Source organism: Nicotiana tabacum, chromosome 20 (assembly GCF_000715075.1).
Source record: "Nicotiana tabacum cultivar K326 chromosome 20, ASM71507v2, whole genome shotgun sequence".
Taxonomy (NCBI): domain Eukaryota; kingdom Viridiplantae; phylum Streptophyta; class Magnoliopsida; order Solanales; family Solanaceae; genus Nicotiana; species Nicotiana tabacum.
In genome coordinates this window covers 6,887,038-6,959,126 of record NC_134099.1, presented here as the reverse complement: position 1 = coordinate 6,959,126, position 72,089 = coordinate 6,887,038, and the positions used below count along the sequence as shown (strand labels likewise).

The window sequence follows — 72,089 nt, the reverse complement described above, 5'->3', positions numbered from 1 at the left end:
CTTGCATTCTTTCAAAGAGATTGGCGATGGTTTTTTTATCCTTCCAGCTCCTCTTTGGCGTTTCAGAAACTCTTTTCATTTTTTGGAATCGAGCATGAAGATTTTCATTCTCACAAGCTAGACTCTTCTTCTCGCCTTCGGCTTCTTATGCTTGTAAATCTTTTTCCAAACTGAGGCTTCTCAGATTTTCTTTTAGGGCATGGATAGTTGCTTTGTACCCTTTTTCCTTTTCTCCCCAGATCAACCGTTCTTGGATTTTATCATTGAAGTTTTGAACATGGGGTCTTTTTGTTGGCCTTCTTAGTTCAGGCTCTGGTACATCATCTACGCGAGACCGTTTTTCAAACCACCTTGCATATCCAGGATTTATCTCACCCTTTGTAGCGTCTGGGACTTGAGTATCACTTTTCAAGTATCGGCACCCATTCCACATCTGCTGAAGTAGAGCCTCGGGAATAGTGGCTTCTGGGTGTAATTCGATTACTTGCACACTCAAATCTTCATCATCAGGAACTATTTGATATCTCCCTAATTGCCTTAGGACTCTCAGTGGTGCATACGGCTGAATGCTTCTCAATCCCAATAGTAGTAGATAACTATTTGAGGCTGACATGTGTATTACTTCCCTCATCGGGAGCCATCCCAGAGTCCATTCAATTTGATTTGTCGTTAAAGCCTTTAGATGAGATACCCATGCTTCTATCCCTTCTGGAACCTGATAATTTTTTGTTCTTTCCTCATAGCTTTCGATGCAATTATCATTGTTTGACCCATACTGTATGATCTTGGGCTGTTGTTGGAGATGCTCCATCACCCACATTTGCAACAAAATTTTGCATCCTTCGAAGACTTTGCTCCTGATTTGCATAAAGTCAAAGCCCGATAAATGTCTGATAGAATGATGGGGACAAAGGTGTGATTTTCTTTGGTGGTGAGGATTTGCACAATTTTTGCGGTGCGAATATCAATTGTTCGCTCTTTATTTGGGAAGACCATGACTCCTAGAAAAGCCACCATGAAAGCAAATCGACGGTGCATCTGCCAAGTGTCTTTGTTTTGCTTATTAGTAAGGCCTTTCTCATGAATTTCGAACCCATCTGACTTTCCGAACCTTGAATACAAAAAGTTGAAGGAACAACATCCATTGATGACATTGCTTTTCCTGATTTGACTGCTGATGTTCAGAAGACCGAAGAATCGATGTAACGAAGGAGCCTTTGTGAATATCAAGCTTTGATTTCTCAAACTTCCGTCAAAACCAGCATATCCAGCTATCTCCTCTAATGTAGGAGTAAGCTCGAAGTCAGAGAAACGAAAAACATTGTGAGCAGGGTCCCAAAAAGTTACTAACGCCGCAATCAGATCATCACGGGGTTTAACTTTCATAATGTCCGTGAGATTTCCCAAATGCTTGACGACCCATTTTTGACCGTCTTCGCCTAAATCATACCACCACATTTGAAGCTGACATAGAAATTCTTCCGTACTTGTGGATGAGGGGCTTTGTGTGGTGCTCATTTTGTATCTGAAATTTAATTTTGATAAAGTCAAAATTCATTTTTGAAAATTTATACTAAAAAAATCATTTTCTATATTATTTTTTATTTATTAAATACCTTTATCTCAAAATTTAAAACTATATTTTTTCAAAATTTTTTTTTTTTTTAAAACAACCCATTTTATTCCCTTCTTCTCACCATGATTTTATTTAAGCTGGTCAACAAGCATGTTCGAGGCAAATGAATGCACAAGTAACAAGTAGGATGCATCATGATAGTCTTTTTATTTTTGGGTTCACCTGTCCTAGACTGACCCAACCCCTGTGTTGAGTCTCCAAGGCCAAATGTGTATGATGCAAATAGACGTTCCTACTAGGGATCCGGTACATGGCTGAGTTATTCTAAGTGTAAAACCTTAGGTTGATTGTTCTAAACCTGGCTTACCCAACAGTTTGAGCCGAAGCGGGGGCAACGTACCGGGAGCATGAAAGTCTGCCCGGCCTAGTTACTTGTCCCAACTCCGTCTTATTTGGTATGACTTTAACAGAAAGGTGGGTCACGCGCACGTGTACACCATAAATTCAGAAGACTCAGAAAGAAGGGGGTTTCGTAGCAGTTGTATATATTCACAATTCAAATAATATTAAAGCGGTAAAAAAACATTTAGCATATTAGCATGTAAACAGTTGAAAATCATAAAGCCAATTAACACAGATATTTTAAGCTCGAATTCTTTAAACCCTGAACCAATGGTTCTGGGTTACAATAACACTGGTTTTTGTCCCCAGCAGAGTCGCCAGAGCTGTCGCACCTCCTTTTTACCGCTCCCGCGGGGCGCGTGGGGAGTTTTCTCCAATTGAAGGACAGTCGAAACGGGATTTGTTTATTTGTTTCAGAGTCACCACCTGAGAATTTTAAGGCGTCCCAAGTCACCAATTTTAATCCCTGAATCGAGGAGAATATGACTCTGTTTATTATTCTGCGAACCAGAAATCCTGAGTAAGGAATTCTGTTAATCCGGAAGAAGGTGTTAGGCATTTCCGAATTTCGTGGTTCTAGCACGGTCGCTTAACTGTTTTTATTATTGGCTTAATTATCTTGACTTTTATTAAATACTTTTTTTTGTTACGTGATTTTTCTACCGCTTTTACTTATTGTGATTCTTTGAATCGAATTACGCGTACGTATATTCGTGTTAAAAAAATGCGAAATTGTGTCACGCGTACGTGTACACAATAACTTTTGATAATATATTTATTAAACAATCATTTTTTTTCGAAATTGTGTCGAATCAAGAATTTTTGTTTTTCTTAAATAATAAACCGCACATCTCGGGTTTTTATGAAATTAATTTAACGCCTTTAGAAAAATCCTTCTCTTAAATATTCGCTCGAAATTGCGCGTACGCATAATCCGAATTTGCTTTTAAAATATAATCAGAGTACGCGAACGCATCCCTAATTGCACAAAATATTTGTAATGGTATTAGGGACTTTCCACAAATTGTTTAATATATTCATATATTTTTTATGTGAAAATCATGAAAAACTCCCATTTTAGAGGCCTATAAATTCTTTGAAAAGAATTCGCAATCTATTAAAGGTTGCCCGTCGATTATAATTTCCGAGTATAAATTATATTCATTCCAACTATTCAAATTCAAAGAACAGAATAAAAATATGATTAATACTATATATTTTTTTTTAACAAATATGACATATATATATATATATATGCCAAAGAATAAATTGCATATGAAACTGAAAAGGAATGATTCATAAAGGAAGGAAATATTTTCCAAGAATTTTCATTATTTACTTAGTGCGAATTCTATTTCTAATTACCATTGATATAAAGCATGGCAATTTATGCTTGTACATCTCGTTTCATTCTTATATACTCGCTTTTAATCTAATAGGCCTAATTACTTATTTAAGATGGTAAATATGCATCAAATTGATAAGAAAGGGAATTATAAATCGATTAATAATATTGCCTTACATGTGACATAGTTTATGTGTCTAAAACATTCATAACACTTTAACATCATAATGAGCCATAACAACTCCACTTACCATCCACTAATGGTTCTATAGATACCTGTTATAACGCCACATAAGAACGTACAACTTATATCATTCCTTCCACAACTAAATCAGATTATCAGAATAAACTAGCTATATGGTTTTGACATTTTCACGCTATTCTTTATTCAACTAACAACGTCACAAGGCCTAGTTAATGGCCAATCTTTATGTCATGTTTCCTACCTTGACAGTTCAAACATGACTAAACTAATGAGATGAAGGGCTAACATTATTACAAAGCTTTATACGAATTTCAAAGTAAGACAATTAACTCATATCTATCAAATTGAATTCACTACTAATTAACTAACATGAAACAAAAAATGAAATTTAAACTGATGAACGTGGACAAATGGAAAACAGAATTACAATTCGAACTTCATTGATTAGTCATGTTGAATCTCTTTCCAACATAAAATTTAAAAAACATGTACCTGAAAATGAAGGTAGAAGGAGTAAATTTCAGCAGTAGCAGCAATAACAAAATCAGTAGAATGTACCGATAACACAGCAAGTTTGAACAAGAATAGGATCCGAGGAACCCAGATGCACAGTAACAGGATTTTTGGGAAAACTTTCAGATTTAATCCAAGTAATATCAAACAAATAGACCCGGACAGATCCAAAGAAAAGTATGTTTCTGATTTTTTTCTGTTTCTATATCTGTTTCTGTTTTTCTTTTTCCTCTTCCTCTTTAGATTCCAAGAAGAATCTGATTTTTCTGCTGGATTTTTCTCTTTTATCTCACTCTAGGTGTATTTTTCTTAAATTCTCTTTCAAAATCTGTTATGAAGTCTCTCTAAACTCTCTTCTCTGTCTAACTGATCACCCGTCTAAATCAGTCCTCATTCCCCTCTATCTTATACAGGTCTGTCCAGCTCTCTTAAATGCTGCCTGGACCCTTTCTCTTTTTTTAAATAATCAGAAAAGTTCCATTAAACCTACTTTTGAATACTTTAAATCCTATTGAGTGCTTTTTATCCTGTTTTTCAGCAGCCCATTATCCCTTGTTCCCTATTAGTATCTTAAATTATAACCATTAACTTCCACTTTCAGCACATTGCTATTAACATATTATACTCATTGTTCTATCCCAGAAATGTCCCTGACCTACTGTTTTATACTGGTATTACTGCCTTAAATTCAGCATCTTAACAATACAGATTTTAAAATTTGTATAAGCCTGATTATTAATCTGATTTACAACAGCTACAAACCAATCCTAAAGTTTGGACTGAATCCTGACTAAGAATGTAACCCCCTAACACAATTATATCCAATCAACATTTGTAAACTTGAATTCAAACTTGACATTACAACAATATTACACTGAATTCAGCATAATAATTCAAACTGATCTTCAAATTGAACTAAGATCAAACATCCACAGGAGCATTGTCAATATACTGACAATGCCCTATTCAGAAAACAACATATACAGCATACATTTGAATTCACTGATTCACAAAAAAACATGATTTAATTGACGAGTATTAATCAGTTGGCTATTTACAACATTTGTCCATAATCAGTCTAAAACAATAGAAGCAGACTGTTTCAGTCAGCATTTTCAGAAATGAAAATTCGTAATATAACTAATCGACGAACTTAATCGAGTCGATTACACACATTGTAATTAGTCACAACCAACAGAAACAATTCACATTCGGATCAAGTAGATAGGTAGGAGACAGAAATGACAGAATTAATCAAAACAAAATATGAAAAATTAACAAGTTATTAAACAAACGAAAATACATACAGAATACACAAACAGAAATAGAAAAGTACCTCTGAATTTTAATCAGACTCGAACTCAACTTGGCTTCGGATTTGTTTGAAATCAAACAGACCTTAGTCGAAGTATTTTCCACTGAAAATACTTCGACTAAGGTCGATTAAACCTCAATCTTTATTCAATCTGGACAGAATCCAAAAGTCTGGTATTTTTAGGGTTCTTGAAAGTTCGATTTGGGATTTACTCATTTCTGGTTCGATTCGAGGGAAACCAAAGATGTTCTAGGCATGAGGGAGGTCAGGGGGGTAACTGATGTGAGTTTGAAGTAGGTTGGGATAAGGTCAGGTTGTACTCGAATCTTCAAATGAAGATTCGAGTAGTTCCAGTATGATTCGAACCATGCAACTAACAGATCCTTGGTGAGGGGATTTAGGAGAGACTGTGGTGTTATTTTGGAGGTCATCGGAGAAGATAAGGTTTTCAGGCCAACCTTCGATTTAAGATTCGAAGATTCGGGGCCTGATTCGAAGGAAACCAATGTTAGATCTGTGTAGAGGATGTTCAGGGGATTCTAGGGTGTTATTTTGGTGACCGGCGGCGTTGATGCCGCCGGGTTTCAGGCGGTGGGATCCTAGGGCGGCTAGGGTTAGGGGGGGTCTGAGGAAGATGATGATGAACAGTGGAGAGGGGGGGGGGTGTTCAGTTAGGGGCCGGGGTAGGGGCTTGGGACTTATATAGGGGTGGGGTGGATTTATATTGTCCGTCCGATCAAGTAAGATGAAGGGCCAGGATCAATTCATTAAACCAAACGATGTCGTTTGGTTTAATGCCAGGGTCGGCTGAGTCGGGTCACTGGATCGGGTTACGGGTTACGGGTAAAGGGTAGTGTATCTCAGCCGTTGAATTGATCTAATCTAACGGCCCCCGATAAGCCACGACCAAACGCTGTCGTTTTGGCTTGTCTGGTTTGGACCGGACCTGGGCTGCCTAGATTGGGCTGTGGGGGGGAATTAATTCATTTGGGCCTGGATTTTAATCCAGGTCTGATTTTGCATATATATACATTTTTTTTTCATTTTTTCTAATTTAAATTTCTAATTTTAAAAACAATTTTAACTTTAAAAATATATTAATTATTCTATAACAATTATTTAACACATAGACAAAACATCAATCACACAGTGGAATATTTAAAATAGAACTATTGCATATTTTTTGTGATTTTATTTAAATTATCTTTTAAATGCGTAATTAAATCATATATGCATGCAATATGTATTTTATTTTATTTTTTCATTTTATTATGACAATGTAAACACTTATGGACATAACACAAGTATTTAACACCACGCAAATTCAAAAATTACACAGTAAAAGAAATTTATTTTATTTTTTGATTTATTTTGGAGTAGTTTTCATAAGGCAAAAATCACGTGCTCACACACAGCATATCCTTTGACTGCCCACCACCTGAGCCAGACCCTTGACAATATCAATAATTGGATGCAGACATCCACTTCTAAGTTGTTTGTACTATCTACTTCGGTGGTAACTCAGTCTTCACCTCCTCCTCCACAAGTCCCACAATCAGTTGAGGACATTCTCAAGGAGCTTCTGGATAACTAGAAGAAGCTCCTAGAGAACCAGAAATTGATCATGGATGCTGTTGATTCTCATGGAAAGGCATTGAAGTGGCTTGCTAAGGAGGCAAAGAAAATGAGAAAGACTCATGCTTCATAGGATTCGATGATGGAGTTAAGGGTGGAGGTAGAGAGGTTGGAGGCTGATCACTTGCCTATGGATCTTTTATTGCATAACCTGGCTCCAGCAACCCAACCTCAGTCAGAGCATGAGACAGAGAGTCCACCCAAGAGGAAGAGGGTGATTCCCCGTACGAATGATGCTGATATAGAGTTAGAGGACCCGCAAGGAGGTTCCTCTAGCCAGTCCTAGATTCCAGTACAGACCCAGGAATCAGTACAAGCCCAGGTCCCAGTGGAGACACAGATTATAGGGAGCAAGTCACAGGTTCCCGAGCAGACCGAGGACCTAGGGACCCAGACTCAGGATCCTATGCAGACGGAGGGCCAATAGGGAGTTTCTTTTTCCTCTCTATCTTTTCTTGTGCTTATTTTGGGTAGCTTAGCATTGAGGACAATTCTAGCTTTCATTTGAGGGGGTAGCCCTATTTGGATGATTGTAATATATGACATTACCTTTTTCTTTATGCTTTCTTTTTACTTTTGGTATGTATATAATTTTATCATTTTATTGCACTTTTCGTACTTTTTACTTTTGGTCTGTATATAAAGTTACGTTCTAATATATATTCATTCTCCCTTATATATATTCAACTTAATCCCCTCTTATATATATTCATTTTACTTTCCGCATTTTTCCTTTCATAGCTTTTTATTTTATTTTTGTAGCTTCTTGTTTGAGTTTTTGCGTGCAATAAGCCTTTGGTTTTCTTAATACCACGGTTCTTTCCAAAGGTGGAATTTGTGTGAACCGGGTGGCTCTTCCCGATGATGGATGGCATGACAACCTTTTTAAGGGTTTGAGTCTGTTTTCTTTTTTGCTTTTTGTGTAAATAGTATCTAGTGACTAATAGTGCCTCGAGCAAAGCTTCACTTGGTCCTAACACATTTGCCTTTGATCCTATAGTCAAAAACAAATTATTGTGTATAGGATGGTGAAAGTTGTGACCTTGAGACTCTTGTGTTGGCCGATAATTATCAAGTGATTTTTCGTGACCATTGTGTTGCTTAAATCTTAGCTAAGGTTATTGTGGGCCCCCGACTCTATCTCTTCAGCAATCACATAGCTTGTGTGGTGAGAAGTTGAATTGCAAGTCCAAGTCTGGAGCCATTAGTCTAGAACTAGCCCTGAATGTTTGTCTAGGCGAAATCCTAAGTGTAATTTGACTTGAGATGTGATTATAGGCTCTCCTTGATCCGAATAATATCTTGAACACTTCCATAGCCTACCAATGATAATTTAGTCAACCCTTTTGAGCCATAGACCTTTTTCTTTCAAAAACCACGATACAAGCCTTTACTCATTCTAAAAATACCCTCTCTTGGCACCCGATCTTCCTTAGCACAAGGCAAAAACATAAGTTTGGGGGGGAGAGACGAGGAATGCAACAAAGTGGTAATAGGTACAAAATGAAGAAAAGGAAAGGCAATGAAAAAGAAAGAAAATCAAAAAGACAAAAAAAATGACAATGTTGAAAAAAATGAAGGGATTCAATAAAAGTAAAGAGATGAAAGGTGTGGAAAGTTGAGAAAGGAGAAAAAGGTTTGAAATGAACAAGAAAGAGTGACAGTGTGTCTCTCTAACCCCTTAGAAAGAAGTTAAATGACTTAAAAAGTCAAGAGAATATGTGCCAAAATGAAGCAAATGAAGTGCTAAAGGGAAGATGGAACCTACTTAGACCAAGCATTTCCTACCCTGAACCAAAAGCCTTCAATATATCTCCACAAAAGTCCTATATGATCTTGAGTTGAATGAAACTTACATTAGTGGTGACTTACAAGGGGAAAGCTTATGGTACTTAGAGTTGGACTTGTAACCTTTCTTTGAGAGAGATGAGTGTGTTCCCACTATCCTCATTCTGAGTGCTACAATCTAAAAGTGAGGTTTTCTTAGGAAGAATTGAGGAGTATGAGTTTGGGTTCCACAATGACCAAAGTAGTAGAAAGAGTTTCTTTGATGGGTTAAGTCAATTCTTGATACTTTTGTATCGCACTAAATCCATGGTGTTTAGAAGGTCGAATGTTGTTAATGATTTAGTTGAATTGAGGGCAATTGTTAGTCCCAATTGATGCTAGATGAGGTCACTTTAGGTCAGCTAAATTTTCTTGGATTTTCTCTTAAGGGGTGGGTCTTATTTTGTCTGCTTGAGTACAAGAAAAAGCTTAAGTTTGGGAGAGTTTATAATTAGGGATTATGGTTCATTTTACACTCCTTCTTACTTGAGTTTTGATTAAAAATATGTATAAAATAGTCCCAAAGGCTTACATATTATACTTGTTTGCAGGGTTTGGTAAAAAAGGTGACAACTAGTCAAAACCAGCTCAAAAAGGAGTGAAACATGCACAAGTACCAAGAACAAGTCCAAGCACAGTGCAACAGGTCCATTACGGCCGCATTCCATTTGGTGCGGCCCGCAGTGAGGAGATTCAAAGAGGTGCTTATTTCAGGAACTCAAGCAATGCAGCCATAAAGCATTTTGTGCGGACCGCAATAGCCTCACTGCGACCGCACTCGATATTTTGCGGTCCGCAATGATGGAGTTCAGAGAGTTGGAGTTTGGAGATTTATTGCCAATGCGGTCTATGGTCCTTTTTATGCGGACCGCAGAAGAAGCCATTGCGGCCGCGGTGCATTTTATGCGGCCCGCGGTGGCCAAGTTCAGAGAGCAGATATTTGAAGCCAAAAGCCTCACCGCGGCCGCACTCCATTTCTTGCGGTCCGCGGTACCCCCAAAGGGGTATTTTTGTCCAGAAAATTTGGCCTAGTATAAATACTTTCTTTTCTCATTTTTAGGTTATTAGTTGTAATATGAATTTGAGATGCGCTCGTGAACAGTAGTTCTTAACCATTTTGAGTAATTTTAGAGTAGTTTTATCATTGAATCTTCAACTATTAACTTGTAATTAAATTTTATGGGTTTTTCTTCATCTATTTCTTTGTTTTCTTCTATTATCATGAGTAGTTAGACCTATTAGCTAGGGTTGTGGCTCAACCCTAGTGTGGGTATTTGATGGGTTTTGAGTTTTAGGGCTTGAATGTCTATGGGTGTTTGTTATTTGGACTAATTTGTGTTTTCCATATTGAATTAGTGGTTGCAAACACTAATTTGTGCCTTTTTGACTTGAGCTCTTCTTGAGAAAGAGAGCTTGAGTCTAGGAAAATTAGTCCAACAAGGAATTGGGGCGTATTCAAGAGATTGATAGCCCTAATTAAAGGGTTAAACCTTGAGATAGTAATACCCAACTTGAACCTCAATTGCTTGCACAAATTATCATACCCAATTGGTCTTGAGAAAGTCAATTAGGGCAAAATCACTCAAACTACCGAGAGGTATAAAGTAAGAAGTTTCGTGCATTGGTTATATCGTAATCCTCAACATGACAACCTAGTCTTAGACTCGAGAACCCGTCAAGTATCCACCTAGGAGAAAGTCACTTCCCTAGTACCTCCTTAACTATTTAGACAACCTTTCAAGTATCTTACTTTTAGCTTAATTTAGCATCTTATTAGCATAATATTAAAAGTAATCAAAAGACCAATGATGTTTGGAAGAGCAATTACGCATCTCTAATTTAGATAGGAACCCAATTCCCATTTCTAGCTCCTTGTGGAATTCGACCCTGACCATCTCTAGTAATAGCTGCTTCGACCACTCTTGTTACTTTGTAGTAGTGCAGGGTTGGCACCGATTAGTAAACTCCTTTTATTTTTATCTTGTTTCTTGTACGAACAATGACTTAATTTTATCATTTGAAAGTTAAACAACTACTTCAAATGATAGTGTCGTACTGAAGAGGAGACGTCCTCTCCAAGAGCAATGTAAACATAAGAGAGCCCTCTCTTATGAAACCCTCACGGTAAAGGGTTGATTCTGGAAGAACTTATGCCCGGAATCTAGATGCTATCGAGAAAAAATGCACCTGAAGACCTTGCAAAAGTCGATGCAAAGAGAAAAACTTGCACAATACTTAAACAAAAAGTATGCAAAGAGAAAATTTTGTGCAATACTTAAACGAAAAAACACTTTTATATACAACAAACATGTCAAGCAGCACAAGTACAAAAATATGGAAAGAAAGCAAAAATCTAAGCTACTGGATCCCCGGAATCTAGGGGAAGAGAAACATTTGCACCTCAGGAGAAGTAGGCAGATCAGTCGTCGGCTTAAGATTTTGGCCTTCACCATCATACCCTTCAGGTTTTTCTTCAGTTCCCGAAAACTCAGAAACCAGAACTAGAAGAGTCAGTAGCATCAGGTTGGACTGGGAGACCCCATCGGGCAGTTGACTTCAGTTCACGCGCCTTGGCGATTTCGGCATCAAAATCAATGACATTCGTTTTGGCCTCTTCCAAGGTTTTTCACATCATGCTATACATAGAGTATATTTTTTCAACAATGAAGAAAGTCGCTCGGCGCTGAAGCTCTTTCTTAAGCTAGTCAACCTCGATCGAAAGGTTATTCCTCTCAGACCTAATGGCTTGAAGGCTGACATCAAGGTCACGGATAATGAATTTAAAAAATTTATTAGGCTTTATGACCCTCTTATGCCTCTCCTCCATCCGGGCATACTTCTCCTCAATAGCAGCAACTTACTCAGTTTTGGAGTTCAAAGTTGCTCCAAATTAATCAGTCTTTCAGTAGAGGCAGCAAGAATGGCATTTCGGACCTCAACCCATTTTGTCTTAGCTTCATCAAATTGTACCCTTAACAGGGCGGACTCTTGGATATGGGTCACTACCTCTTTCTCACTTTGCTGCAATTGAGCCTTCAACTCAACGGCCTCAGTAGCCTATGCTTCCAATTCCTGGAGGCGAGCAGCAATTTGATCTCGCTCGTTCAATAATTGATCCCACTCAGAGGTAAGTTTCTCTTTATCAAGGATCAACCTTTGAATGTCCTTGGAGGCGAGGAAGTTAGCCTACAAAATAGAAGTACAAATTAAAAACCTTGCCATAACAAAGATAGAAGGAATAACTGAGGGAACAAAGATCGTACTGTTGCTACATTGTGCATGGAATTGTTTACCATACACTCTCCCGAGAGAGACTATATTTTACTCCTATCTTTCTCTGAAGTTGGAGGCTTCAGATAATTAGCAAGTTCCACCGGCCGAGATAGCAGATGGCACCCAGTAGAAATCGAGAGGGAAACATTCCTCGTCCTCTAAGGATCTTCGTAAGGGACAGAGTAGTTATGTCCTAAATTCCCATGAACTAGGGACTGGGGAAGAGGGACATCCTCCTCACGGTCGACACCGATTGGTGGAGATGATGTAGCAAATGCTAGTGGCGAAGGCAAAGTTGGAGAAGAGGGAGATGAAGCTGATGACATTGTAGGTTAAGAAGCAGCTGCAGCAAAAGCAGTGCTAGTTGTTGGTTGCTCATCAACCGAAGATGGAAAAGACCCGGTACCTAACCTCACGGCACCGGGAACATCGACTAGGACTCGAGAGTTGGCATCTTCCATTACATCATATGACCCATAGTGTTTGAATGCCATCCTCGATTGGTATAGCTAGCTCAACAAATTGAGCATTCTGTTTAGCTAATGAAGGTCGTCTTCTATGTAGAGAAGCCCCCTCATCACTGGCTCCTCCATCATTATCAATCACCACAGTGTCTACGATTGGCTCGGGCGTAGCGCTCTTCACCTTTTTATTTTTGCCCTCAGGTGTGGAGGAATGTTGCCTTTTTTGTTTCTTGTTCTCTGGCTTGGGAATCCGAGAAGAAGCACTTGTACCGGAGCAGGCACGATGACACTCATTTGTGTGAAAGCCTCCTGCAGCAACCGCGTCACATCAGATGGATCGGCCAAAACATCCTCCTCGGTGACAGTAATAGAACCCTATGGAAGACCTGAATTCAACAGGAAAAAAAGTTAACAAATTTTCCTATACGAAAAGTAAAAACAAGATAAGTTCAACCTACAATAATTTTTGGTCTTCCACCCATATTTAATGGCCAATTTTTTCCACTTGTACGTCTCGGGCGCAGTGATACCTAAAATCTTTTGGACCCACTGGTCCAAGCCTTCCACCCTTGGTGGTGTCCATCGAGTTGTTGAAATAGTGAAAGAAGATGGATCAGTAATAGCATGAGACAATCTTTAACTAGAAGGAAAGACAGACGATGAACTTACGAGTACGGTTCCATGATTCAGGAAAGGATACAGTCATGGCCAGGATGATGTCCCTAGTGGCAATTGCAATTAAACGCTCCATCCATCCACGATCGTTGTCATCATCCATACTGGTTAGCAAAACATGGTGACTACATTTGCTAAAGTTTATCATTCCCCCACGGAAAATTTTGGGTGAGTAAAGTTTCATCAATCAAGCTAGGGAAAGCTCTTAGCCCCATTTCCTAGCATAGACGCCGAAGACCAGTGACCATCCGCCACACAGAGGGGCTTACCTGTGCCAAGCAGACTTGGTAAAGAAAGCAAAACTCTAAGATAACGGAGTCAAGTCCCCCGATCAATGAGAATGGGCCCAAAGTGAAGGGGTACGTATAAACATACGTAAAATCCTTCTTGGAGAAGGTTACCCGCTTCTCTAGGTCAGGAGCGATGATGTTCAAATCTTGACAACCACAGTCTTCCTTCACAGCAGGGATGCTAGAAGGACGGATAGAAGAAGGATATACACCAACAGCCCATGTGCGGGGGTTAGCAGAAGGGTACTTCTCTTTGAAGTCTTTAGTTGTAGTAAGCCTTCTGGGGACAATGGTACTCACCATATGAGGAGCAGCATCATCAGTGTTTTCTTTGTTCTTTGAAGCACTGGAATTTATAGAAGAGGAAGCCAATATTATCAGAGAAGTAAGGGTTTTTTCTCTAAAGAAGAAGATTAAAAGAAGTTGAAAACAAGTGTGAGTTGGGTAAAAAAGGGTTTGACAGAGTTAGAAAATTATGAAGTGTAAAAGGAGAAGATTGAGGCGTATAAGTAAAGGAATAGACGGCTAAAATTGTGGCCATAATTACCTCGAGAACCAGCGAAAGTATTGCTGAATCATGGGATGACGCGTGTTCGGGGCATTAAATGCAGAGAGACGTACGTCTAATCAACCGTCAGAAACTTTTCAGAGAGGGTCAGAAAATTTTCCACCAATAAAGAGTTCTTTACCAACTTCCCGGTGACACAAGGATGTGCCATTTAAAATCAGGGGACTATCTGTATGGCAAAATATGCTCATATTAAATGCTCCCATAATAAAGCGACACGTAGAGCCGAAGGCAAATGAAAAGCAAGGCAAATGGCAATCAGGTCCGAAGGCAACAATCTCGTTCGTTCCCAAAGGGAATGTTGTTCATAAAGACAAAATAAATGTCTTCCACTCAGTAGCATTTAATGGAGAATATTCTATAGCATAAATATGCAGTCTGTTACAGAGAATATGGCATTCATTGTCTACCGTTACACATTCTTCAATGGCCCCCATAATTGTCATTTAAGAGGGGCTTGATCCTAGGACCTTGTTCCTTAGGAACAACTATAAATAATGAGCTCAACAGCCATTGTAAGGGGGGATTTTCGAACAAGCTTATGTCATTTACTGTTCAATGCTCAATAATATCGTTACTACTGCCTCCGGAAGCTCTGCTCCCATAACCAACTCTAAATATTTCAACTCTAAATATTACATTCTTATTTAATTTATTTATTATTCTGGGATCAAATCGATTTACTTGTCTATAAACCACGTATAAATTCAACTGTACCGTTTTACGGCTAAACATACTAGTACTTGTAATGATTTCTCTCGTATGGGCAATTTAATTAAGTTCTCTCGGTATAGCACTTTTGTAATGACTTTTATTAAGTATCAAAATTATTCATGTTTTAACAACAAAAAGTAAATAAATAAATAAATTTTTTGCCTTACTTTTGCATGGAAAGTATCTCTTTGCATGTTAGCTTCCTACAGATGATGTGATGATTGCAAGAGGTTTGCAACTTTCATCGACATACCATCAAAGGTTACGATAGGATAAATAAATTCTTTCCGCTTTTTAATCAGAGGTTTTGGATTTTTTTTAATGACCTGCAATTTCGAATCAGTTAGATTCCAATACGGATGATAGACGTCAGACTTCTTATTTCAGACTTAATACTAAAAAACCTACTTTAAGCTTAAAATTAGCTAGCTACTTGCTCTACATCACTATTTCAGACTTCTTATTCACTTAAAATTAGCTGATATCATCATCGTCACATCTGATAAAAGAATAGGATTATAACAATGATTAAGACCACTGCATGATTAATAAATGTGGAACTAAGTAATCAGTTAGCTTTTTCAACATTCTTGTATCGTATAACACACTAAACTTTTTGCTTAGAGATAAAATCAGTCTGCGCCAATTTTGACTTTGAGCTATATATTTAGGATTTAGCACTAGCTAGGCCTGTCATAATCAATGGCTAAAATTCAAAACATGATTTCCAAGTCCTTGATCTTGATTTAATTTAAGTCAGAGCTTATTCAGCTTATCCTTATTTGAGTCAATTATAATGAAGCTACTAGTAGGGTTTTAATTTGTCAATGTGAAATAGAACCCAATATCCTCTTTTTCAGTCATTTTCAGAACATGCTTTCAAATTGTCCATTTCATATTGTTGCCGAAAGTGGAGTCTTGGTTAATCATATCTCAAACACCATGTGGAAAATTAAACAAGCACTTTTATTGTACATATTATAATAGAAAAAAAGTGGCTTTTTTACAGTAAATAAAACATATTAAAACATGGGGGATTGACATATTTTCATGTCTAAGCCATAGGGTTTGTTTACTATTCGGCCATGATTTTTTTTTTTTAAATCTTGTTTTTATTTCTATTTTTGGTTCATCATAAGGTTCCACCGGCAGTTATCATTATTATTTATCAAAGTGCTTGACCATTGAAGACTTGTTAAAATATATAGCAATTTTTGTTTTGCTTTTCTAGTCATCATTACCACTTGCTAAAATCTCTTGCGTATAGGGCAAGAATTCTTTTAATATATGCATGCGTTACATTTTCGTTTTCCATTTAATTTTAGGCAGGAAATGAGTAGAAATTTCGAAGTTGAATTCGACCTACAGAGAAAAAAGAGAAGCTTAAATTAAGACAAATTAGAACTTTGTAATAATAAAATTTGAAAGGTATTCATGTATAGAAAAATAGGTTTAGGCTTCGGAAAGCACAAAACATGATGATGCCTAGCCGCTCAAACGGTAGCGGTGTTCAATGAAAACCGATAAGCTCGAACCAATCCGACTTATGTTTTCCATTCAATGCTGAGTATCCATATATTGAAGCGCCGACTAGTATGAATTTACACTAAGTAAAGCCCATTAAAAGGGAAGCGCTTGCTATCAGTATTTTTTTCCATTTTCAAGGCTCAAAACTGAAATATCTAGTTAAGGATGAAGGGATCATAGCCGGTCAAACCTAGACTATAAGCGACAAACAGATAAATTCCAAGTCCAAAGAAGCAGATAAAATGAAAATTTCGACGATTTGATCATCACAGCTTTAACTGCAGAGGCGGATGCAAGGTATTCGTATCGGGTTCAGCTGAACCCAGTACTTTTGGCACGGAGCATAATTATTTAATGCTAAAAATTTTATAAATTGAACTCATAAAACTTAAATTCTAGACTCCCTCTGCATTTAAGAAAATAATTCTTTCAGACATACATTGAATAGCTACTTCTTGTCAGTGCATCACATATCAATTCGACCACATGTGAACTATCTCATGCTGAAATAAATCAAGCACCTCTTTCGTCAATCCTTTTTTTAAATCTTGGATCCCAAGTTGTCTTCGTAAAAAATATTATGAATATACTGGAATAAAGTGAAAAAAGAAATTAAATTTATCAAATCTAACACTTGACGTCAGTTTCTTCATTCTGGATTCTGAACCTTCACGTAAGATTTTTTTTTCTTTCTTTCTTTATAATTTTTTATTTTTGGGGGAAGAGAGGCTTAAGGTTTTACAGAGTTATTTTAGGTGACAAATTCTTTGGATTTCTTGGGGAGGGGTAATTAGCTCTCTTGGTATCTATTATTTTTGTTTACCAAAAAAAACTTATTATCTACCAAAATTACGGATGATGTGCTTTGACATACTTAAATCATCGTATGAGGAGTCTAATTACCTTTTGTTTAGCAATGTTTATGCTGATTACTAGTACAATTTTTTATGAATATTATGATTATAATTTTGGAAGAATTACAAGAAAATATACATAACTTCACACCATAACAAAAAATGGCACATGTTTTTAAGTTTTACCCTGTCTAGCCCGTAATGTACATATTTTGAAAGTATTAGTAAATTCGAAATATGTGTTCTTACAACCATGGCTTCTAAAAGGTATGGAGTTAAATCTCACAATCATTGCTTTCACACTCTCTTCTTCTTACATCTTCTACATATGCTTCAAGGGGCCGTATATTTTCTGTTTCTCCACTGTTTGCAATGTCAGAAAATTGAAGAGTAAAAGTCCATCATTGAAGGCCGTTCAAAGCTTTGGTTTCGAAAATAGGATTTTTTGAGTTTGTTAGTTGTTTGGATTGGATGTTGTTCCAATTGATTGAAAATATCAAAATGAGTTCAAAATTTAAATTTGAAGTGATTTGAGTTAAATTTTAGAAAAGACGCAAGGTAGAACACGAAGATAGTTTTTTTGTATAATAGTGTATATGAGTGTATAAACACATCTTATACACTATTATACACCTTTATACAAGCATCTGTAGACGAACTTCTTTCACGATTTTCAATTACAATTCTTATTCAAAACCAGTCCAAATCTCCATTAAATGACTTCAAATTTTATATACAACCTCCTTATACTATTTCTAACAAGTTTAAATAACACTCACTCTAAATTTCTCACAAAATCAAATTCAAAATTTAAACCCACATATTTAAGCTTGTTAAAAATCTAATTTTCACCACCCAAATGGATTTGGTTTGTTGAACTAATATTTGAGTTCCAGTTACTGATTCAAAAATTAACTTAAAAGCTTGAGCAATCTTTTTAAAAAATTAAATAGTAATTTCGAAAATCTATTGGAGTTGATGTTGAGTATATTAGCCTATTATTTTTGAGCTAGTTGGTTGTAAATTGAAATATGGGCTATAAAATTGAAAAGTAGGCAACCCAGTTATTCTTATGTGAAATTTTCCCTATAATTTTTATGTTTTAGTTAAACAAAGTAGAAAACTTAATTTAATATCCCCTAATAGATATTTAAAAATTGTTTTAATTAAATAGTATTATTTGTAAAGTAGATTTTTAAATGTCAAAGTGATTCTCAAATAATTAGGTTAAATACAAAACTTCATATATAGTTGTTCAACTTTACAAACAATCCACTCTATTTTTTTGTTTCCTTTTTCCTTTTTCTTGTCTTCACTATCAGGCCCATAGGCTTGAAAGACAAGACCATTTGTATGCTCTGTTACATTGGGCCGGAAATGTTACACAAATAGCCGGCTAGATTCAATACTTATTTTTCTAGCCAGTATACATATATTATACATTGATTATACATATATTATACATTTGCCGGTTATTTATAGTTTAAAAAATTAAATGGGCGGCTATATGGGTTAATTCTTCTTTTACAAATTTGTCTTGCCGACATGAGTTGGGCTTTACAAATTTTGAGGCGCCTTGTGAAAAAATCAAAAATAGCCATATTTACAACTGGTAATTGAAAAATAGCCACAGTTTCAAAAGTAATCAAAATTTAGTCACTTTTCATGTAAAAATAAAATCTGAACAAACTCTTAAAAATCCGAAAATATTCCATCATAATATGCTGGAGTTCAAATCTTTTACATATGAGCTTCCGCATAATATACTGGAATTTTATAATGTGTTGGAGTTTTATCATATCATGCTGGAAATTTATATGCATGAACTTCATAATCTCGCATATTATGCTGGAACTTCCATGTGCTGGAGTTCCAACATAATATATTGGAAGTTTATACGCATAATCTCCATAATCCAGCATATTATACTGGAACTTTCCGTGTTTCAACAAAACAGTAGTTATCTTTTAATGACTTTGCAAATGCTGGTTATCATTCAATTACCAATCCGAAAACTGGCTAGCCCGTACTATTTTATAGCAAAAATCTCTCTTCTTCTTCTTCACTTTACTTTTTTTTTTTTTTGTGTGTGTGTTGACGAGACTGCTGAAAGTTTATAATTTGAGCAATTGTAAACAGTTATATGAAATGGCATTCCAATTGATTCTCAATTTTTCATTCAAATATATTCCCAAAATTACTATTCAAAAACGTCGGTAAACTAATAAGCTAAATGAGCCCCCTTTTTTTTTGTCAATTCTTTTCCTATCAAATTTAATGAAAAACTGGTAAATCAAACATGTATACCGCGTTGTATAGGAATTTAATTTGGGAATATCTCCTATATATTAAAAAGCTACAGTAGAATACGTACAATATGGAAATAAAAATTACTCATAATATATGGAAGTTGATTTAAATCTGAGTTTCCTTCTGCATAAATTTGAAAGAAGACAGGAATTTTTTGGAAAAAAAAAAAAAGAGTTAGAAGGTGATCAACAAAGGGCAAAAAATGAACGCATTTTATGGCCCATGCAGGTCTCGAACCTGCGACCTTCGCGTTATTAGCACGACGCTCTAACCAACTGAGCTAATGGGCCTTTGTTCATAGTCAACCACGTTTTTATAATTAGCAATAATGGTATGATTCTTGGAAACATGGAGAATTAATGCTTTTCAATAGTACTTCATTATTCTTCTGTTATCATCCACCATATTAATTGTCATGTAGTTTTAATTTAAGATTATTGGAAGTTTGATTTGTACTTGGGATACTTTTCGGAAAGCTCTATTTTTTTAATTCACAATAAATACTTTTCCCGACTGACTATTCCAACATAACATATTCAAACAAATAATAAAAGAATAAAAACTATATAATGACATCTAAAATTAAAGTTAAGGGACATGAGAGTTTAAAGGTACACACCGACCCTTTGTGCTGAGATTTTGGACTAAATTTAGCGTTGTACTTTACCTGCAGTGGCGCTGGCAAAAATTTAGTCAAAGAAATTTAAAAAATTAAAGACGTATTGGAGTCTAGAGAATTCAACATTTAATATGTGTATATAATTTTTTACCTTATATATAGCATGTAAATTTTTGGTGAGAGGGTTCGGATAAATTCATTCCGCCTCCTAGCTCCGCACATGCGCATATACAGTGTATGTGCGTATAAACTGTAAAAATTGACAATCTTTTTGGTGTTAAACCTTACCAAAATCTGTTTTCATAAATTTTACTTTCTTGAAAAACAAATATGTTGTGGTTAAATAACAAGTTAAATGTCGTTTTTGAACTTTATTCTCGTCTTATCAATTAAGGGTCCTAATCAAACCATTAATATTAATTGTTCTATATTCTCCTAAGCACGTTAACTATTTTTAAATAATTTCCTTTTCCTAACATCAAGAGACGTAGAGAGGAGGGAAATCCATATCTTTATCTTCACATTTGATCGTGCAAGTGATCCACTATATGTTTTCATTTTCTCTCTCTCTCTATTATGGTTTTATCCTCTCCTTTCATTATTTTTCATTAAAACAAAAGAAACCAAAAAGAAGAAAAAAATATGAGAATGGATCTTTGCTTTTTTGTCAACTGTTTCTATTTATATAAAAAAAACACATTTATTATGAAATATTTGAAACAAAAAGGAAGGTAAAGTTTAAATTTTCTTTTTGCTGTAAAAAAAAAAGAAATAATCATTACTTTCTCTATTATTTTTATTAAAATTGTTTGAAATTTGACCATTTCTTTCAAAAGTTTCATTCACTTCACTTGGATATAAGTTTTTTTCAAGTGTCACGCACGCACATGATAATTCTTTCTAATAATTGGTGAGAGTGAGGCTCGATCGATTTTAAAACTTTTGTTCTCTCTGAAAACATATTAAAGTTGTCTGACTATTTCATCTTAAAATTTAAATTGTTAGAGAATTCAAATTTTTATTTACTTAATTATTTTATCGACAAAGAGCAACCAACATAAAGAAAAAAATTATTTTCCTTACCTTCTCCTAGGATGTGATAATCATTAAACTATATTAAAAAAAGACTTAATTATCTAACAAGGAAAAGTCAAATGCTTTAATTTTTTAAATACTCGATAAAACTGTTACGGGTCAAATAATAGAAGAGTTATAGCGCACTCAATTCTAACAAGTTGGCCAGGATTAGATAAGAATAACCACAAGCATGGACTTGGGAGAAATAACTACTATGCTAATTATTTTTGTAACATAAGATTCTTTAAAAATATTTATGCCAAATGCTAATTGGGTCAATAATTTTTATCAAAAATTATTATTCCATAAAATGATTTAACAAAGAGGAAGATATTCGAAAAAAGATACCCGTTTTAAAGTTGTGGGGGTCATTACGTACGTAACAATTGCTTTGAACTTTATAGTATTAAACTAAAAATAGTGCGTGGGACCCGCCAAAAATAAAAGGAAATATCTATATCTAACTTTAAAAAGGGACCAAAATTAACCCCATAAATTTTCCTATGTATCCCACCTTAATTCCTCAACTACGTACGCACATCATTATCGTAAAAAAGTCAATTGCAGTTTTGTGAGGACATGCGGTAAATTAACCAAACAAATTTGCGCCCACGGAAAGGAGTTTCTAGAATAGATTAAAAATAAATTGTGATACTGGATTGTAATTTTTCGAAAGTAATGATTTTCAATGGTAGTGATCAGTGATGAATGGGATGAATCTCACATCGGACCGTGATGAGATCCCTGGTCTCTTATAAAGTTTGGGCAATTCTCTTCCATTCGATCCCGCTATGGGATGTGAATTAGGTAGGGTTGTACATCGGTCGGATCGGGTCGAATTTAGCACATTTCGGATTTCGGATTTTACAAAATGCAATCTGAATCCAATTCGAATTAAATTGGATCATATCGGATTTTAAAATTTGGATCGGGTAAATATTTCGAATTTTTGGATCGGACTGTACACCTTAAGGCTACTAACAATCTAATTGGCTTCTATACTTTTAAGTCTACTGCTATTCACCATTCTATTAAATTGAAAGGCAACAAATATCTTTCATAGCAATAAACAAAACAAAAGTTTCATAGCAAATTAAATAAAGTAAACTGAAATTTCAAATAAATGTCTAACAACGGAGAGGTGTAGTTGTCCGTCGATAGGAAGGAGAGAATGAGTATGAGAGTCACAGAGGTAAGACTTAAGAGAAGCAGAGCAATATGAAGAGATGTTAGAGAGAGAGACTTCGATCTGAACTAAGAAAAGAAGAGTTTGAAGAGAGGCGGATGAAATGAGAAGACTTAACCCTAAAATGTAAGTCTAATATTTATACATGTCCATATAATTTGGATTTCGGGTCGGATTAGACTAAAATTATACCAATCTGAATCCGACCCTAACCATATCCAGTCCGAATATCCGAAATCCGAAAATTCGAATAAAGTGGGTTGGTTCAGATTTTTGGATATCCGATCCAATTGCACAGCCCTGGAATTAGGCCTTGACTTCTTTAACAACAACAACAATCCAGCAAATCCCACTAGTGGGGTCTGGGGAGGGTAGTGTGTACGCAGACCTTACCCCTGTGAGCACGTGATTTTTGCTTCACGGAAAACTACTCCAAAAGAAATCGAAAAATATATAAAAAATAATAATAAAACAAGTTACCTTCGGGTACAATTTTTTGAGAATATGCGTGACATTTTGATAATTGTTCTGTCCGTGAACGCTCACCTTGCAATAGTTGAAAATACAAAAATACATGTTGCATACATTTAGGAATTAATGGTACATTTAGAAATTAATTAACCGTAATTTGGTTAAAAGAAAATAAAAAATACATGCATGTGTGTTTCTTGTCATTGAGTGATTTTATTTAATGTTAATTTGTGTGTTAATTATTATAGGTGTTAAATAATATGTGTGTAATTTTATTGTTGATTCTACAATTTTTCTAAGATTTTTGTTTAATTTTGGTAATCCTAAATGGGTAAAATATCAAGGGAAACCTGGTTTGGGCCAGGTAGAACCAAACTTTCAGGCCCAAACCAACCACATGGATCCAGTCCAAACACAGGCTGCCCAGGCACGGCCCCAAACGACGCCGTATCAGCGTCCCCGTCTTGAGCCGTTGATTTGATTCAAATGAACGGTCCCGATTAGGCCACTCATTTAACCTCAACGACGCCGTTTCAGGCAAGTTGATCTGAGCCGTCCAACCCCATTGATCCAACGGATCCAGGCCCTTCCTAGACCCGTTAACCTGACCCTATCCATTCCCACACCCGGTCTCACCCACCACTACGCCCAAACGACGTCGTCCCCCTCCTGTGAATAGATCCTGGCCATCGATCTCACCGGTGGGGCTGGTCAGGTTTTGGTTTGGATATGGTTGGTTTGTTCAAGTTGTTTTGCTAAGTCCGATTGTTTGATTGTCAAGCTATTTCCTGTCAAGTTTTTTATCTAGTTGGGCTGTTACTACTTCATTGGAGTATTCTGATTTCTCTGCGGGATTACTACTGTATTCTGGGCTTCTGTATGCTGTTGGACTGCTTCTGGTCTTATTGCTATTGAAGCTGTTGTTGGTTATTCGTCGAGTTGTTGTGATTATTGAGCTGCTGTTACTATTGCATTGAATATTCTGTTTCTGCTTGTTTACTACTCTGTTCTGGGATTGTTGGTTGGTGCTCGACCACCTGTTGGGTTTATCGTTGTTGAAACTGTTGTTGGTTGTTCGTGAACTAGTGGTTATACTGTTGTTGTTTGTTACTGCTGTATTACTGCTGCCTGGCTGCTTGCTGCTGATATTCTTCTTCTTCTTCTTGTTCTCGTTGTCTAAATCCAGGTACACATACTAAGCTGATGTAATTCCATGTTAAAGTTGACATTTGAAGCATGAATATACACATGAAGAAGTTGAAGTTATAAACTGAATTTAGTTTTCTTTACTGATTGTACTTAAGCAATTTTATGTATCGCTAATATGTAGACTCATGCCAAGGAGCTGTATAACTGGACCGTTTTCATATATGCAGTCATTTAGTTTATGAACTCCCTATGTAGGCCCTTAGTTAAAAGAAGGATATGATGCTAAAAGCACCCTGTTTATTTCAGTTTGTTTGTAAAGATGCATGTCAAACTAGAATTAGGCCAAAAGACTTCTAATTGTCCTGACAGTCTAATTTCAGTACGCAAATGGTTTGAATTAGGATTAAAACTAGATCTTTAAGTTCTTTCATGCCAACAGATTGCTTACTTTAAAACTTACAACAAACTGTTAAATGAAATAGTATCAGTTTATCTTTCAGCTTTGCAAACTCACGAATAGGTGTAGAAACAATTAATTAGGCCCATATCGGAATGAAGATGGACCAGGTCCAGTGTAATACCATATGCATTGGACCCAGGCCCATGATTTGGCAAACAGATGACCCATACGCGTCCTCGCATTCGGAGTTTATAAATTTTGTTCGGAGATCGACTATAACAATTTCAAGTATGTAATGGGATTAGGATCTCTTTTCCTCTTTCATTTTAGAGACGGACAAAAAAAATAGAAGAATGTAGTCGCTTTAGGATATTCTTTTTTAAAATAAAAATGAGACGAGCCTCGCCAAACAAAAGGCACAAGCTGCGGGGCCCTCGTTAAGTGTATATATTAAAATACTTAGTTTTCGGGACGGGTCGCTTAGCAAATTTCACGGTCTTCCCAATAACGTGATAGTCTCTTCAAGCGCGTGTTTAATAATTTACTTTCTTAAATTGGGGTGTGCATTTCATGCGATCCAAATCCAAATCCCAAAACATTGAATAAAATATGTTCCGGATTGCGGGTGCATTTCATGTGACGTCATCCAAAGACATGTTTTAAACGACGTTTAATTTTCTTTAATAATTTGAATAAAAGTGGTAAAAAGCTAAAATTGGCACATAGGTTCATAATTGTATAAAAATCAGATAATTAAGCCGAATATAACAGTTGAGCGACCGTGCTAGAACCACGGAACTCGGGAATGCCTAACACCTTCTCCCGGGTTAACAGAATTCCTTATCCGGATTTCTGGTTTGCGGACTGTAATATGGAGTCATTCTTTTCCTCGATTCAGGATTAAATTGGTGACTTGGGACACCCTAAATCTCCCAAGTGGTGACTCTGAAATAAATAAACAAATCCCGTTTCGATTGTCCTTTAATTGGAAAAAACTCCTTCACCCTTCGCGGGGGCGGAAAAAGGAGGTGTGACAACCCCTACCTCAAAGGAGTAGAGAGACTATTTCTGAAAGACCTTCGGCTCAAGAAAACAAAAAGACAAAAGGAGACAATATTAGTATCACCACAGAAATCATAGGAAAAATAGGAACATGAAATCCAGAAGAAAGATGCAAAGCAAAAGCGATAGCTAGTAAAATAGGTTCTGCACGGAAAACCGAAATAGTAAGACATAACATTGTCACTAGCTATCTTAGATAAAAACCCTACCAGACTAGGCTCACAATGGTACGAAGTAAGGCAAGACTCAACTACCTCCTAACCTACAACCCTAATACTCGATCTCCACATCTTCCTATCAAGTGTCATGTCCTCGGAAATCTGAAGTCTCGTTATAACGTGTCTGATCACCTCTTCCCAATACTTCCTAGGCCACCCTCTACCTCTTCTCGTGCCCTCCACAACCAGCAGCTCACACTTCCTTACCTGAGCATCTGAGTTTCTCCTCTAAACATGCCAGAACCATCTGAGCCTCACTTCCCGCATTTTGTCATCAATGGGAGCCATGTGCACCTTCTCCCAAATATCATCGTTCCTAATCTTATCCATCATAGCCCGCACATCTACCTCAACATCCTCATTTTTGTTACTTTTATCTTCTAGATATGTGAGTTCTTAACAGGTCAACACTCAGTCTCATACATCATTGTCAATCTAACCACCGCTTTGTAGAACTTACCATTTGAGTATCGGTGACACTCTCTTGTCACACAGGACTCCAGATGCTAACCTCCACTTATTTAACATGATATCAAAATCAAACTCGTGATCGATGTGGGTCCCCAAAAGAGGGGGAGCGGAATGCATCCGGACCAGTTGGAGGGGGTAGGTGAAAATACCCACGGTCCATGATTATGCACACTTCAGACCATACAGTGGAACCCGGATAAAGAATGTTTAGATTTGGGCGTGAGAGGGAGTGATGAATGGAATGAATCCCACATCGAACTGGGATGATATCCCTGGTCCCCTTATACAGTGTGGGCAATCCTACTCCTTTCAAGCTAGCTTTTAGAGTGTTAGTTAGGCCCAGATTTATCTAACAGATAGCTTATTTACTGACATTATATTTTACCGATCTCTTATTGAAAAGGTCATAGGAGTAAAAGAACATGTGTAAATTTCATAAAATTAATTTATATTTTTCTTATTTTTTTTCTTTTTAAGAGTGAGCAACATAAAAATGTCTTTAGACTAATTCATCAAATTGCTACTACTTTCAAGCAGAGTTGTCAATATGGGTCGGGTCGGGCTAGCCCAGTCCGGCTCACGTGAGCTTTAGTAATTGACGGGCTGGGCTAGGCTAGCCCACCATTTTGATGGGCCTTATAATGGTCAACCCACCCTAGCCCTATGTGGGCCACGGGCCCCCACGATTGGCCCACCATTTTTAAAAATATAATTTTATATTTTTTCTTTAAGTTCTGACCTAAAAAAGATAATTATTTAAAAGTTAAAAAATATCTTATTGGAAAATATTCGCAAAACTTAATAACTTTTTATATTGTTCCAATATATCACAATAAATACCAATAAAAGTAAAAGACATGACTATATTTCATTCACTAAAAGTCAAAACTTAAAACAAACTATTCAAGAGAACGTTCATGATGCTTATGAGATATTCAACACATCATCTTCATCAAACACATTTGAATCTGCTTGTGACAAGGTTGTCTTAACATCCTCACTTTCATCTACAATTCATATGCAATATTAATTAGTTAAATATTAAAAATAATTAAATTTTAAAAATTAATAATATTTAAATTCACATAAAAAAATATTACCAGTTTGAGTTTGGAAAAACCTGTGCAGCCAATTTCGAGTAGTAACAAGTGTTTGGACATTTTCATAATAAATGCAACTTCTGTACTTTGTAAGAACACGCCACCAATGCTAAATGTTGATTCTGATGGTACAATGGTAATAATAATGCTAAGTACATCACACATCATCATTGAAAGATCGGGATATTTTCTAGAATGATCATTCCAATACATGACAACATCATCTCTTGAAACTTATCAAGATCAAGTTTTGGTTCCTCTTAATAAAAATCCAATTTTGACTTTCCATCTCTAAAGGCAGTATACTTTTTATTTTTATATATTTTAAATAAATATTTTATTAGGCCCACGGGCCGGGCTGACCCAGCCTCAATCAAGCCTCACGGGCCACGGGCTTACTCAGGCCGGGCTTAAAAGCCTTGTTTTTAAACGGGCTTCAAAAATTCTAGCCCAGTCCTGCTAAATCACGGGTTGGACTGGGCTGGCCCAACGGGCCAAGCCCATATTGACGGCTCTACTTTCAAGCAACAATGGCTCGAATGACTATATCCCCGCGTTAAAGTAAAGGAAAATAATTTACGGACATATATAATATGACGGATGTTATTTTTCAAAAAAGAAAATCTCATAATAGAGTAATTTTTGTGTTTAGTTATCAAAAGGGTAAAACGTTTTCTATTAAAATAGGTGAAATAACTTCCTTACTTATAATAGAAAGTCATTTCTTATAACTCTCTTAACTTATTTCATTTTACTAGTTCCAATTATAAGTTAGACATTACAACTTTAGATTTCAATATTATTCATAAGATACGTTTTAATTTGCAAATAATATTATCAACTTTAATATACTTTTTTCGTAAAAAATAACTCTTCCACTATTAGTCTACTAGACCATCCTCGAGACATCTAATACATGTGGGATCTTTACATAAATAACCGATTAAATTTTATTATTTATTTTTTAGCCAGTATTTTAAATTATACACTAATTATTTTGAATTCTCGGAATATGTTACCACGTCGGCTGTGGGGGCAATAAGACAACAAAGAACGGCGTTTTGGCGTGAAAGCCAAGTCTGTGTAATAAAGTTTCTCTCGCAATTAACGTTGCTCTGTCCTGTCTTGTTCCTGTTCTATTCTTTTCTTATATTCAAACTCCAAAAAGGAGTGAAATCTGTTTTTTTTCGCATGTCTTTTCTTGAAATTCTGTTTTCTTTCCCTTTATTTACTGTTATTACTCTTTGACATCTAGAACGTGGGGGGTTCTTTTTATTTGTGAAAAAAAGAGTGAAATTGGGTTTTCTTTATTTTTTGGGGAAGTGATGAGTGGAACTAGGAGAGTATTAAAATCTATTCAATCAGTAGCAGCTCATGGATTGCTGTTTTGTTTCACTTTGCTTCTTGTTCTCAAGCTTGATCAAGCCCTTCATTATCCTTGGTGGTATGTCTTTACTTTTGCTAGTATTTATTTTCTGTATTATTCATCTTTTTGGGAATTTTCTAAGTTATTGAAATTGTTGAAATTCAGGGAATTTGGTAGCTTTTTGGTTAATGATTTTGGTAATTTCATATTTCGTGACCAATTTATAGAAAATATTTTATCTTGAGGGAATGGAAAAAGGTTTTGCTGATAATAAGGATTTTTGTGGATAAAGTGAAGGTCTTTTATCTGAATTTTATCCAAATGACATATTTGCTAAGAGTAGCATTCTTGTTGAGTACTTTGAATCTATGTTGTGCTAGTTTTTAATAAGTGTTTATTAACATAAAAGCATGATTTTCCATTGTTGGAATTTAAAATGGGAATGCATTTTGGATCATTGTCTATCGGAAACAGCCTCTCTACCCTCAAGGTAGGGGTAAGTATGTGTACACACTACCCTCCCCAGACCCCACTCGTGGGATTATACTAGACCCCACTCGTGGGATTATACTGGTTTGTTGTTGTTGTATTTTGGATCATTGTTGAGCTTGAAGAAAGGTAGAAACTTTAAGATTTTGGATGATGTGCTTACTGTTATATTGTTAATTATGCGTATAGAAAGAGGAGTGTATTTACAATTAGATATTTCTTATAAAATTGATTCAGGATTTTGGGCACTTCTGAGTAACCTGGTTTGTTAGACGATGTGATAGCAGCATGAGTGAATTTGTAGTTGCTTAGTCTAGTTGTAAATGAGTTAACCAATAGTATATAGGTAAAGGTTCTACAGTTTATGCTATTTAGAGATGATATTGTGTTTATTAACCGAAAAAGTCAACCAAAATTTGAAATTGTGAAGTAAGTTTTCAAATAAGTACAAACGAGGTAGAATATATGCATCGCATGTTTAACCTTTAGGAAAAGAATAAAGGTAAGGGAGATTAGATAGGATTGTAGTGGGTACATGCAAACAATTCAGATATTTAGCTCAATCTTCCAGGAAAATGGCATGATAAATGAAAGTGTTAGACACAAAATTACAATTGGATAGTTGAAATGTAGGATATTACCCTATAGGAAAATACCTAACAAACTTAAGGCTACGCGGATTTGCCAAGGTCTTCGTTGGAACTGAGACCTGATCTTGAAGCATTCAAAGTATCTTTTCCGATAGGTGCCTCTAGAGATTAGTTTCAGTTCGCTATTGCGAGATTTGCAATGTTATATAGAACTGCAGGTTGGGCCTCTAAGTTCAACATATCCTCAAGGTAAAGGTAATAGAAATACGGATGTTAATATCAACGTACAATCAAATTAAAAGAGTAATCACATCCAGTAAAAAGTACGAGTAGTACACACACAGAGGATAAATGAGAAAAAATCGACTAAGATGATTTTGATCATGGCTTGCATTAGACATGTGATAATTATAAGGATTAAAGATGATAAGAAAACGAAGTAGATCTAGAATTTTATGGAGGGAAAGCTTTTCAGAAGACTTAAAATCTCTCAAAATTAATGTTAGTTTTGCAAGAATAGAAAACAATGAGATCAAAAGATTCATAGAGGTGATGGCAGCCTGTTGGGATTACGGCTTAATGGCTTAGTTGTTGTTGTCACACTTACATTGGGCTCGGTATTTGTTCAGAATTTTTTTGGCTCATTAGAGACTTGTATGCTTTTTATGAGAAGTCAGTTTTAGGAAACCTCTAAACTTTAATTCTCCTAAAGGACAAATCATTCAGATAAATTGGACCTGAGTAGAGCTAAATATAGATTCATAGGATTCATCTAGCTAAACCTAGATAATCTGGAATTGAGGCATAGTTTATCAGTTGAATGATAGGGTGTATCAATCTTCCAATTTTTACTCTTTTATGCCCGTTTTTGATGTCTAGTGAATAAGAAGCAATGCAAATGCGCCCACAACCTATGGCTATATGGTTAATCATTCAAAAGCATCTTGAACCCAAAAAAGGTGAAATTCAACCTCAAAATTCCCATAACTGTTAGAGTTTCTGTTTTCTTTGATTGAAGATACCGAAAAATTCATGCAAAGTTGGGTATCTCAATTTGTTGAATTCAGTGATAGTAGGTTGTCTTTCTTTCATTTCTGTATTTTTCTTGCTTCTGAATTTTGATTGTGCTCGCCCGCACAGACATGCGCAATTTGGCACGTGTGTGAGTGTGCACATGTGTGTGTATTGACAGAAAGAGAGAGGTTTCTAAGAGTTACTAAAGAATTTGCTACATTAATCTTAGCTCTCTTTTTTTTTATAATTGTACCGTTTGCAGTATACAGCGAAATGAGTTTCTAAGTATTGCCTTGTATTCCTTTTCTTCTTTTGTTTTACAAGATAATCGAGAACTTTGAAACCCTTGCTCCCTTAAACAATATAATTTACAGTTGGTCTCACATCTGGTTCCTTTTTCAGGGTCATTTTTGTTCCACTTTGGTTGTTTCATGTGGTTGTAGCAAGGGTTAGATTCTCATTACCTGCTCCATCAATGCCTCATGATCGACATGTATGGCACGTTAACTTTTCTGATTTTAGATTCAATATAATGTATATTTTCAAAAAGCTATATAGTGACAGAAGCACACATTCCTTCATAAACAGTGGGCACCATTTCATGCTGTCATGGCGACACCGCTGCTTGTTGCTTTTGAACTCCTCCTTTCTATTCATCTCGACAGCACCTACGGTAAACAAGAAAATTTCCTTAGAACATCATTACCTGATGCATTTACAGCTAACCATTTATTGCCTTCTTGTTGATTCATAATGGTGTTTGATATGCAATGCTAGTTCTCTAATCAACAAGAAGGCAATAAACAACTACTGCTTAACTTTCTCTCTTTAAATTTGATATGCAATGCTAGTTCATATACACAGCGGCCAGTGCCACTTATTTGTGAACTGTGGTCAATTGCAGCTGTAAGTTTGAAGATTGTGTTCTTTCCCCTGCTAGCACTTGAAATTGCTATCTTGGTTGATAATGTTAGGTAAGATACTTATTCTGCCAAAAAATGCTGACCTTTAAACCATCTGGTGGCAGTTTTGAGTTATTTTTGGAATAAAGAGATATGAGATAAGATTTCCAAAAATATGCTTTTTTCCGCATACTTTTAGAGCAGGAAAAATTGGTCTTGGTTTTGGACGTGTATCTAATTTCTTTTGCACTTCTTCTCATGTTCAGAATGTGCAGGGCTCTGATGCCCGGAGATGAAGAAAGCATGAGTGATGAGGCTATATGGGAGACCCTTCCCGTAAGTATAGAGCTCGTATTCTTTTTTATAAAAAAACCGACAGTTAGCAGTCATGTCGTTCTTGTAGCTTATCTACTAGGAGAAATCTGATATTAATAGCCACTGATACCTTTTAGATTGACTAGCTGAGAAAGCTTATTTGTTCACTTGCATAAATGTGTAAACAAAAGAGCGTAAAGGAATATTTTTAGCTTAAAAGGATGTGAACTCTTAAGTTCTTGATCTTTTGTTACCATAATATTCAAGAGGTTGATTGCTATCTCCTCACTGGTGAAAGTAGGATTGAAAAATAGTTTTTGTTGAGGAGTTATGCGTATCAGGAATAATCATACTTCATCATATCTTTTAACCGCACGTTTTATAAATACGTTTTGCAGCTATACGCAGTCTGGTGTTATGTGCCTTTTATTGATATATGTTGTGTTTCATCCTTTTAATGTGAAAGTTGTTTGAAAATGTGATTGGTTGGTGTAACATGCAGTTTGAGCTAATATCTGTGGATTGGTAGTTTCTGAAAGTCATCTTGTTATCTATGTCTCAGCACTTTTGGGTTGCAATATCTATGGTCTTCTTCATAGCGGCAACAACATTTACTCTTCTGAAGATATGTGGTAAGTATTTGACTCTCATTGAATTTGTGTGGCCAAAATTGCACTATTTGCTGCTTCTCATTTTATTTATATATCTGTAGCAATATTCTTATCAGTTTGTCTATGCTGCAACATCAAGTTTGTTTGCTGTGAATTGCAGGAGATGTTGCTGCTCTTGGGTGGTGGGATTTATTCATTAACTACGGGTACAAAAAAACTCCCACTTATTCTGCGTGATAGGTACTTGCGCCTAATTGCTTGCTAAACATGTACCGTTCTTGCCGTTCAGTGTCGCGGAATGCTTTGCCTTTATTATCTGCACAAAATGGTACAACCCTGCAATCCACAGAAACTCAAGTCTACGTACACCCAGCTCTTCTACATCAAGCATGCGATATCTTAACTGGAATAGTGGATTTCTGGGATCTTTGGATGACGATGATCAACAGAATGGAATATGCAATTTACAGGACATTGGCGGTCATGTGATGAAAATTCCTATTGTTAGTTTCCAGATATTGCTTTTTATGCGCTTAGCGGTACGAACGCTCTAAGAAGTTTTGCTTTCAATTTTACAATTAGTTAATCACATTTGCAACTAACACATTTTGGTTACAGGGGACCCCACCAAGTGCTAGATTTATCCCAATTCCCGTACTGTTTATCCCTCTTTTCCTACTGCAAGGAGCTGGTGTATTGTTCTCTGTCTATAGACTTGTGGAGAAAATTATTCTTTTGGTAGATGGTGAAGCTGGTGTCAGAAGCTATTTTAGGATATCTTCGTTCATTCGTGATACTTTCGGTTTCATGCATCACGGGTCAAGGTAATGATAGCAAGGTCAAACTGTGCAACTTCTGATCCTTTCGAGCATTGTATAGGTCCACTCATTTCCGCATGCTTGTCTCTTTGTGTTGATCTTATTGGTACAGGTTTTTAGGTTGGTGGTCAATAGATGAAGGAAGTCGAGAGGAACAAGCTCGTTTATATTATGCTGGGACATCTGGGTTAGTGTTCCGCTGCTGTTAATACTTGCAACTTTTGCAGTTCTGAACAGCACATTGATGAATGTTTATCCTGTGAGATGATAGTCGCATACCAAACAAGAACTTGATGAGGGAAAATTATTGATGGAAAAAGAACCTTAAGATTACAAAAGCAATAGGATATTTATCTTGAAAATGGATTAAAATGCACGGGTAAGTATAAATACTGTAAGAGAAGGACTATTAGTGTAAAAAGATTCTAAAATGACTTATTGCTTATAAATTTTTTGCCGAATTTTCTTATTGAGGACCATGGTAATCTTGTAAGTGCCGCCGGAGATCTTCTAAATAATATATGACAGTTATTATTTACTTGGTCCGCTCTAATATGCCTTGAGGTTATTGCCAGCACCATTATCCTATTTTATAACCTCGGTGGTTTATCGTGATTCCAGATCAAGTTCCCTTAATTGATGTTGACAAATTTATCTTCGCTATCCTACACTTGTAGCTCTTGCTTGAAGTTGTACATGCAGTGCTTCATTAACCAATAATACTTCCACTGATTTATCATCTCTGCATTTTCTGATTGTTATTTCAGGTATGATACTTTCTCACCTGACACTGTAAAGCAAATGCCTAAAGCGAAGCTTGCTGAAGAGGTTGCTTCCTTTTTCTTGTTACCTCTTTTTTGGTTTCTTTATTGCTCATTGAGATGGTTAGCTTTTTCTTCCAACTGTTTCATCCTTCCTCTGCTGCCAGTGTACCCTAATCCATTATTGACTATTGTTATCTGCAGATCTGGAGACTACAAGCAGCACTTTGTGAGCAATCAGAGATTACAAAGTTAAAACAGGATGAGTTCGAAAGGCTTCAAAATGTAAGATTATGTCAATGTATTGCTAATACCGTCAAGCCTCTCTATAACTGCAGCGTTTGTCCGATATTTTAGGCTGCTAAAGTGAACGCTGTTATAGAGAACATATTTATAACATAACATGAAATATTGGTTCTAAAGAAAACTTGACCATTGTAGTGAAATGTTATTATAGAGAAGTTTGACTGTATAGAACATTATATTCTCTTGACAAATTCAGCAGCAAGAGGAAGAAAACTGTCCACTTTATATTTCTTTTATTATATCATGGGATGCTTTAGAAGAAATCTAGCCTTTTTTAACAAATATTTGGTGTTTGAAAAGGAGAAATTAGCTTGCATTACCTTAATTATTGTATGTAAATGTTGTTTCTCGTCCTTAATAATTCATCATGTTTCTGGAATTTAGTGTGGGAATTTACACTTTCTGAAGAATCCTGCACAAAACCAAAACTATTTAATGCTTGTTCTTCTATCAGTACTGTCATCTGCTGAGCCATTTACGGGTGGATCCTTTTGTCAGGAAAAAATCTTATGCAGAATTTGCTTCGAGGAACAGATAAATATTCTTCTCCTTCCTTGTCGGCATCACATCCTCTGCAGGTATTACCTAAACCTCATGCCACTCCTTTTCTGCAGTAGTCCGATTTACATTCTTTCTGTGATTTACGATATTTGATATAATACTGTTTAGAGCAGATACCATATTGAAGGAAAATTAATAGTATCTCATTTCTTTCTCATGCATATAACGCTTTCTGCTAAAAGAAATTCTAATCTGATTGTTATAACTGATCATTCTTTTCAGCACCTGTTGTGACAAGTGCAAGAGGTGCCCCATTTGCCGTGTATTTATAGAAGAGCGTTTGCCTGTAAATGATGTATAGTTACTTCTATCAGCAAGAAGCTTAGTTTCCCCGAGCTTGTCCTTCGATCAGACAAACAAATTTAGATGGTGAATGCAGTTTTATTGAGTCATATCACCACAACTACATATTGTTTCATCCAATTTTGTATATTTAAAATCGTTTGAACCAGGTTTGTCTGATCTTGTGAACTGTGTATATCATCCACAAGATTACTGTATTCTGGTAATAGATTATGTAACATAATAGCTATACCAACATTGTGCATATCTCTCTGCTCTATCAAATGTATTATGGCGTTCGACATCTTTGCTTATTGTACCGGGAAATGACCTTCACAAGTTAGGGGTAAGGTCTGCGTACGCATTACCCTCCCCAGACCCCATTTATGGGATTATACTGGATTTGTTGTTGTTGTTGTTGTTACTGTGAAATGAAACTGTGATTTTTTGAAGATGAAACTGAAAATTATTGTCCATATATACTTCGGGTGACATTGAAAGGAAAAGGACAAACATATAGACTTTTCATACTATTTTCTTTGCTACGCTTGTTTAGATTGGACTCCTTTCTATTTCAACTCCTTAGCCTCGTTCTTTTAGGTGAAATTACATGTCTATCCTTATAGAATTCAGTTTAGTGCTTACTTGGTCAGGAAGAAAAATGGGGGTAGGTGCACAAACAACCATTCTTAGGGATGTTATTTGGATATTAGCCGGTACTTATTTTGTTTTGAAATTTTAAACTAAAAATTCTAATTTCAGGGCAATTTAGGATATTTTTTTTCCGAAATTGAATTGAAAAACTGAAATTCAAGATGCACCGGCTAATTTCTAAAAAGTAATTATTTAGAGTGGCTATCTAAACTGAAATTCAAGATGCACTGATTAATATTTAAAAAGCAGATATTTAGAGTGGCTACGTAGTGTATTTTTACGGAAAAATGGAAGCTTAAGCATTCATATTCATAGTTTAAAAAAATCGTTAGTAGGAAAATCGTTTTTACATTATAGGCATGGTGAAGGCAGAATAAAAACATTAAACTACTAATTGAATTGCATTAGAAATAAGGCAATAAAAGGTAAATATTACATCGAAAATAAGGGCAAATATTACCTAAAATAAGTAAAAAGGGAAAATAACTGTTTTACTCATGAAGAACAGAGGGAAAAATGTCTTTCAACATATGTTTAGAATAAAAGGACAAAATAGCTGGATTCAAATAGCAAAAATTGCAAACTAGTCTAGTTATTAGGCATTTTGATGCACATTTCATCCATTCTTAGAAAGAAATCATCGAAGCACTCGTCAATAGTGCGAAAGGACTCATTAGGGTACAAATTGCAAACTTCAAGGTCCTTTATGCCATCAATTGAAAATTCAATTTGACATCCCCTTATGAAAATTTCATGTGTTAGAGCTGCAACTACACTTTTGGGGTTGATATTCTCTGCAAAATGACAACATATAAATTTAACAAATGAGTGTTATTATTTCTTGACAAGTATAACATATACTCGAGATGCAAATTATGCTCATTTCTTTGCATATATTTTTTCCATCCCTAAAAAACTATTTCGTGATCATTATATAGTAATAGTGTCATATAAAATGAAACAGAGGGAGTATGGTAGGGTTGTTAAAGAGTTGAGAGAAAATATATAAACCTGCAGCTACAGCCAAAAGGGCATCTTCAGTGATTGTGATTTTAGGTAATGTTCGACCAATTTTAGTTTCCCAAAGAGAAGCAAGTTCGTTCATGTTAAAATAGTTGCATTGTGGTCGAAAATGTACACATTTGTCCTCAGTCCTATGGTCTTCTGCTGCTTTGATAGTGAACTTTCCAATATCAGGACCAGCCACAAAATAAGCTGCACTTTTCAAAATATAATTAAAGATAGAAACGAGTGAATTGAAAAGAAGAAAAAATAACAATTAACTGAGATATATCTAAAAAAAAAAAAGGTATAACAAATTTCCATTCAACTGAAATTATAGTAAAAAGGAAACAATAACAACAACAACTGCTACTACGCCTCAAGTTGGGATCGGCGATATGAATATCTTTTCCTTTCATTTTATTCATTGAGTTCAAAATTATAGTCAAAATGAAAAAGAGGAAAAAAAAAAACACCATCCCAAGAAGTTGTTTGACAAGATGTACATTACAACAAAATTTTTGCCATGATTCAAGAACTAATGTAGCGACATAAAGTGCCAAAAAAAAAGGAAAAATAGATGTTCATACACTGATAAAGGATGTATGTGTTGGGTAACGCCAACATTCTGCCTATGGTAAGGCCTATGAGGGGGCTGGGATGGCCCGGGTCGGAGCCATGGTCGAATAAGGTACTTGGTTAAGAAATAAAGTTGCGCCCTTGCTATAAACTATAGCTTTTGGCATGATGGTAAGCGCTTGATCCTAAAAATTGTATAAGAATCAAAGTAATGGGTTCGATTCCCAAGAGCAACATGCTACATGACGCAGGTGTTGGGAGGGGGATTGTTGGGTAACGCCAATATCCTGCTTATGGCAAGGCCCACGAGGGCGCTGGGGTGGCACGGGTCGAAGTCATGGTCTAACATAGCTCTTGCTTGATGGGCTTGGTTAAGAAATAAAGTTGTGCCCTTGTTATGAGCTATAGCTTTTGGCATGATGGTAAGCGCTTGATCCTAAAAATATGAATTCTCAAGAAGAGAGGAGTCGTGGTAATTCCCAAAAATAAAATTTTCAGAAAAACACAAAAAAATATCAACATACAAATTGTTGAACCATAAAAAGACAATTTTAATTTTCCCTTGAAATTTTTTAGTGAGGTGGGAATAAATGTACCTTTAACATTGCCATCACCATATATTTGGAAATGGTCAAGAGGAGGAAGAACTTCAGAAGGATGTTTATTGTCATAATAAGGCCAAGAAGCCACTGAATTGCAACAAATGTAAGTGTAGGGTATATTTAGCTCTTCTATCAACCTTCTCACTTTCCTTTTCTCCTTATACATATTTAGCCCTGGTTCCACTGGATCTGACCTGTCTACTTCATGTCCAAACTCTGATGGCAAAAATCTCTAATTTCAAACAAAACATAAACATGAGTTTACCCGCTACAACATATTAAAAGACACTAATAAAGCATAACAATAAAAATAAAAAAATTACACCGTCAGTGTGGTTGACTTTTACGATAGACGTGAATTGATGTAGCTACGATTATGTTACATGTATAAATATGTCATGAAACTTTGACACTAATTTTCGCTTTTTTCTTTTCAAAGAAAATTAAAACGAAAATACTGTAAAGATTTACCTTAATAGTTCCAACAGATTTCATTGCCTGAACAAGGGAAAGTTGATCAAGTATACTATCACCACCTACAGCTGATATTATTATATCAATCTCATATTTCCTTAGCATGTCCTCCATATAATCTTGGTCATTTATATCACCCTAATAACAAAAAACAATTAAACAAAATAAATAGAATTTTCTCTACATTTCATTATTACAACCTGTGTCAAAAAATAAAGAATAACAAATAAGTTAGATAAACACTTTTACGTGCAATATTATGGCCCCTTTATCCTCAAATGATTTGATCAATTTAATCTTAGAATGACAATCTGGGAATGATCGAATAAGAATATAAGTTCTTCGATTAGCATCAAGACTTGCTTCTGCTATATATTGTCCGATGAATCCGGTTGCTCCGACGATGAGAATCCGACCACCTTTGCCTGTTACTCCATTAGAAAATGGTGGTGAAGTCATATTTTCTTTTAACTTTCTCAAAAATTATCTTGTGCCAAGAAATTTTAAAGACTCTCCAAATAGTTTGTAGATAATTGTATTACTATATACTAGTAGATTGGTTTATCTTTAACTTTTCAACTACCCTTCTAGGTTATTTTATCCACCCATTTTTTTAGTTTGAACTTTGGTATTGACTTGTTAGAAAATGTTGACCTATAGGTTTGATATTATAATTTTTTAACTTCTATTTGACGGGTAGATCACAATAAAAATACCCCATAAATAAGAATAATAAAAGCGTAGTCCAAGAAGCCGAAGAAAAGGGACAAAGTGGAATTCTACGTGGAAAAACTGTGCTAATATGTCTTCTTCTTTTTTTCCCTCGACGTGTAGTTTTTAACTATATTTAGTCTATGTTGTGAGTTTGTTACATACTAGATTTAATGTGACTTTGGTCGCAATAGCGGTAGTTGTGAGTGTATTTATTATTCGAGACAAAAAAAAAATATTAAAAGGGACGTGCATTAAACTCTCGTTATGCGCGAGATCCGGGAAAGGATCGGACCACAAGAATCTATTGTACGTAGCTTTACCTTGCATTTCTGCAAGAGGTAGTTTTCACAGCTTGAAACCGTAACCTCCTGATCACGTGACAGCAACTTTACCAGTTATACCAAGGCTCCCCTCCAAGACAAAAATATATTGATGCTATTAATTGTTTTGTGCATTTTCAAGTATAAGCAACTACAAGTCCATATTTGCAAATACAACTAAACATTGACAACTAGTCCAGTATTGCAAACTTGTCTACTTACTGAAGGACATAAATTACATGGTTAGCAAGAGACTAATCAGAATTGTATCTTCATGAATTGAATCTTATAATTTTGATCACATGACTTTAAGAATTATAGTCGCTCTCAAAACAATAGCCGAAAAATATATATTTTTTGTATATATATATACAAAAATTATATACTTTTTCATCTAAATTCCCTGGGTTGATGTTGAAGTTAGAATCAACTAAGGTAAACCAAAAATCAAGAAGTTAGCTCGTGAAGGGCTAGAATGAGAAAAAATCATGCATTCCTACTATAAACCTGCATATGATTTAAAAGGTGTTTGGCTAAACTTATAAGCTAGTCAAACTGGCTTATAAGCACTTTTTGACTTATTTACACGTTTGGTAAAATTAAAAGTGCTTATAAGCCAAAAATAAGCCAAAAGCCATAAGTTGGTCTCCCCTAACTTATCAAATTTCAGCTTATAAGCACTTTAGGTTTGACCAAAATATTTACTATTCTATCCCTTAAATACTTCTTTTTAAAACAGAACTCTTCGTATACCCAATTCTTGCTGCTTATTATTAATTTCAGCACTTTTATCCAAACACGTAACTGCTTATTTTTTAAATCAATTTCAACACTTAAAAGTGCTTTTCAGCACCTAATGCTTATCAACACCTAATGCTTATCAGCTACTCTAAATCAGCTAAGCCAAACGGGCTCTTAGTAATGAGACAATTTCAGCTTCATGTTTTCATTGCACTTGTCATGTTGAAAGTAGGGTAATTTGTGACAACAGTGAAAAACCTAAAAGCAAAAAAAAAAAAAAAAAAGGCATTGACATCAAACTTAAAATTGTAGAAGACTGCTAAAACTAGAGCACCCCCTCGTGTATGAAGACAATGGAACCAAGAAAAGCAAATGAGATTATAAGGCCTCCTTGATGTTGAAGGTTCTTGATATGTCTCTGGCATAGTCGTATTGATTTAGTTCTACGAGCATCTTCTTCAACCGACGAGCAAATTTAGACGTATCTATCTCTCCACTGCTTGATGAATGCTTCTTCTCGAGCACTCTGCCAAGTTTTAGCAAGTAATCCACCAACGGTCGTAACTTTGGACTGCACACGGATAACGGATTAATCAGTAAGCACTATCGAAAGAACAAATGTTTTCACAAGGAACCACGTAAATCAGATATTTATAGAACAAACTGATCATGGGAGAACAGGCAACTGTTGCACTTATTGTTATATATAACCTTTAAAAGGAAGAGATGATGGAAGGAGCTGCCGAGTTTCCTAGATCTCCTCTCTTCTATTTCAAGATCTCTTCAAGTTGTCACCCCTCTTTTTTTCTCCCCTCCTGTGTTCTTGCACACACCTTAGACTATTTCACCGTAAATTTACACTGGTACAAACACAAGTATCAAGTAATTTTGTCCTCGAAGGCTTAGGTAGTAAGGTAAAATCACTCAATTTTTTAATATTGGGCTAGGATTTGAGCCCTGCTCTTCCATAAATTTTTCATCCCAACTCCATTGACCGCTAGGCCGCACACTTAGTTGCAATATAATCCCTCCCTCTTATTTACCAATTTTTTTTTTAAAAAAAAACATCACCTCATGTGTGTAAACCACATGTCCAGAGACAACCAAACAAATGGATGAGTCAAAGATAAACATTCTCCCACCAACAAGCTGAAAAATCATTACAATGACTACATTCTACCCCTGTCAACACCAACTAGATGAAGGGAGAAAACAGACAAATGGTAAGAGTCCCTAGTTGATCTCATTGGGTCCTTGTAACTGACACAAGTCTTGCCTTGTTTTTATCTTTCTGGAAGTATTGTAACTAGCGTCTGTTTCCATTAGCACTATCTTTGTGCTAAGTCCAATTTTTAATGAAATATGTTACCATTTCAAAAAAAACAGACAAAAGGATTTTTATCTCTTCCTCTCTTCTTTCTCCCCCAAAAATCTACAATGAGCCACCTTCCCTCTTTACTCTTCGGCTAGATGGCTACCATTCATTTATGACTTTTGGAAGATCGGCAAATGACATGGCAACGGCGACAAAGACCACGACTGTCAGAAGATTTATTTTGGCATTTGCCAACAACCCTCTGAACAAGTACACATAAATGACCAAATATAAGTTTACCATAAGTTAAATTTTTTTTACAAGGTAAGTTATAACTTATAAGATATAGCTTAACCTTGAATAAGCTCAAATATTTGATCTTCTCTCTCACTTGCCTAAGCTCTCTGCCCTTTAAACATCACCACAGAGCATATGTCATAATGATCACTCCAGTTACTTCATATTTAAGTTCCTGGAGCTTTAGTACTTAGCTTTGACCATGTATCCTCCCTTTCTTTTGATAAGCCAATGGACTACTCTCTTTTTTTACTTATTTTTTTATAAGCAAAACTATAAATAATAAAGGGGACAATTAAAAAATTTCTACTCACTAACAGGATATGATGGTTCCTATATGTTAATGGGCATTGATTCTTTTGTTGGGGTGACAAGTCATTCTAACTCGGTTTATCAAAAGTTGACAAGTGACAGTTACATAAGAAAAGGATATTTTAACGATCACTTTTGACATATTTGTCAGTCTTTTGAAAAGTAGATTTTTCTTATATGAGTTCTCTGTGGTGCCAAGACAAATTAAATTTGTAGTGGAAGATGATTCTGATCAAAATATGAATCTATACAAACAGCATCGTGAGGAAGGTGTCAGTGATTAAGGTAGTATTGGGGAACTCTTCAATTTCATTGTACTACTAACAAGTACAAGCATAAGCATGTCTTCACCCCATCTGAACTTAGCATTAATCTTGTCATGATCTGAAAAGTCCCAAACAGAGCCTTGGTTTTCGTGTCTACCACAGAGTTTAGAGAACCTAACACATATCAGAAAGGCTTAGGTTCAACCTAACACTGATCTACTTATTAAAACCAAGGAAACTTAAGCTTCAGCTATTCAAGTTCAGACAGCAAGTTAGCCATGCACTTCAAAAGTTATTTCTGGTTGTTATATTCCTTGAAACAAATTAGTTGCACCAACATCAGAGGAAAGAATTTCCGTCATTAGATAAAATTTATTTTCTTAAATATCAAAAAAATAAAAAGAAAAAATATCTTATGAAAAAATTGGATTCCAAAAGCAGAAGTCGAAGAATTTCTTGGAAGTTAGAGTTACAGCAAGTCTATTAAGGAAAGGGAATGTTTTTTGAAGGGCATGGCCGGACAAATAACGGAAGTCATTTTACTTTCCTCCATATGACGCAAGCCTGATACTCCCCAAAATTCCACCAACCGAAAGTACTTTCCCACAGCTGTGATAGAAGTTAAGCTTCATGGAAAGGATGCTCGTTTTTTCATTAAAGCATGTCTGTAACCATAATTATAATAATTAACAGCAAAGCAAAAACATAGATGAGTTGGTCCTTTACCCTTTCACTTCTTGAATAAAGTATATCTTTTCCCTCTGCTTTTTACCTTCTCGATTTCCCCCATTTGGGAAGGCAATACCTTACATGTTTAGTATTTGCCTACTAAAGAAGAATAATGGAATTACATACACGCTTTGGGAGGTCAAAGCACCAAAGAATATGTCCCTTTCTGGAGTATTATATAATTGGTGATGCCTTACCCATCAAACGAAGAATTCTTCTCTAGTTTGTACCACACGCTCCTAGCCAAGACTAGAGCCACGACCGATGTGGGATACTGTACCCAATCGTCCATATGCCAGACAAGAAAGTAGTCCCAAGTGAGTTAGACTACTTCACTCCATTTTCTATTTCCTTTAAATCTTTCTTCTACTCATATCACACCCCAACAAATATATGGCAAGTTCGCATTGTTAAGTAATGAAGCTAAGAATAACAATCTCAAGGCAAGTAGCCAAGTAGAGATCAAAAGATGGAATTTCTGATGAAGACTAGAGAACATGGAATGCCAACTAAATAGCCTACTCAAATTAACAGTACCTGCAATCCCCTGTGACTTTGGGTCCAGCCCAGACACCGCGTACTGATGCGACAACTCTTTCAGTTCTTGTTACAGCATCATGAATGTTTGACTGAATGCTTCGAAGATGAGGAAGAATCTTTCCACTGAAGAGTTGATCAAGAACCAGCTCCTCCAGGACAGGCATGGCAAAAATCTCATGAAACAAGCATATGTTCCTCATCAAACGAATAGACATGCCAAACCTATAAGCAGCAACTCGTGCTGCATCAGGTACAGCCCTCATTACGAGGGTGTCCCACGTTGGTACCTGCAAAAGAAGTTCAGAAGATATAAATGAGCAATCCAGTTTAAACAAAACCAGCATGCAAAAATGTGTAGGAGCATTTACCTATAGTACTAACTAAAGGACATTAAAGAAGTGTTGAATCTATTGGAGCCTCTCATCCTTTTTCACATAATAAACCTACAACTTCACTACCAACAAAATAACGATGAGGGCCAATCTTACTCCATTCCTCCCCATTTTACTATTCCTAGTCTCCTCGCATTTTCTAGAAAAACTTGTTCCCAATAGTTATTTCACTTGGATGTGTAGAAACCCATACTTAAAAATAATGTGTTGAAAATTATGCACGCAATTTTGGCCTCTGGTGATAAGAACGCACCTTCAAATTAGCCACAGCATCAGCTAGACGATCACGAAGCACAGCAACCAGATTGCTGAGGGCTGAGCCAGAAAAGGGGCCATACCTCAACACCAGTTTCATGGCAGAGACAGCACAATCTGTTTCACTAGTGCTAAGCATATCCCAGCAATTTGCTAATTGGTTGTGTAGAATAGGTACTACAAGTTTCTCCACCAACTGAGGAATAAGATTGGCATCAGCATCATCAGTGCTTATTTCGCTTTCACCTTCTGGAAGTCCATAATTGAATAGCAAAGAGTGCCTGGAATTAAAAAAAATATAGTTGGTAAGAGAATTAAATCTCAAGGAATTAGCAATATGAACACATGAGAGATGAAATGACGCATTTATGTCTTGCTTCCATAAGATTGCTTCGCATGGTGCCAAATACTTCTTCAAATTCAAACCAATTTATATTGCAAAAAGCACCTGGAATTTCTATATTTCACTTGGCATTATCATTATTAGCAAGTATAAATCGTTTGCCCTCTGTGACTACAATATATAGCCACAAAGCTCCTATCCTCAAAAAAGAAGGACCGGGCTTGGAAATGAAAGGGTTGAGGTCATGATCCTTGAGAATAATTGATTAAAATTAGTTGAGTGCACATACCAGTTCATATCCATAAAATCTGCATTCTCATGTAGAGGATCCCACTTCAGAAGCTCTAGTCTCACATAGGGTGAAAAAATAGCAGGTATACTAAGTGACATATATGCATCGCGATAGCTTGACGCATAATCTTTCTTCCATCTGTCAAACTTTTCAACAACCAGAGACAGTTGAGAGTATTCTTCATGTGCATCACCAAAAATCTGCTCGGCAACCTGAAGCAATTGATCACGGTTTGACTCATATGCCGTACTCTCGGAGTCACTTTCATCAGTACTAGATTCTCCTTCTATTTTATGATAGGAGCTGTCACGTTCTATAGCTGACATTCTCTTAACATCATTTCTCACTCTCCTTAGTTTCCGAGCCTCTGCCCTTCTAGTCGTATCCATCCGTTTCTGCAGATTCACATCTCGACCAAATTCATCTAGCTCTGCAGGTAAATCTCCTCCTTTCCTCATGGATGCTGTTGCAGCTTGAGCAGCAGCCGTGGCAGCTTCTATTGTTGCCGCATTGCTCCCACCTTTACTTAGAACTTGTCTTGCAGCATTTACAGCGGCTTCGAGTTCCCTCATTTCATCATCATTATCAGCAGCTCTCCTTTCTAAGGTAGCTTCTGCTCGTTCTTCATGAAGTTTCTGCATCTGGTCTTCAAGTTCCTCGATGTAAGGAGCTTTATCCTGTAAGGATTTAAAAATACCCAACAGTTAGCACACAGGATTTAGTTCTCCGGGACAACTCAAACAAACACTTTCTGCAAAAGCTCAAAAATAGAGTGTGCAGACTCAACTTCTCAAATATTAAACAAACCGGCCCTCGGTATTTTTACCCTATAATCCTACCAAATAGTCCAACTTCAGACAGCTTAAAAGTCCACTAATTTTTCACCTAAACATAGTACGCTATTGTATTAGTGGCCGCTAAACAGAGAATCAGAGAAACAATAATAAGAAACTTCCTTGATCACGAAAAGAAAAAAAAAATCCTTATCAAAAATGAAATAATTTTTCAAAGGCGAAAAACATAACCAAGCATTGGCACTTTAGTGGAAACAAGGAACAAACGAAGAAAACAAAAATATCTTGCATGCAAGATAAAAGTAGAAACACAACTAATCATTGTATAGCCTATTAGAAAGAGAAGGGGGGGAGGGGGGGGGACTGCAACTAAGTGACAGAGTAAAACCATGTCAATTACAAAAACAAATTAATATTCAGATAGCGATGCATAGATGCAGTTTTAAGTTTTTTATTCAAATTCAGTGACTTTCTTATGGATATTCATCCATGACACTTCCTTCCAATATAAATTGACGGCCACATTTATTATTAATTATTTATAATAATGACTAATGCCTCTTCAAGAGGGAGTTTATGGACCGAAGACACATACTTTATGCCATGGCTGCACTTCTTGGAAGAGCTACTTTAGCAAGGCAAAGCACCTAAGCTGTACTACACCGCTATGTCTAACACTGAATAATTAAATGGATCTTAAAAAAGCATCAGACTCTGCAAGAACCACCTAACGGAATAATTTCCAGAAAGCATCCAGTGACTGATAATTGACCATCCTGACAAATTCCCATTAACTGACAATATCTACAACTACAAGTGGTACTTATCACCCTTCTAGGTCATCTTTTCTCAATTTATTTGCCTAAAACCAAATAAATGAAAGACTGCCATGCTCATATTGAGAGTACTGCCACAGCAGCCCCAGAATATAAATGGAAACACATAATATGCCGCTCATAAATTAGAAAACGCATACCTGTAAAAGCGTACATATAACAGAAACAAAGTCGCGAAGTTTTTGCATAAACATGTACTTCTCACCAGCAGCAGACAAAGAATTTTCCAGCGTAGTGACATTTGACAATGAGGCAGATAAATTTTCTTCAGTCTTGTTCAATGATGCCATAGTTCGGCCATGAGACTCCTGACAAGGAAGATAAAGGATAATAGCAGTTAGTAATGTATACATTATACTTTTTAGAATGCAACACATGCTGTTACGTTCGGCCATGTGTACTCTGTATTTCTGTGAGCAATATTTTTAATAGTTCTACAGCTCTCATGGCAACACAAAATGATGGTCAATACTGCAGCATCAATTGGAATAGGGAACAGAAGATATTGTAAATGCAATTTTGACCACATGTGCATCCGTCCTTTCAAAAACTGCGTATGTAGAAACAGTAGCTTTCAGTTTATTAGTGCACAGGGGATCGGCGTAGCACCATATCTCCATGAACATAATGCAGAACCTCAATGGTTCTTTGTAAAATTTACCATAAACAGTTTCAAAGTTTTAAAAATCATGAAAACCCCACTGACATAAATGTAAACTGACAGGCTCATGATCCAAATCACAGTCTAACTTAGCCAGGACAGAGGAAAGACGCCAAACAAAATACAGTTTACAAGAGTGCACAGAAAATGAACAACATCACACCACAAAGCTAATTTTAAGAGCATACCAATCTAGCATTGTGTAATACCATGAAACCAATGCTTGCATGATTATCAACAGAAGATAATTTCAGGAGAATATCAATCTAGCATTGTGTATACCATGAAACCAATGCTTGCATGATTATCAACAGAATGTCAGGAAAGAGAAAAAAACGATTTAGCAAAAAACATCTTCCCGCCCTCAAGATATCATAATAAAAAAAAGATTACCTACTTCATTTATCAAATGTCTTTAACTAACGCTAATCCATGGAATTGCTATTCAGAACACATAAGAGAGTGCAATTTTTCATTCTTGTTTATTGTTTATTCTTCTCACATGTGAACTTCTCAAGCATAGTCAATTCCAAGATAGGATAAAGGAAGAGGGTCACACAAAAATAGTCAACGATGATAAATCCTCTAAATATTGAAACTAGAACAGAATGTTACAAAAGGAGTAATGTAGCCAACCCAACTAGCTTGGGTCGAGGTACAGTCAATTGATTGCTTGTAGTGATCATTACAACAACAACAACTCGCCTCAATCCCAAACAATTTGAGTTGCCCGTATCAATCTTCATAGACCATGTTATTCCATTTAAACTCATCTCATGCCAAAATATGCAAATACAAATTAGAAATACTGTATAATTTTCTGAGGGTATAAATCTCTGAAAGACTAAACCACTCCTAGAAAGCATAGGACCTACAGTAGAAGTGATAGCGTCTAAAACATATGCTCAACTAATATGCATCGTCTACATACGGGCTGCTAGGTTGATCGCTGAAAATAAAAGTACCAGGAAATGCACTTACAAACACTTACTTTCAATCTTCCCATACTCTCATACAAAGCATTTTTAGCAACCTCAGCCTGCTTTGAAATCGACAAGGCATCCAAACTAGGCAAGCCTCCAACCACTCCTCCTCCAATTGTAGGACCACCAACAGAGACGCCAATACTCTGTACTGAGGAATAATATACACTACTGGCTCCTGCAGCTGAAGTTCCAAGATTCACCTTCTGAACTGCAGCTGTAGCACTGGTTACACTACTACTCATAACCCCTCTATTAGACCCGCCATCGTCCAATCTTTTTCCTAACCCTTTTCTCACCTGCTCTTCTTCCCACATTTTGTCCTCCTCATCATCTTCATTATCATTAGTATCAAAATCCTCAAACACACCTTTTCTCCCACTATCAGTTTTCTCCCCGAAGAAGCCAATTCTCCTCTGGAACTCTGGTTCCTCGTCGCTCAACCCCTCCGCTTCCCCATGATTACCCCCTTCATCCAATGCTATATAGTCCCGGGCCGCAGGCCCGGCTTCCCTTAGCCTCTCCCTCTTAGCTCTTATTGCTTCTATAGTCTTTGCATCATATTGATCAACACCTACTTCATTATCCTCTTCACTTTCTTGGCCTTTTTCCTCAGCTTCAGCTCTTTGAGTACTACTCACACTAACTGGTTTCACAAGGCCTTTCAAAACAATCACTGGCTCAACGGGCCCGGGCTTAGGCCCAGGTTTGGGCCCAGAAGAGCGAGAGCTCGCTAGAGTTCTGGTGTTCTTCTGGAGCTCAAGGAGAGCTTCTTTTGTGTAAGTACCAGCTTGGGGTTGTACATTAGAGGTAATTGAAGGTTTTTTAGGGGCAATTCGGTCTTTTCCAGAAGTAAGCTTGTGCGCAGAAGATGATGATGAAGAGGAGGGTTTGGTGATTCGTGAGGGTCTGGAGGACGGCGTAATGAAGGGACTTTCGCCGGAATCTTCTTCGTCGTCGGCGAAACTAAGTAGGGTTTTCTTTTTGGGCTTAGTAGCGGTGGTGGTAGGGACGGGAGTTTTAGGTTTAGCGGCGGTGCCATTGGTGGCTGTCTTAGTGGTGGGGGCTTCCTCTTCGTCGCCGTCGTATCCGCCACGGCGGCGGAAGTTTCGGGCTTTCGCGGACATGATTTGGTGCCGGAGACTGTTTTCACGGTGGGGAGAAGAACGCCGAATGAAGAAACAAAACGAACGTCGAATTAAAAATTTAAAATCATATATAAATATATTCAGTCTATGGATATTTGCGCTTCTAATTTCTTGAATATTACAGTAACGAATTCTGATTTTTGTTGGTGAGATATTTGATTATTACAATTACACTATTGAATTATCCATATGTTACTTTAGATTTGTATTTTTACTTTATGTTATTAGATAACTTAATTTTGAAAATAGTTTAAATATAATATATTTCTTGAAAAATGGATCGAAAACAGGTATGTAAAATTGATTGGATGTTAAATATGTTTGTAAGTGTTTAACTAAAATTCGTTTGATAAGCTAATCAATTGAATTTATGAAATCAGGCCATAAGCAATTCGACAAGACAGTTGAATCTTTGTTGATATGAATATAGTAAAAACAAAGCAATAAGATTGATAAGTTGAACAATTAAACAATTAAATAAAGATTAAGAGAAATATGAATTTTCCTAGTAGATTGATAATTAGCAACAATGTAGAGTGCTCAAATGTGGAATTTTACTGGATATGTTGTTATCATTGTTGTTGTAGAGTGCTCAAATGAACATAAAATTAGATAGAATTTTAATAGAACGCATACGAACATAAATTAGATAGAATTTTAGTAGAATGCATTGTACGTAACTTAAAATCAGAGTAGGATACAAGTACATTACGCTATGTCCATTATTTGAAACAAGTACAAATTCCTTCCATTATGCTTAGCTAAGGCGTAATTGTTGGGCGTTAATGGAGAATCTCGAATATCCCGAGATCTGTTGGTTAGGGGACCCGTGACTATTTGGATCCTGAATGGCTTTGACTAGAGGGTAGGACGACCCCTGGACCGACTTCTTGGTCTTCGGTCTTCAAGCTTAGAGACTCCCAGAGATTTGATGTTGACTAGAAAATCTGATTAAGAAATACTTGCTACGTGGTGATTCCCGAATTAATTACATCTCGTGCACATTTTTTTACCAAATACAATAAGGTTGTTTGGTCTTGAACAGAGGTACACTGCATCAACAACCTGCACTCATTTAAGATATCATCGTAAAATATTATTACGATTGTCAAATAAAAAATAAATTTATCATCTACTTGAAGTACTCCACACAAAAAATCTAGATGAGAGAACTCTTGCTCGACTGCAATCTTCAGACTTTGGAGGTTCCCATTTATGTAAATGTTGAATTATTGATATATATAATTATATATTGTTGCCCTCTCCAATTAACAACAAAAATTCGTGGCCTGCATAATGGTGTAACTAGAGTATTCACCTTATTCTTGTTAAATTAGAAACTATTTTTGTTTGACAATTTCAGTCTACGGTCTAGGAATTAACTCTAATACTCCTCAGCGACCCAACCTTTTGTTTTTGTTATGATACATATTATAATAATTATTATTAATAACTTTTATTACCAAAAATATACTCTACCAGTGTTTTAAAAGGCGAGAGCATGAGGCGGGATATTTTTTTTAATACGGGGTGAGATGAAAGCCTCGAGACATGAAGTGTAAACCCACGGATCTTTAATTTTTAAAACTTTTGAATTAATAATATAGCATTGTAACACAAAACAATATAAAAATACATTAAAAGTTCAAGAAAACTAAAAAGAATTAAAGAAACTTATATAAAATAAAATATCTAACATGTTTTACAAGTATAAATAATGCAATACTATTAAAGTTACTATGAAATATAAATTAACTACAACATCTTAACTTTCAAACAATTAAAAATCATAATTTCTTATAAAATATTATCAAATTGCATATTTTTTCCTCTTAAAAATAAATATTTAATAAAAAATTTCAATACTGTAATTTAAAATATTACTCCTTCATGAGGAAGTATAAAATTATTTTTTAATAGTAAAATAATAAATATATAATAATTTTGAGAGACATAGAACTAAGACATGAACATTTATCAAGTAAAGATACAAATTTTGATTATCTATCTTCGGAATAAATATTCAAATGATATTCACTCCCTCGATGTTCTCAATCTACATCTATCTATATCTATATCTATATTATTATAAATATACGGATAATTTATGCTAAATATTATGTGACGAAAATAACCCTGAAATATTGACAGACTTTTATACCCTTTATTAACTAAATATCTCTAAAATATTAATGTACAAAAATGTAAAAGTACGTATTCCATTAATTGTAGAGTATAAGTCAAAATCTAGAATCCAAACTTCAAATTAAAAACGCTACATTTGTCAAAGTGTGGAATCCAAGTACAAGTTTAAATCGTATATTGATATCTTAAGAAAACAAATCGGTAAAGTTCAATACTTGGATGAAGTCAAGCTTTATCAAGTATATCACAATCTCAGTCGTAATCAGTGCGAAATTACAACTGGTAAGATTTGAAGTTATAATGCTCAAAGATTTGAAGATTTATTTTGCTTTTGTTGTATTTTTCCTCTTACGTGCCATGCACGTAGTTCAAATTACGATGATATTCAATATTTTTCTAGGTGCAACATTAGATCCGGAATCCGGATATTGAACTATTACCTATTTTCTCATTCGGCAATTATTTAAGCATACGATGCTTTAAAAAATATGCAAACATGTACTACCTCCACATCTATTATACATGTTAAAAATTAAATTGCATCTTTAGACCAATAATCATTCTAAGTTCTAATTCCTTTTTAATCAAGTGTATAATCAATCTAACGATGTTTAGAGAGTCGAACAAAGTGATGAAAGATACCTCTGTTTTTTTGGAGAATTCATTCTCTGCAGTACTATATTTGAATCCCTTTAAGGCTTTAACGTTTTGGGGTTATCTTTTTAATTTTTTATTAATTTTCATGTTTTGAATATGCATTAGGAATGAGGTAGTTTTGTCTCCCTTTTTTTAAAATTTATTTTGTTTTCATCAGGAATCATTCAGAAAAATTCATACTTTCAAGTTTTTTTTTTCCGTTTAGGCTTTGTACTATTGCAGGAAGAAGATAACAAAATTCAGCAGACTTCTCAAAAGGTGTTATTAGTGCTCTATTATCTTTTCTCCATATTTAAAATTGAGGTTGTTTTCGTTTGGGGTCGTATTTGACGAACAGACATTGAAAAAGAAATTAAAAGTTTCTTTATATGGTTTATTTCTTCCTATTATTTTATTTAATTAACTTTATTAATTTTCCAGAGAGGCACTTCTGTTATGATAAAAAAGTTCAAACATAATTTTTCGGTCGTAAGTGTTCCGTGTAATTATTGTTTGGCCTTTGTAAAAACTGGATGCTTGATAATCTTGATAGTCGAGACATAACTACTGAGTCATAATTTTTGTAAATCTTTTTCATCTTCTTATTTTTATTTTTGGAATTTGCATGCAGCAGTAGGCATGATTAAGTGATAACTGAATCTTGGTTTTTCTCTCTTATTTGAATTAGTATCATTGTTTTTGTTTACATCTATCTAACGCTAGCTAAGTCTGCTTGAATTCTCCTTTTAAATCCACGAAAAAATATAGTTATTACATGCTTGCCTTTATTGTAATAACATTAACGTTTATTCTTGAAGGGAAAGTTGTTAGTTATCTTGTTCCTTCATTTTTGACTTATCTTTGTCCTTCATCTTGTTCTTTTATAACTTAAAACAATGTATATATAATATGTATGCATTTTATTGATCTTGCATACATGCTTTAATACGAGATAATACACAGAAGATAAACTAAAAGCTGATAGATATTTTCAAAGTCCAAAAATTTCTCCATCCTTTAATAGTAAAAGGTCATAATAAAAAGCAAGCAAGTTACACTTTCATAGACTACTTAAATTTATTAGCTGATATTTACCTTGTGCACTAATAAAAAATTGGTGATGTCTATATGTGTATAAGTTAGTTAGAGGCATTAAGTCTGAGAAGATCAATCTGTTGATGCTCTTTCATCTCTCTCGAAAAACTCGGTATCTCCATTCACAAAATGCCCTTATAAATCAAAATTTCTCATACTTTAAATATCAACATTTTACATTAATGTTTTGATTTCAATTTTTCCTCATCCTGTGTCTAAGGTATTACGTGCGAGGCACATATATAGAAACTAGTACTATATTAAAAGCACGAAGGTCCTTATCGAAATGTTGTTCACCTTTTTTACCCTTAAAAAATAAATTTAACTTTGGACAAAATTGTAATTTAAGTTTTGTAACGACCCGATCGTTCGTTCTTAGAGTTATAGCCTCATTTTCCTCATCTATGTGCATTTATATGTTGGTCAGCTTTGTTGAGTTGTATCAAGTTGGTAGGTTTGGTTCGGAGTAGTTTTGGAGTGAAATGAACACTTAGTCTCTTAGTTAGAAAGCTAAGTTAGAAAAGTCAACCGCAAGTTGACTTATGAGTAAACAAATTCGGATTTGGATTTTTATGATTCGATTAGCTTCGTTGGACGATTTTAGACTTAGGAGTGTGTCCAGAATGTAATTTGGAGGTCCGTGGTAGAATTAGGCTTGAATTGGCGAAATTTGGAAGTTTAGAAGTTATTAGGCTTGAATTCGAGGTTGATTTGGTGTTGTTTTGGGTATTCCGGAGGTTCGACTAAGTTCGGGTAGTGATATATGACTTGTTGGAATTATTGGTTGAGGTCCCGAGGGCCTCGGGTGAGTTTCGGAGGTTTGGGTTCTGTTGTGCTCGTTTTTCTTGTGTTTCGACGCCGTTTCTTCAAGCATAAATGATATCATATTGAACAAATGAGCTCCGATTTCTTTTTTGATTGAAGCATTAGCCTCGTATCGTAATTACGGACCCGTAGCAAAAAGAATCGTCGAATTTGGACATCGTATGAGGATTTTATTAGGTAGCCAGATTTTTCAGATTAATTATGAAATTGCCACTGATGGCGTATTTAAAAATCTGCACTATTTGCAAACATTGAAACCAACATATCCCATTCATTATAAGGTCAATTTGAGTGATTCAAAAGCCTAACTTGACTAGAATTGCACAAGGAATCCATTGGACGCATAAAAGTGAGTTTCGGGATAGATTGGCACGAGAAACGAGGCAGAATAGCTGGTAGAAAAATATATAAAATAACGGTTTGTTCGTTTGGTCATATTTTGAGTTGGGGAGCTTAGATTGGACGGTTTTGGATGTAATTTTCACCATAGGGATTGGGGTAAGTATTTTCTACCCGTTTTGGGTTATATTTCATGAATCCATCTTCGTTTTTGGGATTTGATTGATGATTTCAAAGTGAAATTGAGGTTGTTAGGGCTTGAGTTTTGGAGAGTTTTAGGTAGTAATTAGGGACCAAACGGAGTTCGATTTTGATAAATTTTTATATGGTTAGACTCGAGAGAGGACGAGGTTTATTATTCGGCTATTTTTGACTAATTTCGATATGTGGGCCCGGGGGGCGGGTTTTGGTCGATTTCGGATTTCTAGCATATTTATGTAGTTTTTATTGTGGAATTCGATTCTTTAGACTATGTTGATAGTAGTATTCTGATTATGGATAGATTTGGAGCTTTTGGAGACCGAGTCCAGAGACGAGGGTATCCCGGAGTAGAATTTTACGCTGTTGAGGTAAGTAACAGTTTTAACTCTGGCTTTGAGGGTATAAATGCGGAGAAATTGATATCATGTAATTGTTTGGTAGTGATACCACGCTAGGTGACGGGCGTGTGGGTGTATACCCCGAGGGATTGAGACTTGGTCCATCCCGTGAGGCCTCATGGCCATCATCTGTGTTTACGTAGTTACTTGTTGTTGAACTTGTCTACCTTCATGTTGTGAGCACGTGACTTTTGCCCTATATATGAATTACTCCCATAAATTCAAAACAAAATAACTTCTTTTTATTATTTGCAATTTTTGAGGATTTTGTGGCATTTTCTGATAATTGTTTAATTAACTAAAAAAAACACAAAAATACGCCGCATTCGTATTTAGGATCTAATTTTTGCATTATTGAATTAATTAGTAATTTAGCAGTTTTATAAAAGTGGAAAAATCAAAAAACAATAATATATATAGTATATTTTGCACTTTTAATTTTAATTTTTCGAAGTTTGGTAGTTTCCATTTTAATTTGGTTTTTAATTATTTGTGTTAGTTGTTATGTAGAGTTAATTTATGTAATAGGATAATTTGATTAATTTAGGATTATTTTTAATTTTAATTTAAAAGAAACTAAAAGAAAATGAAAAAAAGAAAAGAAAATAAATGAAAAGGAAATAGAGGCTGGTTTGGGCTGCAAACCCCAGGCCCAAACAATTTCACCCTGAAATCAAGTCAAAACCCGGCCCAGACCCGTCCCCATCCGGTCCCCCCCCCCCCCCCACTAAACTAAACGACCCCGTTTTGATGAGCGTGAATCTTAGTCGTTGATTTCCTTTAGATCCAACGGCTGGGAACTAAGGGTCCTGTTGATATATATATATGTCCGAACCAGCCACCCCCCCCCCATACCCCTACCCCATTTCATCTCCTTCACCGAACCCTCATCGCCTCCGCCTTGAACTGCCTGCCGGCCGCCGGCAGCGGTACTCCAATCGACCCCATTTTTACACCACTGATTCTCCTCCTTCTCCTCTTTCCAAATCTCCAAATCCCCACTCTCGAATCCCAGCCCAGCCTCTCGAATCTCGCATCAAAGAGAGTGGCTGAAACCCTAACTCGTCCAATTAGCCCCAAATTTACACCCTAAACCCCCCATCCCTTTCTCTTTCAGATTATCTAAACCACTGCCTTCGAATCACCCTAGACCCCGTCGAATCTTGAATCCAAGTTTGAACCCTAAAATCCCAAAACTTCTGAATCGAGATTTCAATGTAGATTTTAGGTCTAGTTTGATTTTATTCGTATGTTCTTGATAAGAACATGCGATTAATGTAAATTTATGCCGAGAATTGGAAGGTTTGAAGACTCAAGTTCAGTTTCTACTGTCCGAGTTTTGTAGGTATCCTCTCTTTTCTATTGTTTAATCTTTCCTTCCTTTCTTTTTCGTCATTTTTCTTATCTTCTGCTTTTTTCTTTTCTTCTGGTTTCTTTCTTGTTTCTTCCTAGTTCTTCAGGGTCATTTTCTTTATGCATGTTAGTATTAACTTGTTAATTAACGTGATTCCATTTTTGTGTTAGATTGGTTCAAACTTCTTTTATTTTTCCTTTGAGCCCAAGACCTCATGAGTCTTTATGACTTGGTAGGTCACTTAGGCCGATAAAGTTTGTTTGTTGATTTCGGAAATTGGGTTTGTCAAAATTCAATTGGACTTGGATCCTAAAATTTGGAGTCCAAGATCTCGATATACAGACCCATACCAAATTGATTTTGGTCAATTTGACCCATGCTCTGTCCGGTCTCTTCAGGTAATAACAGGGTCGTTAAAGGGTAATTTGGGTAGTCTAGGCTTGAGAATCTCTTTATAACTGCCTGGGGAAGCTTCTAGGAAGCTGGGGAGGGGATTTGTTTGCAATACTGATTTTTAACTAAGGACATTTTAGCTAAAACAAAAATTAGAAAAGGAGCAAAGTGCAAAAACTAAAAGCTGAGGTTGCCCTACTTTCATGACTATAAATGCATCATTTCTTGCCCTTCAAGGCGGACCCAAGATTGAAGAAAATTTTTCTAAAAATTCGAAATGGCTAACTCCAGAAAACAATACTAAATTCTCTGCATTTTTGGTTTGAAACTATTCAAAATTTGGCTGGTCTGCTGGATTTCTGGTCTTTCATTTAGCTAAAGCCCTTGAAAACCATAAATTCTTGTATCCGAGTAAGAAATGGTCTGAGTTTTCTTGGATTTCAAAGCTTATTTTGGGAGTTGTCTGGTTTTGGGTCTACTGTGCCTTTGAAGTTGATTTTGCTGTGATTTTATCCTCTACTTTGAGTCTGCTACTGTTGTTGCTTCCATTCTAATCTCAACTCAGCTTTCCATTCTTTTGTCTTGCCATTTGTTACCAGGTACATATTCCTGGACTATACTAGATGTGAAGCAAGTTTGAAGCATGAAATGAAAATGGATGACATTGAGTATTCTGTTTATAGTCTAATTGTGTTTCCCTGAATTACCTGGTGATTTATTTCTAAATTTACAATATTTCTTTATTGCTTTCTAGTGTAATAACTGAGTCCCTGCTATTGTATCTAGCCTTGGGTTGTTGGGGTGTGGACTTGATTTAGTTGAATAACATGTGAGCTGAGTGGTGGTGCTTGATTCCAAGTTAATTTTGTGTTTATTTGTTACCTGCTGGGTTTAAATGGCTTCCAAGTCTGTTGTGTGGCTAGTGAACAACAGAGGTGAAAGCATTAATTGTATGATCTTGGGAATTCTGTTGAAAAGCCTGGGTTAAGGTTTAGAGTTCAATACAACTGCTTGTGATTAATTTTAAGACTGTATTCAATTGAAAGTAGCTCGATTCTTCCTCCTTGTCATCAACACTCGAATCTATGAATAATATTTGCTTCAGACTTGTGATTTAACTTTGTAGTATTGGGAGTCTATTTCCCCAACGAGTATACTGTTATTTTGAGCTTGGAAATTTTAAAATCACTTTGGGAATCAGAATTGCTTGAGCATGAATGTAATGTTGTCTGTAAATAGGGATTATTTTATCATATATTGCATGAGCTTAATATTTTTAATCCCGTTATACCGAATTTTCCCTTTCTCGACAGGCTTTGCTTTTAGTTTGGGCTTTAAGTTGAGCCCATTGCATTCTCATGTCCCGTTCAAGTTATTGGCAATTGGCCATTGGACCCCAGCTGGCTTAAACTCGTTTGACAATCAAGCCTGGGTTCTATTGCTAATAGTTATATGGCTTTCAAATTTCAGATTAGTTTAGTATAAAAGTAAATCAGAAATTCAATTAATTTTTTTATAAGTTAACTAGATTCCTTAAATGAATTTGAGAGCATGATATATTAAGGACAAATAGCTTATGGCCCTTTAAGGTTTAGTTTGGACTCTCATTTAAAATCGGAATTGGGGCGAGTCGTGCCAAATAAATCACAAGATGTGTGGCACGCATTTAACTATTTCTTTTAATCCTTAGAACTCGAGGCGGGCCATTTAGCAAATTTTCCATGGCCCTCACAAAGTTAAAACGCGTAGTTGTTGTAGGTGCGTTCTTTTAATAATTTACCTTCTTAAACTCAGGTGCGCATTTATGTGACCCAAATCCAAATCTCAATGATGTTAAAATATGTCAAAGACCAGGGGTGCATTTATGTGACGTGGTTCAAGACGTACTTTAATAACGTTGCAATCTTCCTAAAAATGAATAAAAGCAGTTAAGGTTAAAAATGCACATAGGTTTGAACATGTACTAAATCAGATAATTAAGCCGAATATAACAGCTAACGCCCGTGCTAGAACCACGGAACTCGGGAGTGCCTAACACCTTCTCTCATGTTGACAGAATTCCTTACCCGGATTTTTGGTTCGCGGACTATTAAACAGAGTCAATCTTTTCCTTGATTCGGGATTGGAACCGGTGACTTGGGATACCATAAATCTCCCAAGTGGCGACTCTGAATCTTTTAATAATAAATCCTGTTTTGATTGTCACTTAAATTAAAAAAACTCCCTTATATACACCCTTCCGGGGGTGTAGGTAAAAAGGAGGTGTGACAGCTCTGGCGACTCTGCTGGGGATCGAACCTAGAACTTCTGGTTCAGGGTTCAAGAATTCGAGCTTAGAATAATTGTTGTATTTGGCTTTGTCTGTTATCTGATTTCATTACATGTTTGAGCCTAATGTGCTCAATGTTGCTTTTTACCGCTTTGATATTATCTGAACTGTATATATAAAATGCTACGAAACCCCTCTCTTCTCCCTCCTGAGGAGTGCACACCGGTCGTGACTTCTTTCTGTTAGTGTCATATCCCAAATAGAACGAGGTTCGGACAAGTTGCAAAGCCGGATGATCTTTTGGTTACCGGTACGCACCCCCCCCCCGGCTCGAGTTGTCCGCTCGGGTAAGCCAGGTCTAGAACAATAAACCCAGGTTTTTAAACCTAGTATAACAATACCTCATGTCGGATCCCTAGTAGGAATGTTTGTTTGCATCATGTGCATTTTGACTTTGGAGACTCAACACAGGGGTTGGGTCTGTCTAGAACAGGTGCACCCGAAATAAAAAGACCATCCTGATGCATCTTACTTGCTACTTGCACATTTATTTGCTTCGAATTTGCATGTTGATCGGCTTTGGAATGAAAGGAGAGAATTTGGGAAAGAAATAGCAGTGTAGAGGGTTAAGGGAATGAATCACCTGTTTAAAGAAAAACCAGTGTCCAAATAGCGCTGAAACTCTACCGAATTTTTGAGAAAACTAATTGAAAAATGAGAAAGGAGTTTTGTTTTCAAAATAGTTCGTTTTATTTGCCTGAACTATGCCGGTTTGATTCCCACCGGATGTGGGATACGTAGGCAACCCCCATTGGGTCCAACTTCCTTTTTGCAAAAAATAGCCCAAAAGAACAAAAAGTTTACTTTTATTTGAAAATAATTAGGGTGGTGCCATTCTTGTCAGAAATAGCCGAATGTCCCTAAAAGGGCACTGGAAGGCTGCTTTCGCAAGAACAACCGCCTGTGGTCATTTTTTCAAGGTTTTCACTGGTTAGCCAACACAACCTTAAAATCTTCGTCTCCGAGGTACTGAAGGTCGTACTTGCAAAACTGGATTTTATTTTTAAATAAAAAAAAAGAGAAAAAAAAAGAAAGTGTCAATTTTGTCTTTGAGTCAAACGAGTCTTGATTTTTGCTTAATCACCCTAATAAATGTGCAGAATGAGCACGAGTCCAAGTTTGCCGATAACAGTCATGAACAAGATCCCTTTGGAATTGCATATGTGGTGGGAGGATCTGGGAAAATCGGAGCAAGATAAGGTCAATCTACATTTGGGAGGTCTCACCGGGTTGTTGAAATTCAGACCTAGAGGAGATATCATAAAGGCTTTGGTTACGTTTTGGGATCCGACCCATAACGTATTTCACTTCTCGAATTTTGAACTCACTCCAACTTTGGAAGAGATAACAGGTTATATGGGAGGTACTGTAGGGCTGAGACATAAGTATCTGATCGCTCCAAGAGTCGTTAACTCTCACAAATTCATGGATTTGTTAAAGATAAGCAAGTGAGTCTCGTATACCGAGTTGGAGGGTGGTTTTTCCACTCTACGCTTTATATATCAGAAGTATGGGCATGTAGGATGGTTCAACGATCTGGAAAGCGGGGGTTGTAGCAAAGGAAACCGAACAAAGTGGGATGAGCATAGGCGTTTTGCCTTCATGGTAGCTTTCCTAGGCCTTGTGGTGTTTCCTCGAAAAGACGGGAATATCAATTTGCGGGTGGCTGGAGTCGTCAAGGTGCTGATTGCCAATGCCAAGAGCATTCTTGCCCCTATGATAGTGTCTGAGATATACCAGGCTCTCACAGCATGTAAAGCTTGAGCATATTTCTTCGAGAGATGCAATTTGCTATTACAGATGTGGATGATTGAGCACCTGTGCCATCGCCCTCAGTATATGAGTTATGGATCTACAAAGAAAAGTTGCATTGAAGAGTTTGACACAAGGATTTCAGGATTCAGGCTGCTAGAGGGGTTTGGAGATTGGGTATCCCGCCTTCGTTCCTTTAATGCGGGACAAATAGAATGGACATTAGGTTAGCTTCCTATTAAAGAAATTGTGTATATGCCTGCCACTGGTCCTTACTTCCTCCTGATGGGTCTGCGAGGTATTCAACCTTACGCTCCTTGTCACACCTCCTTTTTACATACCCGAGAGGGTACAAGGGGAGTTTTCTCCAATTAAAGGATAGTCGAAACGGGATTTGTTTGTTTGTTTCAGAGTCGCCACTTGGAATTTTAAGGCGTCCCAAGTCACCGGTTTTAATCCCTGAATCGAGGAGAATATGACTCTGTCTATTTAACAGTCTGCGCACCAGAAATCCGGATAAGGAATTCTGTTAACCCGGGAGAAGGTGTTAGGCATTCCCGAGTTCCGTGGTTCTAGCACGGTCGCTCAACTGTTATATTCGGCTTGATTATTTTTGATTTGTTAAATACATTTTTATTGCATGATTTTATTGTTACCGCTTCTATTTAGATTTAAAGACCCTTCTTTGAATCGAATAACGCGTACGTATATTCGTGTTATAAATTATATTTTTAAAACATGCGGAGTTGTGTCACGCGCACGTGTACACAATAATATAGATAATATTTTTATTAAAATAATCATTTTCGAAATTATGCTTTAAATAAAATCAAGAACATTCGCCCTTTGGTATAATTAAGTAGTGAACATCACATCTCGGGTTTTTATGAAATTAATAATGATACTCTCCGAGAAATCTCTTTTTAATAAAAATTTGCTCGAAGTTGTGCGAACGCATAATCCGAATCGCCTTTAGAAGTATAATCAAGTCACGCGAACGCATCCTTAATTATGCAAATATTCTTGACAGTAATATAAATTCTCTACAAATATTTATTGCTTCCATCTATTTTTAAATGTAAGAGTCATGAGAAATCACTATTTGAGATGCCTCTAAATTCCTTGAAAAGAATTCACAATTCATTAAGTGTTGACCGCAAATTATATTTTTACGTGTGAATTATATTCCTCAAAAACCATGAATTTAAAGAGTAAAATAAAAATAAACAACGTGTAATTAATACTACCATTTTTATGGTAAATACAATATTTATCTACCCAAAAACCGAATTGCGTATAAAACTTAGGAAAACAATTGATTTAACAAATGAAGTAATATTTTTGAAGAATTTTCATTGTTATATTTGGAGCAAACGCTATTTACACATTTTTTGACTTAAAATGTTACAATCTATAAATATCATCCTTCTTTTACACCACTTGTTTTTAGTCCGAGGTTATAATTGTTTGGTTAATTTTGCTTACGAAGATTGGGTTTGTGCCTATGCGAATATTTGCAAACACTAACTCTATATTTTGTAAAAAATCATTGACATTATTTCATATATTAAAAGAAATGAGTTGATCGCGTTCCTAAAATAACTAAGCCATTTGTTATTAAGAAAGAGAACTAATCTACCAATTGATTTAATACTATATTAACTAACTAAAACAAACTGAAACTTAAACTAATAAAATTTAAATGAGTAGAAGACATCCTTATAATTCCAAACTTCATTTACTTGCCATGTTGAAGCTCTTCACAACATGAGTTTAAAAAATATGTACCTGATATTGGAAGCAAAAGAAAATGAAGATGAAAATCAGCAACAGTAATAACAGTGTAACAGCAACAACTGCCCAGCAACAGTAACAACCCAGGAACAGAGTTTGCAAACCAGTAGAACAGTAATCCCAAAAACAAAAGCTTTAAGCTTTAAATGAAACAACAACCATTAATACTAATTTCAAACAAAGAAAGAAAGCAGTAGATTTTTTTAGTTTTATTTTTATTTTGAAAGCTTAAATATTTTTTCGGAATTTTTCTCTCTTCTATTCTCTGTCCGTTTTTTCTCTCTATCTGTGTGTGTATTTTTTTTCGTATCTCTCTCTATTTCTGTTCTCTCTTATTTGTCTCTCTCTATTGTATTGTGTTCAAGACTTCTTCTTATAACCCATCCCATAAACCTTTCAATTAATTAAAATCCATACTTTTTCTCTACCCAACCCATTATCTTTCCACTCATCCCCATTACATTAAATAAACATATCACACCACCCCATTATATTTTGTCCCTCATGCTTCAAAAATAATGCAAGATTCCCCCTTTAAATTAAATCTTGTCCCCCCTTTATATTAAATAACCATATCACAACCCACCCTATTTTATTTTGTCCCCCATACTTCATATAAATAATTACAAAATGTACAATTCCTAAACTACCCCTCTGACCCTATTGCAAATTACTATTTTACCCCCGAAAGTACTATAAATTACCAAACTACCCATCAGCTATTACACATCAATTAATCAAACTTAACCAAAATATAGACAATATGATCAATTTCTAACAATGTTCAAACAACAATATGAACACGGATGAACATCATAACAACAATATCACATGAACACGATTTTAACAACATTTCAACAACAAATCACATGAACACAAATTGAACAACAAAGAACAACTAAAATTTGATTGAACAATATTTTAGCAACAAACCTATTTTCGGATTTAAACAACAACAACAAACAAGTATATTTAGATTTCTAACTTCAATCATATTGAACTTAAAATCAACTACTAACAACATTACAACAAACAATTCTTATATTAAACTTTAAACAAGATTATGAGACCAATTCAAGAAATAATCATAAATGGTAAACAAGAAATCAAACTATACAAATTTCGGATTCAAGATCAACCAAACAAAGTATGAACATGAATGAAAATATTCAATAACAATAACAAACAAACTTTGTTCAAACTTCGAATTAAACTTAAACAAAACAAATAAACATATTCAAATCACTAATCTTCAAATAATCAACTAATCTTTCTTAAATTAAATCCAACGAAACTTATAACAAAGATGCATGATCCAAAAATTAAAACCAAAACAGAACTTCACATTAAATCACTAAATTAAAACCAACTTCAAAAAATGAATACGAATTTAATCTGTATTAACAACAAACAACGGATTTAAACGATTAAAACTAAATCCTCTTAAAATTAATAAAACAAACTGAAAATAATTAAATTGAATCTTCAACTTAAATCTAACAACAATATAATTAAACTAACAATTTTTATCTAAAACAAAATAAGAAAAATAAAGCAAACTTATGCTAATTCAAAATCTGAAAATATCAAACAAATTATGGACGTAATAGAACTTAGAATAACTAACCGTGAATGACCAACGACGAACATCGAACGAACTCTAAACGAAACCAACGAACTTGGGCATAAACGGACTTGAATACGACAAAGAAACAAGCATCATTTGACGTGAAAGATAAAGAAAAACGCAGCAAGAAGCAGCTGGAACGGAGCAGCAGTAGCGCGATGGAGTTGGGCTTCGATGAAGAAGAAACAGCTGAACGCAGCAAGAAGGAGAAGCAGTCATGCAACTACTGCCGCGACGAGCAGCAGCAGCAGTCCGTCCAACACCTGCTGTAACGAGCAGCAGCAGCACTACGTAGGAAGCAGAAGCAACGGCGGAGGAAGAAGGAGAAGCAACGGCGATAGGCGTGTTTGGATGACGGCGTGTTTGCTGAAACGCAGCTGTGCGAGCAGCAGCAGTTCGGTCATGTTTGGTTGAAACAGAAGCAGCAGCGATATGGATGACGACGAAAACACGAAGAAGAAGAAGCAGCTGAACGCAGCAAGAAGGAGAAGCAGCTGAACGCAGTAGGGGAAGCCATGGATGAGCTCAAACTCGACGATGACGAAGCTTGACGGAGGAGGGCAACTATGGAGTTGTTGGTGCGTGTGTGCGTGAGTGACGGGGTGAGGGGGCGTTCGTGGGGGAGGCTGGTCGACGTTGCAGGCTGGGGTTTGTGGGGGGGGGGGGCAGCCATGGGAGCTTGAGAAACTTGGAGAAGAAGAAGAAGATAGGAAAGGGGGGGTGGCGGATTGGTTAGGTCTTTTTAGGGTTTTCTTCTCTTTTTTTTGTTTTGTGTTGTTTGTAAGATAATAGGATGTTGGGTTATGGACTGGGTCGACCCAGTTCGAAATGGACTGGGTCGTAGGGAAGATTGGGCCATTTTTTGGGCCTATGGCTTGAAATCGAAGAAGAGGCCCAATTCCGACTTTCTTTATATTTTCGCTCTCTTTTCTTCTTTTATTTCTCTAAAACTAAATTATAAAAATACTTAAACTATTATTAAGAACTAAATTAAGTTATAAAAGTGCAAATTAACTCCAAATAACAATTAACGCACAATTAAGTAATAATTAAGCATAAAATTGTATATTTGGACATTAAATGCTAAAAAATGCAAAAGATGCCTATTTTTGTAATTTTCATTTTTTGTAAACAAATTTAATTAGTAAAAATTATAGAATTAAATCCTACATGCAAAATGTGATATATTTTTGTATTTTTTATTAATTTAGCAAATAAACACGCACAGACAAATACAAATAATTATTCAAAATATCACAAAATTGCACACCAAAGAAAAATCATTTTATTTTTGAATTTTTTGGGAGTAATTCTCATATTGGGCAAAAATCACTTGCTTACAGCTGCCCCTCTTTGCCTGAAGACACGAAGGGTTTTCGTGCAAAGATAAAGCGAGCGATTTTTGCCCATCCGAGTACTCCGTGTGAAGCATTTTTTTGAAAAAGATTTGACCGAACCTTTGCTTCAAAGGTTTCCTACATATCCTGGGCTAAACAGGAATCAGGTCAATGTAGTTCGGGAAGCTTTGGTAGCTGGGACTACCGTTGGACTGTAATGTTACTGTTGTTGCATGCTATTACCACTGCTTACCGATCTCCTTGTTACACCGTGCTTAAAAGAAAACAAAAAGCTAGGCTAGACTGCAATTTTTCTTGTTGCCTTGCTTCCTTGTCTGCTTGCATTTCTTCCGGTGATGTTCTTCTTTTGACACATGTACTTGAGTTTGTACTGTGACCTCTTGTTGCAACCTTCTGTTTCCCGGTGCTGGGGATTTTTATTGTTTCCTGCTGGGGATTCCTATTGTAACCCTCTGTTTTATTGTCCTCTGACTTGATTTTGAAATGTATGCCTCTGTTATCTGGGCGGGCTCCCAACTTCAATACTTGAAAATTAAAGACTTGAAATGTATGCCTCTGTTATTTGGGCGGGCTCCCAACTTCAATGCTTGAAATATAAAGACTGAAATGTATGCCTCTGTTGTCTGGGCGGGCTCCCAACTTCAACAACTGAAATGTAAAGACTGATATGTATGCCTCTATTATCTGGGCGGGCTCCCAACATCAATAACAACTTTAGAAATAAACGACATTCCTCTCTTCAGGCGGGCTCCTGACTTCAACCAATACATTGCCATTCCTTTCTTTAGGTTGGCAATATTTCAACAACTTTTTTAAAAAAACGCCTTTCCTCTCTTCAGGCTGGCTCCTGACTTTAACCGATACATTGTCATTCCTTTCTTTAGGTTGACAAGATTTCAACAACTTTTAAAAACGCCTTTCCTCTCTTCAGGCGGGCTCCTGACTTCAACAACAACTTTGAAAATAATTGTCATTCCTCTCTTCAGGCGGGCTCCTGACTTCAACCAATACATCGCCATTCCTTTATTTAGGTTGGCAAGATTTCAACAACTTTTAAAAATGCCTTTCCTCTCTTCAGGCGGGCTCCTGACTTCAAACAATACATCGCCATTCCTTTCTTTAGGTTGGCAAGATTTCAACAACTTTTAAAAATGCCTTTCCTCTCTTCAGGCGGGTTCCTGACAACAACTTTGAAAATAATCGCCATTCCTCTCTTCAGGCGGGCTCCTGACTTCAAACCATACATCGCCATTCCTTTCTTTAGGTTGGCAAGATTTCAACAACTTTTAAAAACGCCTTTCCTCTCTTCAGGCGGGCTCCTGACAACAACTTTGAAAATAATCGCCATTCCTCTCTTCAGGCGGGCTCCTGACTTCAAACAATACATCGCCATTCCTTTCTTTAGGTTGGCAAGATTTCAACAACTTTTAAAAATGCCTTTCCTCTCTTCAGGCGGGCTCCTGACAACAACTTTGAAAATAATCGCCATTCCTCTCTTCAGGCGGGCTCCTGACTTCAAACCATACATCGCCATTCCTTTCTTTAGGTTGGCAAGATTTCAACAACTTTTTAAAACGCCTTTCCTCTCTTCAGGCGGGCTCCTGACAACAACTTTGAAAATAATCGCCATTCCTCTCTTCAGGCGGGCTCCTGACTTCAAACCATACATCGCCATTCCTTTCTTTAGGTTGGCAAGATTTCAACAACTTTTAAAAACGCCTTTCCTCTCTTCAGGCGGGCTCCTGACAACAACTTTGAAAATAATCGCCATTCCTTTCTTCAGGCGGGCTCCTGACTTCAAACCATACATCTCCATTCCTTTCTTTAGGTTGGCAAGATTTCAACAATTTTTTAAAACGCCTTTCCTCTCTTCAGGCGGGCTCCTGACTTCAACAACAACTTTGAAAATAATCGCCATTCCTCTCTTCAGGCGGGCTCCTGACTTCAACCAATATATCGTCATTCTGTTCTTCAGGGGGGCTCCTGACTTCTTCTTAAATTCTTCATCCTCGTTCTCCAGGTGGACGCCTGACTTCTTCTTAAATTCTTCATCCTCATTCTCCAGGTGGACGCCTGACTTCTTCTTCAATTTTTTCATCCTCGTTCTCCAGGTGGATGCCTGACTTCTTCTTAAATTCTTTTTTTCATTCTATTCTTCAGGGGGGCTCCTGACTTCTTCTTAAATTCTTCATCCTCGTTCTCCAGGTGGACGCCTGACTTCTTCTTAAATTCTTCATCCTCATTCTCCAGGTGGACGCCTGACTTCTTCTTCAATTTTTTCATCCTCGTTCTCCAGGTGGATGCCTGACTTCTTCTTAAATTCTTTTTTTCATCCTCGTTCTCCAGGTGGACGCCTGACTTCTTCTTAAATTCTTCATCCTCATTCTCCAGGTGGACGCCTGACTTCTTCTTCAATTTTTTCATCCTCATTCTCCAGGTGGACGCCTGACTTCTTCTTAAATTCTTCATCCTCATTCTCCAGGTGGACGCCTGACTTCTTCTTCAATTTTTTCATCCTCATTCTCCAGGTGGACGCCTGACTTCTTCTTCAATTTTTTCATCCTCATTCTCCAGGTGGACGCCTGACTTCTTCTTAAATTCTTCATCCTCATTCTCCAGGTGGACGCCTGACTTCTTCTTTAATTCTTCATCCTCATTCTCCAGGTGGACGCCTGACTTCTTCTTCAATTTTTTTTCATCCTCATTCTCCAGGTGGACGCCTGACTTTTTCTTTTCTTTTTCCTTCGCTCTGCTTTGTTCTTGCTTGCTGGGGATAATACCACTGTGGGAGTCTCCTTTCTTCCCCTCCTTCAAATTCAATTTTTTTTTCAGAATTTATTTTCGCTCAACACTGCTAGGGATAAAAGTGTTATCTTCTTGGGATAACGTTGTTGAGGATAATGCTGCTGGGGAATTTTATCCCTTCAAATCGATGCTTCATTCTTCTGGAAGCTGCTGAGGATGATAATGGTTTTTGCTTTTCTGAGCACAAATGTCATCCCTTTGTTCTGTCTGCTGGGGAACAACTTCTTTTATTAAAACTTGTTATGCTGGGGGTAAAACTGGTTCAAAGACCACTTCCCTTGAGACTGGTGCTATATTCATTTTACCCTGAATGGGTATCTGACTTCCAGAAAATTTTCCAAATGAAAGGAAAATTTTCTGCCCCAGTTTGACAGTCTCCCTTATGGCCTGCATTTCTGTCATCAATGCCACTTCCTTTACCTGTTTCAATTTAAACAAAATTTGTTAGTTTAAAACGCGGTGGTTGGTTGTGATACTCCCACTGGGATGGTTTTCCCTTTTCCCTTCCTTGCTCTGCATTCCACAACTTGTTGGGGATGATATTATTTGCTGGGGATAATCCTTTTCTGCTGGGGATATCCCTCTTCTTTCGTGGCATGGCTCGGAAACTTGCATTTTCCCGACCTTTTAGTCTCGCATGAATTTCCCAAATCATGCTTATTGTTTTTCTTGTTTTGTCCACGGGCTCTGGTCTTGAGGTTTAATAACCTTTGATTTCGGCAAGGATATCCCTCTTGACACTCGTCAATCCTTTTGCTGGGGATATCTTTCTTGACACTGGCCTCGCGCTTGTTCCTTCCTGACTATATCACTTGGATGTACTAGTCAGATCTTATCTTGGAAAGCTGATGGTCTACTTTGAAGTCATTTCCCACTGGTCTTGACCAAACAGACTCTACTGGGGAAATTTCTATGAAAGGAAAAGATAAAAGGGAACAGAATAAAAGACAAAGGAAAAAATGACTCTTTAACAAAAGAAACTATAAATAAAAACCTATCAAATGAAAACACTGACTCTAATGGTCATGACATGCATATGTGGCCTATCCTTCGTCATCAATCGTCTTTCAAGGTCTTCCCTTGACTATCCCCCATCTGATTCCCGATCTTATTCGACTTGTAGTGCCCGAAGGGTTTTCACTATCAAGCCTCTCTCATTTTTGGTTTTTCTCTCAGCTTTCATCGCCTTATGGTGTCCGTGAAGATTTTCACCGATAAGACTCTCTCATTTATATCACTTTCCAGCTGGGGATTTGGAGTGTTGCCGGTATGATTCTCTCTGCTGGAGATTAGAGTTCTTTCTGCTGTGGAACAGAATGTTATGTTCGTCGGTAAGATTCTCATTTGTCTGACTTGGCATCTTTTGCAGACTGATCAGAAGGTCTTTCTTTGGACCGTAATGTGGGTTTTGGATAGGCTAGAAATAAAGGGTATTAAAGGCTCAAAAAAAAAAATTGGGGTTCAAAATTACAACCTTCGAAATCATATTTGTTTACAACAAGCGCAACCCTTGCCTTTCTTGCTTGGGGATTATTTATTTATAAATTATTTTTTTTATTTATTACACCATGCATACCATGCACATTATGCACACTATGCACCCTATGACCGAGCCGTGAAGCGCCTACGTATCCTCTTTGAGGAATCAGGTCAAACGTAGTTCCCAATTCCTCTTTTTCATTTGACTTTCTTTTGTTTTTTTTTTCATTTTTCTTTTTCTTTTTCGTTTTTTTTTTTGATTTATTCTTTACCTTCCAGGCTCGTATTTCCTAGTCATTGCTATTGATTCCGAACGAGGGTTATGAAAGAAAATAAATAAGGCTCAAAAGGGGTAACGAAGGATAAAGTGTTTAGGTAGCAGAACAAAATGCCTTCGTCATTCCAGTCTTCAAAACATGCCAAGTGCAAACAACACAATTGAACATAGATTTATAGTCTCTTCCGATGGTGCTGGACTTGACAATTATGTTAAACACTTGCTTTTTCATTTGTCATTTCTAAAGCACTGCTGGGCGACACTCTCACTCTCATGCACGACCCTCATGCCAATTTGGCGAATCTTGCATTTAACGGTTTTCTTTATGTTTTACTTGCCCCAGTTCCACATGGCTCGGGTTTCAAATAATATCAAACTGTTCTTATTTCCCTTAAATGCTTTGATCACCTCTCCAGGGTTTTATGATTAACTTTAAAGACTAGGCCCAAACTGTGTGCGCATGTCATGTCCCTAGAATCGGCATTGAACGAAAATGACAAAAGGACTAAATAAAAAGATGACTGGAAATAATAAAAGACCGGCTTTTGTATTAGACTTCCGGCGAAATGGTTAGAAAAACAAATAAAATAACCAGAATAAAATCTTAACACAACATCAACGAGACTTAAACAAACTGATACGACAAAAATGGAAAGATAAAAAGGTTTGACACAAGACAATATTCGTATTACAACCCTAAGAATAATCTGGATAACAGAAATGACAACAAAATAAACCACCAACAGCTTCTTTCTTGCTAACCAAGGAACGGAGCGTCCTCCCATTGTATCAAAATTGGCATCTTAGCCACTAAGCTTTGCATTAGTATTGCCAAGACCATTATCAGCTTCCATATCATCAACCTCCGTCAACAAGTTCTCGATAGGGTTTGAGTGCTCCATGTTACTGTTATCGATCACAATCCGCCCCTTCTTGGATCATTTTCTCTACTTCCCTTTTCAAATTACGACAACTCTCAATGTTGTGCCCTATGACATTGGAGTGGTACGCGCATTGCGCTGCCGGATCAAAGTTTCTTGCATGTGGATCTGGAGTATATGCGGGGAGCGGCTCAATCAAGCCAGCATGCTTTAGCCTTTCAAACAGACTTGCATAAGATACTCCGATAGGGGTGAGAGCCTTTCCTCGTTTCAGCAACCTTTCATTCCTAAATGCTTGATTGGGCCGGAAACCTAATCCAGGGGGCTTCCGGTAGGCTTGTGAGGGTGGATAGGCCTTCTGTGGAGCTGGGTATGAAGCCCATCTTTGGGAACCTCGTGGAGAGAAGTAGCATTGGGGAGGGGAGTAGCGTGGACGAGTGATGGAGCTACTCGGGTAGCTAGGAAAGCTGTCATAAGTGGGTTGGGATGGAGAGTATGGGGGATGGGTAATGCCAGAGTTTGAAAAGCTTGGCGGTGGTGGGGGTGGTGCTTTCCCAGTTATCCATGCCTGATACATGTCTGCCACATGTTGTCTAAGCATTTTCACTTCTTCTACCAACCCGTTGTTCTGTTCGACCAATTGTTGTCGGTCATCAGTACCGACCCATCCTGTTTTGATGTTCTGTGTCATTTGCTTTGCCGGGAGGAGTTACCACAACCAACCACTTTTCTATATATGAACACAACAAAAGGAAGCCAACACATTAGTGTCCGGGCATTTGACAGATAATCATATATTAGAGATGCAATGCACCTAAGTAGTTAAACTGTTCTATCAGAAATGCGATGCACTTGCGCTTTCCTTTATTTTTCTTTCTTCCCTTTTTTTTT

General features: G+C 36.3%; 3 protein-coding genes and 1 non-coding gene across 6 annotated transcripts; 1 reads left to right on the top strand and 3 right to left on the bottom strand.

The window, feature by feature from the left end:
* Positions 1-19,709: 19,709 nt before the first annotated feature.
* TRNAI-AAU (transfer RNA isoleucine (anticodon AAU)) lies at positions 19,710-19,783 on the bottom strand. The gene has a single exon. It is a non-coding gene; the product is annotated as a tRNA-Ile (tRNA).
* An 8,470-nt stretch (positions 19,784-28,253) lies between these two features.
* On the top strand, positions 28,254-35,720 carry LOC107793725 (uncharacterized). Its single transcript, XM_016616137.2, has 14 exons — positions 28,254-28,690; positions 31,108-31,198; positions 31,294-31,378; positions 31,610-31,679; positions 31,874-31,943; positions 32,485-32,554; positions 32,694-32,739; positions 32,823-33,072; positions 33,152-33,357; positions 33,464-33,538; positions 34,119-34,179; positions 34,317-34,397; positions 34,917-34,996; positions 35,202-35,720. Exons 1-14 carry the CDS (start codon positions 28,572-28,574, stop codon positions 35,278-35,280), a joined length of 1,383 nt encoding a protein of 460 aa, XP_016471623.1. The 5' UTR covers positions 28,254-28,571; the 3' UTR covers positions 35,281-35,720.
* Positions 35,721-36,385: 665 nt separating this feature from the next.
* Positions 36,386-39,101, bottom strand: LOC107793724 (leucoanthocyanidin reductase-like). Of its 3 annotated transcripts, none has more exons than XM_016616134.2 (5): positions 38,816-39,101; positions 38,570-38,710; positions 38,093-38,330; positions 36,927-37,130; positions 36,386-36,709 (listed from the first exon to the last, which is right to left on the bottom strand). In XM_016616134.2, the coding sequence occupies exons 1-5, from the start codon at positions 39,029-39,031 to the stop codon at positions 36,504-36,506; spliced, it is 1,005 nt and encodes a 334-aa protein (XP_016471620.1). In that variant the 5' UTR covers positions 39,032-39,101; the 3' UTR covers positions 36,386-36,503. The 3 variants fall into 3 exon arrangements, with proteins under 3 accessions (XP_016471620.1, XP_016471621.1, XP_016471622.1); XM_016616135.2 differs by having other exon boundaries at positions 38,822-39,101; XM_016616136.2 differs by having other exon boundaries at positions 38,936-39,101.
* Positions 39,102-40,522: 1,421 nt separating this feature from the next.
* Positions 40,523-49,594, bottom strand: LOC107793723 (transcriptional repressor ILP1-like). Its single transcript, XM_016616132.2, has 6 exons — positions 48,371-49,594; positions 46,859-47,026; positions 45,086-45,765; positions 44,452-44,734; positions 43,804-44,093; positions 40,523-40,918 (listed from the first exon to the last, which is right to left on the bottom strand). The coding sequence occupies exons 1-6, from the start codon at positions 49,487-49,489 to the stop codon at positions 40,726-40,728; spliced, it is 2,733 nt and encodes a 910-aa protein (XP_016471618.1). The 5' UTR covers positions 49,490-49,594; the 3' UTR covers positions 40,523-40,725.
* Between the last annotated feature and the right edge of the window lie 22,495 nt (positions 49,595-72,089).

Bases quoted from the DNA above. Each gene is read 5' to 3' on its own strand.
- LOC107793725 (XM_016616137.2), top strand. From the start codon at position 28,572: ATGAGTGGAACTAGGAGAGTATTAAAATCTATTCAATCAGTAGCAGCT. The intron at 31,680-31,873 runs GTAAGATACTTA...TCTCATGTTCAG, and splicing joins ATCTTGGTTGATAATGTTAG to AATGTGCAGGGCTCTGATGC. The intron at 34,997-35,201 runs GTATTACCTAAA...CATTCTTTTCAG, and splicing joins CGGCATCACATCCTCTGCAG to CACCTGTTGTGACAAGTGCA.
- LOC107793724 (XM_016616134.2), bottom strand. From the start codon at position 39,031: ATGACTTCACCACCATTTTCTAATGGAGTAACAGGCAAAGGTGGTCGG. The intron at 38,711-38,815 runs GTGTTTATCTAA...TTTTGTTATTAG, and splicing joins CCATAATATTGCACGTAAAA to GGTGATATAAATGACCAAGA. The intron at 37,131-38,092 runs GTACATTTATTC...TGAAAAGTGCAG, and splicing joins TGGTGATGGCAATGTTAAAG to CTTATTTTGTGGCTGGTCCT.
- LOC107793723 (XM_016616132.2), bottom strand. From the start codon at position 49,489: ATGTCCGCGAAAGCCCGAAACTTCCGCCGCCGTGGCGGATACGACGGC. The intron at 44,735-45,085 runs GTATGTGCACTC...TTTTAATTCCAG, and splicing joins GATTTTATGGATATGAACTG to GCACTCTTTGCTATTCAATT. The intron at 40,919-43,803 runs GTACTGTTAATT...ATCCGTGTGCAG, and splicing joins AAAGTCACAGGGGATTGCAG to TCCAAAGTTACGACCGTTGG.